Genomic DNA, 70,343 nt, shown 5'->3' on the forward strand with positions numbered 1-70,343 from the left:
GAATTTTCTTCAGCTTACTGGCAATGAATTCAGAGAGATTAAGAACTTCATGTTGAGAGAGTTGGTTAGCAAGCTGTTTGAGCTGGTTATCAATATCTTTCAAGACGTAAGAACTTTCCTGTCTGAGAATTTTAACTAGTTGGAGCGACGCATTATTGAGAGCGGTAGCCCACTTCGTAGAGCTCAAGGGGGAATGGAACTTAAAAGACGGCGTGATGGACAATGATAAACCTTTGGGAATTATACGTTGAGATATACAATCTGTATAAAAACTAAAATTAGACAGGAATCTAGCTTTCCTAGCCAAAAGTTTACGCGCTTTCAAGAAGGGCACTGAATGACGTTCATTGTTCTGTACAAGTCATTGTGTAGGGCCGGACCTGCGTTGTCTAGACTGCTTACGTGTTGTCATAGGGAAGCGACGGCTAACTCTCCTCTGTGGCCTGGCTGGAGGAGAAGAGCGTACTTGAGCAGACGCACCACGCGAAGTAGAAAAAGTCCTTGGTGAAGAACCCACGTTCACACAGTCAGACACCCCTGGAGATGCATCGGGGTGAAGTGGGGATCGCAGGTGGACTCCGGCACTATGGTTAACACACTCCGCAGGAGAGAAGCTGATTACGTTGTCAGCGGCTGGAGAAGAGGCCGGGGGACTGTTGATGGGTGAAGCTGGAGCTTGTGGAGAAGAGGTCTTGGGCACAGGGGTTGTAGGAACCAACGCACGATGGGAAGCAGAAGGGGCTGGTTGGTCGTTGCACGAGTTAAGTGGAGCAAGGACGTCGGCATAGCGCGCAGTCGTGGCGTCGGTTGTAGAAGTGGATGGTCTCTGATCGACGGGGAAGGGGGGGAAATCTTCCAGACGCAGCTCAAAGGGGGAAGACGTCACAGCTGGGGGTGGGAGGTCTTGCAAGATGTGCGTGAGGATGCAGTTACGGTAGTGGGAAGCCAAACACCTCGCGCCCCGAAGGTTCAAGTGGTGGCCGTCCAGAGCCAGGAAATTCCAAGGTGACTGGTCCATCCGCAAGTGCTGGATGCTTCCCACTCCGGAGTTTAGCAAGGATAAGTACCAGAAATGGTGGTTGAGGAGACTGATGTTGCGGTTCACATTCCGTAGGAACTGGCTCTGGTCACGGGTTGTGTAGAAGGATGGTAATCTAGGTGGAACACTGGAGAATACAACCAGCGTTTGCGGTCGTGAAGATCGGATGTGCGACAATAGGCAATCAATTCTCTCAATGGTCGTAGCGATAGGTTCTGTGGCCACGTCGATAGAGCAAATTTGCGATATAATCGCCGAAAAGTCACCAGGGAGATCATCCACCACTTTCAGGAAATCCAAAATTCTTCCGCCACTCACCGACTTGATGTAGATGTTGGTTGAACTCAAAAACTGTGGCACCAATTTGATAAGAGAGTTGCCGATTATGGCAATGCGTGATGAAATCTCCAGTGTCGCAGGACGAGACATGGTAAGTAACAGATGCGTATACGAAGAGGGGAGTCAAGTCCTGTAGATCACATAAACAAAATACAGAAGCCGACACTGAAGATTTTTGTTTAAGTTTAATTTGTACAAGCTTTCGCGTGGAGGTCCACGCTTCCTCAGGTACAAAGTGTAGTGGTGACACACGGTTGTGCCTCATATGCACCAAATGCTCATAACCTCCAAACGCTCAAAACCTCCAAACGCTCATATGCACCGAAAAAAAGTTGGTGGTTTTGAGCGTTTGGTGGAAATGAGCAGGAGGGGAGAACCTGCTCATAAGCACCAAACGTCCAGAACATCCGAATGCTCATATGCACCGAAAGGCGGGCGACCACAAAGGCCGGGTCTTCCTCTCCCGCATTTGGAACAAGGTCATAGGGTGAGAAAGGTGGAATGAATGGCGATTACCAAGGCCGCTTAATGTGTCAGTTTGAAGCTTATGTAACAGCTTGGTCCTGCTTGTATGTAGCCAGAACGAATAGCGCCTTCTCGTTTATGGATTTCAATTTGAGCTTTATTTTCATAGACATGGAGGCAGCCTAGGACAAAAGACTTGATTCTAGCTCGAAAGGCACTCGGCTCCCAGGGCTGTAGCAACAAAGAGCGTGGTCCCCTCCGAACATATGTCCGGGTTCACTTACAGTGCAGAAGCTGGAATACGATATTTATCTAGGGTTTATATTATGCATACATAGGACTGCAGTGAACATTTGCGCAAAACCCTTCTTTCAAGCCTTGTTCTTCGCAAGTTGGTTAATCAATGCGTCATAGGCCAGAGATATGATAATCATGTTTTCGGTTGACTACGAACTCAGAAAGCCTGACATCTCTTATGGTTAATTGAGCGCAGGATATTCTTGATCGGTCAGTTTCATTGTGCTGAGACTTCTTTCAGCATCAGCGACAGTAGCTGGTGTGGTAAAAAAGTAGAATGCTGACGCAAATGCAAGGATTCAGATATATCTCCTGGAGGCTTTCTTGTATGTGTTACTTTAAAAATTGTTTGGCGTCTCTTTGTTTGGCGTCCTCTCTTTTTCTCAATGACACGAAATGATATTCCATTATAAGTTCGCTGGCATCGATGTCTACCATTTTTACTTCAAAATTTTTGCTGCGATTCTCCAGTTGAAGATCCCATTCACACTGCCCCAAGTTGTTAGCGTTTTACAGAAATCCAAACAATTTTTACCACTCCACGAGTTGGCCGACAAAACAGAAGATATGGCCTGATCAGTGAGAATAAGAAAGAACCGAGATTTGAATTTTCGCTCTGCACAAAAACGACTCTTCTGTTTTTTTTTTTTGTGTGTGTGTGTTTTTTTTCACTTTTAGGAGAAGGTAGCATACATTGCAGAACTGCTTCCTGATCTTGTCGCGTTGTCTGTACTCCGCAAAATAAAGAGAGGAACAGAAAGAACAGACGCAACTTGTACAATACAAGCGGTGCAGCAAATGGAACCGCTTTTATGTTCCTCATTAAATGGCGTGCAGCATTTATTGTTCATTAAGATTAATGTAATTTAAAAAAGCATGTCTTCGAATTTCGAACAAATGAGGAGTGCGAATGAATGCACTTGATTGGCTATGATCCGGTTTATCAGATGTCCACAACGACTCTCCTGTATTTTTGGGCGCACGGAACCGCGCGGGACCATTTCTTCCGCCACGCAACCAGGGACCAATTTTTCCGAGACGAACTTTTCCGGGACTATTTTTTTCCGCAAATCCATCCAACATGCTCTACACATTCTCGCTCCTATAGTTATTCTGTCTTCGGTCTGGAAGATGACTGGCTTGGTTCTTTGGATGATTGGTTTTCAACTCATTTCTGTTCGCCCACCGTTTTAGGCACGGGGCGTCGTTGGCCTCACAGAGGTGGGCAACGTCACGACTGACGACCTGGGGGAATGAGCATCCTGGCCGACTTCTAAAGGAACTGTGCCGACATATGACATGGTTGAAAGACATTTCATCGAAGATCGAAACGGCAGCGGTCGTTTGATCGATTTTTTATTGGTTCACTTAAAGTGTTGAAAAAAAGAAAAACAACAACAACAAAAAACAACGCCGGAGTTCTAAATGCCGTTATCCTAAGCAATATTTAACTGCGTGTAACCCGATTGCTCGTAAACACATTCCTCATGCTAACCCACTTTTTCGTGTCCAAGAAGCGGTCCAAGGGCCCATGTCGTTCACCCTAGCCCGTTGGACAACCTGATAGGCTTTTCCGCTCTGACACATAGTGACTAAACAATGCCATACATGTTAATCCCCCAACCCTTTGTCAAATAACAATTGATTTAAAGTAGTAAACATTTTTGGCAAATAAATAAAAAATAAATTAATGACATTTTTCGATGATTTATTCCTGTTGAATGTGGATAAATTTTATCAATGTATTATTGTTTGTAATCAATTGACCACTGTATAGGAGAAAGAACAGTTTTAGTGTACTTACTTTTCGCCTATGCGCAGGTGCATCTAAATTTAGTTCTTGCAACAGACATGTCACCGAAGAAGTCCTTCGAAACCTAGACAAGATAAGCAGGGCAGCAGATCTTTGTACTTTCTCTATTTTTCGGATCTCAGTTGTCTCGCGACGTAAACACCCAATTATTATTATCTATTTTTTTCGGATAGCGTGTATGTGTAGTGACCCCAGATTGCAGATGCAAACACGAAAAGAGTTTGAACTAAGGTTTTATATGGCTGTTAATTTAATATCTTTCGTTGTGCCATGGCGAAATTTCCTTCTTAGCATCCACAGACTTCGAGTGGCTTTCGCGCACATATGGCTATCCCGTTTCAGACCGTTCCCTTTCAATATGTCACCAGCAATGAGAAGGGTGCTCAGAAGAAGCACAGACTATCGGCTGCTCCCAACCTGGGGCAACTTTCTTCAACATGTGTCCGACTGGTTCGTAAATTACAAACGTCTGCAAGTAACCAGTGGTCTCCCTGCAAAAAAAAAAAGAAAAAAAAGAAAAGAAATAATAATAATAATAAAAATGAAAAAAAAGCAGAGTACACTGATTGCCTGCTCCGTATGTTCGCCCTGCCCCTTTTGGTCCAGGGCAGGTATCGTAAGAACACTGTTGTAAGAACACTACAGGCAAAATCTAGACAGAAAGTGTAGATACAAACTGAAATAGGAACTGATCGAAGGCTGTGAACAGCTAGTTGCAAGGTGTTGCTGGGGTTCTTGTTGTGCAGAGCTGTTAGAAGTGTTGTCGGAAGAGGTCAGCTTGGCTGACACGACCATGATACGGCTGGTTTCAAAGTTGCAAAACGAGAGCCCCCCCTCCTGCATGTGCTAGGTGGTGCTGGCTGGCGTAAGTGTACCATTCAGGGACATGGCGGACTATCTTGGAGAAACCAGCTAAAATATTCAGTTTTTAGACGTTTCATACAACGTTTCGCGTTCATTCTTGTTCTGTTTTATCTGTTATTTTTTCTTCTTTACTGGAAAAAGCAGTTGTTCTTTTGTGTTCCATCTAGCCATGACTCAGACTGTGTTCAATGCGACCTAGATACAGGAAGGCCTTGCTCATTTCCTCCTTCCCCTCCTTCGCTACGTGGGCATATAAAGTGAGAATTCGTCTGCTACTGCGGTTCACCGTTCAGGAACTCGCAAATGATTGCAGCACACTTGGAACCTTGGAACCTTTAGACCTGAATCTCTAGACAAAAAGTGCAACATGCTTTCCGGAACAAGAGTCTTGACAAAGGAATTGGACTGTCTTGCGCCTTATTTTAAGTTTTGCCTTTTTACTGTACTACGCGGGTACGTTCAATCACTGTTCGCTGACGGCGGTAATTGGTGGTGGTTGGCTATTGGCTACTGCCGTCGAAAACACGATCGTGATTGGCTGGCTCTTAGTTGTTGCGTCACTTTGACGAAAAGCAGGCTTGTGTTGGCTGTGGACATGGCTTGGCTGCTAGTTCGTTCCGGTCGGTCGATTGTGTCGTCTGCGGGAAACCCGAAAAGCACGTGGCGTATGGGCTGTACTTTTACTTTGACATGAGAAGGCATTCAGGGATCAAGGAGATTTGTGCTCAAGACTTGGAACTGATCTTGCAGGTATTGCGTCGGTATTTTGGTGAAAGTTTGGATAACAACAATTCTTCGAGTGAATGTGCTGAGGAGCGCAATAAAAAGCACCCTAACAATTCTGTGGGCGAAAAATTGCTCGCTGAGCAACGTTCAACGCAACACCAATCTACCGTTGCTGATAGCGACAACGGTAAAATCAGTCAGCGTCGCAAGAAAAGGAAAGAAAGGTCCCCTGGCAGTCATCACCAAGAAAACAGAAGGGAGAAGTGTAACCTGTTGTCTGCTGACCATTTAGTACAATATGCATTACATTCTGAATTATCCACGGATGACAATGGTGACGGCCGTGTTCCAACTCCCCGTCACAAACAAAGCGAGACGCTGCCAATTGAACATTCGGCGCGAGCTCCAGACCACTCAGAGCTCTTGACGAATGACTATGGGTGCGTTCGTTTATTGAACTCGAGCGACTCGAGAGTTGGAAGAGTCACCTCTTGGTGGGCGAAAATCCAGGAGGGCGGCTCCCGTGACGTTACTACTCTCGTTCTGAAATTAGTGAGCCGAACACTAGAGGCGCCTGAGAGTTCACTCTCGCCGACTCTCCCGCTTGTGCGGGTCGCTCGAGTCGATGACGTAGGTGTCGTCTGCAATTGTGCCGTCTGCAATTTAGAGCGCGCTTTGCAGTCAAGAAACTTTCGGTTCAATCTTCAACTTTCGGTAATGACAAATCAAAAATTATTATGCCCTCACTACCCCACAGCTCGATGCGATCTTATTATGTTGATATCATCGTTGTTGTCGTCGCCAAAGAAAATATTGGCGACAATTTGAAGAGCGGAGAAAAGAACACCGCGAGAAGCCTCGTCTGCTACCATGGCGGCGCCAGCCACCACAAGCTCTAGCAGACGACACGCGCTGTTCGCATATTCAAGAGTCGAGGCGAAAATTCAGGGTGAAACGTCATCGACTCGCCGACGTCATGACTCCGGCTCTCGAGTCGCTCGAGTCCAATAAACGAACGCACCCTATGATGCAGCACCCTTTTCGGGGGACGACAGTTCAGAGGGAGAAATATCTTAAGCATTGCTCAACTCAGAGGGGAAGGTTCGTGTATTTCCGATTCAGCGGTGCAGTATAACATCTCCGCCTTGCAGGATATCACCTCTAGCAGGGATACCTCTACCCATCGTCCACTGTTTTCCTTTTCTTCTTTCTTTCTTTTTTTTTTCACCTCTCCCCAAAATTTATGAGATTGCCCAGTACAGCTCAGCTACCAATACATTGTACTCGTAAACATGTACGCCCTCTTGAAAGCCTGGCACCCTCTCCCGAAGGTCCATTTCTGGGGTAATTGCATACCTCTAGACTTCTAGTGCTATGTGAATAATTTTAAAACCATAGAGAATACTCACGTAACCACGTTACAGATATACGCCATGCGTATGTGGTATATGCATATACAGGGTGTCCCAGAAAACGTGTCATTGAATTATAATAAAAAAACTACACCACCTAGAGTCATGCGGTCAACGGCATTTGTTCTTATTGGGTTTTTGACACCTCATGTGAATGTCGTGTGATGTAAGTTTAATTATGTACATTTTTGCGAGCTTAAGTCGGAAATTTGCCTAGTAAAGGTCACTTTTTTACCCCACCAATGTGAAGAGCGTGTCTAATTTACTCAAATTAATGATAATTGACAGGGATATTCAGGAGCTATCCCATCAGAAAAAATAGCCGAACATCATGCTCTACGGAGGTCGCACAGAATAGCGCACGATGAATTTTTCAGCGCAGTCTTTGTCAGTCCGACGAAAGGAGGTTGGAAACCCAGCCCACCCCGGCATCGCAGAAAGAGATAACGCCGGCATGGCTTATCACGTCAGACTTTCGCTGGGATAATGCTTTCCCTCTCCCAATTTTAGGAACTGTTACTTTTTCTACTATCACTCTGTGGGCTGGCTGCGGAACTTCCTTTCGTCGGACTGCGAGCGATTGCGCTCAAAAAGACATCGCGCGTTATGGTCCGGTGCTCCGAAAAGCATGATATTCGGCTATTTTTTCCGATGGGATAGCTCGTGAATACCACTGACAATTATTATGAATTTGAGTGAATTCGGCACGCTCTTCGTATTGGTGGGGTAAAAAAGTGACCTTCCCTTGGCAAATTTCTGAGTTCAGTTCGCAAATATTTGCATAATTAAACTTGGGGTACATGACATTAACTTTACAAGGTGGCAAAAACCTAATAAGAACAAATGCCGTTGACCGCATGATTCTAGGTGGCGTAGTTTTTTATTATAATTCAATGACACGTTTTCTGGGACACCCTGTAGATCTTTGAAGCAGCATTCTCTTCACTGTGTACGACCTCTTGTGGTGTTTCCGGGCTTACGTGTTCAGCTTCAGGACAATTTAAATATAGTACAGTGTTTGACACGCATCCTGTTACAAAATGGGATTGGCATCCACCTGCAGCCTGCACACTTTTTTTAATAATCTTTCAAAATCTCATTCACACTCAACCTGCAAGAAGGAGGAGGAACGCGGGCGTGAACAGAGAGTACTCCCTACCTGTGCATTCACACAAGCGACATCCTTACGGAATATTCTAGTGGATGAAAAAACGAAAACACAAGACAAAGTTCCGTCCCATGTTATGTGAGCATTCACACGGTGCTGATTATCGGGAGTGGCGTACTGCGCACTTAGCAGACGACGACGTCAGCGTCTTTCCTGTCGCCTGCTACGGAACATCCTGTGGCTGTGTTGTAGGATATTCCCCGCGGTTAGCAGTGTATATGAACACTTAACGTTGAGCACTCTCGCTGAGAAAGTTATGAACTTCTCACCCGAGCGCAACCCGCTACCAGCTCAATAAGTAGGGGGCCGTCACCCGCATTAAAGTGAGGATGCCCGGGACTCTGTGACACATTACATGGTTCCTGAAATTCACCCAAGTGTGTTCTTCATTGCGGCTTGGTTGGTTTTTTTCAGTTTCTTGTAATTGATCCATCTTACCTGTGTACATGCTACTTCAAAGTTTGCAGGTGTGCACACGTGTGTATATTTTCTGATGGGGGCAAAGTTGAATTTGCGCTTCACGAATGCGATTGTGCCGCGGACCGCATGCTTGCCTTCCCCTAATTGCTTCCTTGTGTACGTAGGTGCACTCAAAGATAGCAGCAGCCAAGATGCTGACCTGTCACATGTCCATGATGAGCGACCAGGATCCCCTGTGGACCACAGTTTTATGGTGGGTGAAGCTTCTTGCATTGTATGTTTTACACTAGTTATTAAGGCACTGCATGGGCACGGGCTTACCCAAAAACCCGAGTGCCCTCCCCCAGGCCGGCTATAGCCTTCTTTTTGCGGGCCTGGGGTTCACCATTATGGGCCCCGGCTGCGCCCGTGCCAATACTTTGCCTAGCCTATATCGGCATCGAGCCTGTATTACCCCTCTGTTTATTAGGCACGGTCAGACTTCCTTTCGGCCTTAAACAGAAGAGAGCTTTACATTGTGCAGTACAATGCGTAGCGTTTGTCTGGTCCTGGCAGGAGTATGCAGTACGTGGTGAATTTCCAGATATCCATAAGTCCTCCGTGGAACCTGCACCTGGCACAATTGAGGCATATGAGAGTCAGACAGGTGTAGTATACCACGCTGTTCTTTTGTCAAACCAAAACGAAGAAGAAAACTGCTGCTCTTTTAAAACCGGGTAAATGCATCCACGTTGTGCTTTGTTACTCGCAGGGATGACTCTGAGGAAGCACCATTTCTCTGCGGAGGAGGATGGGATCCTTCAATTTCAAGAACATCGCCAAGGTGGGTTGAACAGATGTCGTTCTCTCAAAGTGCGTGTTCATTTTGTTTGATCGATTTCTCGCATAAGGGTGCCCTTTGTAAAGCGCACTTGTTTGGGTAATCAAAATGTACCCGCACACATAGAAAATCCATCAAACTAGCCAGGAAATTTGTATAATACCCCAGACAGACGGGCACAGTAAATATCATTTCCTGTATATATGTGTAAGTCAGGTCAGTAAGTCCGGTATGGGTCACTCTTTTATAGCGAAACAACCACTACTAGTGCCCTTTTTCTTTTCTTTTTTTTCACCTGATGCTGCTGATTATGCTGTTTTTCAGCTTCTGAGGTAAAGTCTGATTTTTGCACACCAGTTTAAAGAAAAAGAAACAAACCTGAAAAAAAAATGTAGCCTGTTTATGTTAGGTCTTCATGTTTTTGGATTTAATCGTTCTTTTTTATTTATTTATTTTCAGTTGGGCAGTAAACTCTGAACAGAGTAAAGTCTGACATTATTGTGTGAAAGAGCTGTTCTTTGTTGTTGTTCTTTATTGTTGTTTTTTGTTGTTGTTGTTCTTTGTTGTTGTTATTGTCGTCGTCGTCGTCGCCGTCGTTGTTGTCGTCGTCGTTGTCGTTGTTGTCGTCGTTGTCGTCGTCGTTGTCGTTGTGGTCGTCGCCGTCGTCGTCGTTGTTGTTGTCGTCGTCGCCGTCGTTGTCGTCGTCGCCGTCGTTGTTGTCGTCGCCGTCGTTGTCGTCGCCGTCGTTGTCGTCGTCGTTGTTGTGGTTGTCGTTGTCGTTGTTGTCGCTGTCGCTGTTGTCACTGTTCCACTGTTGTCACTGCGGAGGGAATCTCTGGGTTCCTGCTTCTCTCAACAGTGGGAAATTTAGGGCAAATTAGTCCACTGTTGTCACTGCTGAGGGAATCTTTGGGTCCTGCTCCACTCAACAGTGAGAAATTTAGAGCAATTAGTCCACTGTTGTCACTGCGGAGGGAATCTCTGGGTTCCTGCTCCTCTCAACAGTGGGAAATTTAGGGCAAATTAGTCCACTGTTGTCACTGCTGAGGGAATCTTTGGGTCCTGCTCCACTCAACAGTGAGAAATTTAGAGCAATTAGTCCACTGTTGTCACTGCGGAGGGAATCTCTGGGTTCCTGCTTCTCTCAACAGTGGGAAATTTAGGGCAAATTAGTCCACTGTTGTCACTGCTGAGGGAATCTTTGGGTCCTGCTCCACTCAACAGTGAGAAATTTAGAGCAATTAGTCCACTGTTGTCACTGCGGAGGGAATCTCTGGGTTCCTGCTCCTCTCAACAGTGGGAAATTTAGGGCAAATTAGTCCACTGTTGTCACTGCTGAGGGAATCTTTGGGTCCTGCTCCACTCAACAGTGAGAAATTTAGAGCAATTAGTCCACTGTTGTCACTGCGGAGGAATCTCTGGGTTCCTGCTCCTCTCAACAGTGGGAAATTTAGGGCAAATTAGTCCACTGTTGTCACTGCTGAGGGAATCTTTGGGTCCTGCTCCACTCAACAGTGAGAAATTTAGAGCAATTAGTCCACTGTTGTCACTGCGGAGGGAATCTCTGGGTTCCTGCTTCTCTCAACAGTGGGAAATTTAGGGCAAATTAGTCCACTGTTGTCACTGCTGAGGGAATCTTTGGGTCCTGCTCCACTCAACAGTGAGAAATTTAGAGCAATTAGTCCACTGTTGTCACTGCGGAGGGAATCTCTGGGTTCCTGCTCCTCTCAACAGTGGGAAATTTAGAGCAATTAGTCCACTGTTGTCACTGCGGAGGGAATCTCTGGGTTCCTGCTCCTCTCAACAGTGGGAAATTTAGAGCAATTAGTCCACTGTTGTCACTGCGGAGGGAATCTCTGGGTTCCTGCTCCTCTCAACAGTGGGAAATTTAGAGCAATCTAGTCCACTGTTGTCACTGCGGAGGGAATCTCTGGGTTCCTGCTCCTCTCAACAGTGGGAAATTTAGAGCAACTAGTCCACTGTTGTCACTGCGGAGGGAATCTCTGGGTTCCTGCTCCTCTCAACAGTGGGAAATTTAGAGCAACTAGTCCACTGTTGTCACTGCGGAGGGAATCTCTGGGTTCCTGCTCCTCTCAACAGTGGGAAATTTAGAGCAACTAGTCCACTGTTGTCACTGCGGAGGGAATCTCTGGGTTCCTGCTCCTCTCAACAGTGGGAAATTTAGAGCAACTAGTCCACTGTTGTCACTGCGGAGGGAATCTCTGGGTTCCTGCTCCTCTCAACAGTGGGAAATTTAGAGCAATTAGTCCACTGTTGTCACTGCGGAGGGAATCTCTGGGTTCCTGCTCCTCTCAACAGTGGGAAATTTAGAGCAATTGGTCCACTGTTGTCACTGCGGAGGGAATCTCTGGGTTCCTGCTCCTGTCAACAGTGGGAAATTTAGGGCAATTAGGCCACTGTTGTCACTGCGGAGGGAATCTCTGGGTTCCTGCTCCTGTCAACAGTGGGATATTTAGGGCAAGTAGGCCACTGTTGTCACTGCGGAGGGAATCTCTGGGTTCCTGCTCCCCTCAACAGTGGGAAATTTAGAGCAATTAGTCCACTGTTGTCACTGCGGAGGGAATCTCTGGGTTCCTGCTCCTCTCAACAGTGGGAAATTTAGAGCAATTAGTCCACTGTTGTCACTGCGGAGGGAATCTCTGGGTTCCTGCTCCTCTCAACAGTGGGAAATTTAGGGCAATTGGTCCACTGTTGTCACTGCGGAGGGAATCTCTGGGTTCCTGCTCCTCTCAACAGTGGGAAATTTAGGGCAATTAGTCCACTGTTGTCACTGCGGAGGGAATCTCTGGGTACCTGCTCCTCTCAACAGTGGGAAATTTAGGGCAATTAGTCCACTGTTGTCACTGCGGAGGGAATCTCTGGGTTCCTGCTCCTCTCAACAGTGGGAAATTTAGGGCAATTGGTCCACTGTTGTCACTGCGGAGGGAATCTCTGGGTTCCTGCTCCTCTCAACAGTGGGAAATTTAGAGCAATTAGTCCACTGTTGTCACTGCGGAGGGAATCTCTGGGTTCCTGCTCCTCTCAACAGTGGGAAATTTAGGGCAATTAGTCCACTGTTGTCACTGCGGAGGGAATCTCTGGGTTCCTGCTCCTCTCAACAGTGGGAAATTTAGAGCAATTAGTCCACTGTTGTCACTGCGGAGGGAATCTCTGGGTTCCTGCTCCTCTCAACAGTGGGAAATTTAGGGCAATTGGTCCACTGTTGTCACTGCGGAGGGAATCTCTGGGTTCCTGCTCCTGTCAACAGTGGGAAATTTAGGGCAATTAGGCCACTGTTGTCACTGCGGAGGGAATCTCTGGGTTCCTGCTCCTCTCAACAGTGGGAAATTTAGAGCAATTAGTCCACTGTTGTCACTGCGGAGGGAATCTCTGGGTTCCTGCTCCTCTCAACAGTGGGAAATTTAGGGCAATTAGGCCACTGTTGTCACTGCGGAGGGAATCTCTGGGTTCCTGCTCCTGTCAACAGTGGGATATTTAGGGCAATTAGGCCACTGTTGTCACTGCGGAGGGAATCTCTGGGTTCCTGCTCCTCTCAACAGTGGGAAATCTAGGGCAAATTAGTTAGGGAGATGTTAGTGGCAGACTGGCATAGTAAGGACGTAGAGGATTACAGTAAGGACATGGAGACTTACAATGAGGACGTGGGGACTTACGATAAGGACATGACGACTTACAATGAGGACATGGAGACTTACTGCCTTAAGAAAGGTCTTACAGCTACATGCCTCACAGCGGCATGCCTTACTGCCACACGTCTCACAGCTACATGCCTTACTGTATATGCCTTACCACCTGCTTGCCATACCGCTATGCTACTGCGCTCTTGCGACTGCGGAGGGAATCTCTGGGTTCCTGCTCCTCTCAACTGAGGGAAATTTAGGGCAATTAGTCCACTGTTGTCACTGCGGAGGGAATCTCTGAGTTCCTGCTCCTCTCAACAGTGGGAAATTTAGGGCAATTGGTCCACTGTTGTCACTGCGGAGGGAATCTCTGGGTTCCTGCTCCTGTCAACAGTGGGAAATTTAGGGCAATTAGGCCACTGTTGTCACTGCGGAGGGAATCTCTGGGTTCCTGCTCCTCTCAACAGTGGGAAATTTAGGGCAATTGGTCCACTGTTGTCACTGCGGAGGGAATCTCTGGGTTCCTGCTCCTCTCAACAGTGGGAAATCTAGGGCAAATTAGTTAGGGATATTTAATTTTTTTAGGATTTTAATCTTTCTTTTTTATTTATTTATTTTCAGTTGGGCAGTAAACTCTGAACAGAGTAAAGTCTGACATTATTGTGTGAAAGAGCTGTTCTTTGTTGTTGTTTTTTGTTGTTGTTGTTCTTTGTTGTTGTTGTTGTTGTTGTCGTTGTTGTTGTTGTTGTTGTCGTCGTTGTTGTTGTTGTTATCGTCGTTGTTGTTGTTTTGTCGTCGTCGTTGTTGTTGTCGTCGTTGTTATCGTCGTTGTTGTTTTGTCGTCGTCGTCGTCGCCGTCGTGTTTGTCGTCGTTGTCGTTGTCGTCGTCGCCGTCGTTGTTGTTGTCGTTGTTGTCGTCGCCGTTGTTGTCGTCGCCGTCGTTGTCGTCGTCGTTGTCGTCGCCGTCGTCGCCGTCGTTGTTGTTGTCGTCGTTGTCGTTGTTGTCGTCGTTGTCGTTGTGGTCGTCGCCGACGTCGTTGTCGTTGTCGTTGTCGTTGTCGTCGTTGTCGTCGTCGTCGTCGCCGTCGTTGTTGTTGTCGTTGTTGTTGTTGTCGTCGCCGTCGTCGTTGTCGTTGGTGTCGTTGTTGTCGTTGTCGTCGTCGTCGTCGCCGTCGTTGTCGTTGTGGTCGTCGCCGTCGTTGTTGTCGTTGTCGTCGTCGTCGCCGTTGTTGTTGTCGTTGTTGTCGTCGTTGTCGTTGTTGTCGTCGTTGTCGTTGTCGCCGTTGTCGCTGTCGTAGTGGTCGTCGCCGTCGTCGTCGTTGTTGTTGTCGTTGTCGTCGTCGCCGTCGTCGCCGTCGTTGTTGTCGTCGCCGTCGTTGTCGTTGTTGTCGCCGTCGCTGTTGTCACTGTTCCACTGTTGTCACTGCGGAGGGAATCTCTGGGTTCCTGCTTCTCTCAACAGTGGGAAATTTAGGGCAAATTAGTCCACTGTTGTCACTGCTGAGGGAATCTCTGGGTCCTGCTCCTCTCAACAGTGGGAAATTTAGAGCAATTAGTCCACTGTTGTCACTGCGGAGGGAATCTCTGGGTTCCTGCTCCTCTCAACAGTGGGAAATTTAGAGCAATTAGTCCACTGTTGTCACTGCGGAGGGAATCTCTGGGTTCCTGCTCCACTCAACAGTGGGAAATTTAGAGCAATTAGTCCACTGTTGTCACTGCGGAGGGAATCTCTGGGTTCCTGCTCCTCTCAACAGTGGGAAATTTAGAGCAATTAGTCCACTGTTGTCACTGCGGAGGGAATCTCTGGGTTCCTGCTCCTCTCAACAGTGGGAAATTTAGGGCAATTGGTCCACTGTTGTCACTGCGGAGGGAATCTCTGGGTTCCTGCTCCTCTCAACAGTGGGAAATTTAGAGCAATTAGGCCACTGTTGTCACTGCGGAGGGAATCTCTGGGTTCCTGCTCCTGTCAACAGTGGGATATTTAGGGCAATTAGGCCACTGTTGTCACTGCGGAGGGAATCTCTGGGTTCCTGCTCCTCTCAACAGTGGGAAATCTGGGGCAAATTAGTTAGGGAGATGTTAGTGGCAGACTGGCATAGTAAGGACGTAGAGGATTACAGTAAGGACATGGAGACTTACAATGAGGACGTGGGGACTTACGATAAGGACATGACGACTTACAATGAGGACATGGAGACTTACTGCCTTAAGAAAGGTCTTACAGCTACATGCCTCACAGCGGCATGCCTTACTGCCACACGTCTCACAGCTACATGCCTTACTGTATATGCCTTACCAGCTGCTTGCCATACCGCTATGCTACTGCGCTCTTGCGACTGCGGAGGGAATCTCTGGGTTCCTGCTCCTCTCAACTGAGGGAAATTTAGGGCAATTAGTCCACTGTTGTCACTGCGGAGGGAATCTCTGGGTTCCTGCTCCTCTCAACAGTGGAAAATTTAGGGCAATTGGTCCACTGTTGTCACTGCGGAGGGAATCTCTGGGTTCCTGCTCCTGTCAACAGTGGGAACTTTAGGGCAATTAGGCCACTGTTGTCACTGCGGAGGGAATCTCTGGGTTCCTGCTCCTCTCAACAGTGGGGAATTTAGGGCAATTGGTCCACTGTTGTCACTGCGGAGGGAATCTCTGGGTTCCTGCTCCTGTCAACAGTGGGATATTTAGGGCAATTAGGCCACTGTTGTCACTGCGGAGGGAATCTCTGGGTTCCTGCTCCTCTCAACAGTGGGAAATCTAGGGCAAATTAGTTAGGGAGATGTTAGTGGCAGACTGGCATAGTAAGGACGTAGAGGATTACAGTAAGGACATGGAGACTTACAATGAGGACGTGGGGACTTACGATAAGGACATGACGACTTACAATGAGGACATGGAGACTTACTGCCTTAAGAAAGGTCTTACAGCCACATGCCTCACAGCGGCATGCCTTACTGCCACACGTCTCACAGCTACATGCCTTACTGTATATGCCTTACCAGCTGCTTGCCACACCGCTATGCTACTGCGCTCTTGCGACTGCGGAGGGAATCTCTGGGTTCCTGCTCCTCTCAACTGAGGGAAATTTAGGGCAATTAGTCCACTGTTGTCACTGCGGAGGGAATCTCTGGGTTCCTGCTCCTCTCAACAGTGGGAAATTTAGGGCAATTAGGCCACTGTTGTCACTGCAGAGGGAATCTCTGGGTTCCTGCTCCTCTCAACAGTGGGTAATTTAGGGCAATTAGTCCACTGTTGTCACTGCGGAGGGAATCTCTGGGTTCCTGCTCCTGTCAACAGTGGGAAATTTAGGGCAATTAAGCCACTGTTGTCACTGCGGAGGGAATCTTTGGGTTCCTGCTCCTCTCAACAGTGGGAAATCTAGGGCAAATTAGTCCACTGTTGTCAGTGTGGAGGGAATCTCTGGGTTCCTGCTCCTCTCAACAGTGGGAAATTTAGGGCAATTAGTCGACTGTTGTCGTGCGGAGGGAGTCTCTAGGTTGTGTTCCTGTCAAGACTGGCAAATGCAGATGGAATGAGTTAAGACCTTCTGCTCCTCCATCTCCTGCAACAGAAGAACATTGAAGAGGATGTTACATTAACAACGTACAGAAAAGGACAAAGGCAGAAGTTTTCAACAAATCAGGGCAGCTCATGCAAGCAACTTACATCTAATAAAAGTATAGGAACATGGCAGTCGTAAAAAACCAACAGCCTAAGACTGGTGAACGTTAGAAACGCAAAGAGAATAATTATCAAATTGGATATCGAGTCACACAGAGCGAATTTCTGGAACAGAAATGCAGAAAGCTGCAAACGCGATAAGCAGACAACCTTGATGGGCATGGCATGGCATATATAAGCCAGTTCCTGTCGAGAAAGGCAAGTAGGATACCAGGCTGCATGGGCATCGAGGCGGCACCAAGCTCCAAGTGTACAATCCAAGGCTGCAAGCTGCAAGAACAAGCAGAGGTATATTGGATCGCAATCGCTTATAAGCTCCTTTTTGTCTTTGGTGAAACGCTAGTTCTGCAATTCACCGTAACGGAATGCGCTACTCGTCGAAACAACTTGCACCATTGGATAGACGTATTTTTAGACGTATTTTTAATTTTTATTAGCCTCGATCGTGATATGAACATAATACTTCCATAAATTATATGAGTAGGAGAGTGGATACAGGGGAGGCGATCCCTCTAATAGCGAATATCATTGAGGGATAAATTTTGCCTAACGCTGGGTGGCGTTTACTTCGTCAATGGATAGCTCCCGTGGCTCAGTGCGTAGCGTGCTGGCCATGTTAGATCCAGACTGGGAGGTACCTGGGTTCGAATCCCGCTGCGCCGTCTGGGATTTTGCTTAGATGCTTTCAGAGATACGTCGCTACAGTTCTCTTTAGTGGTCAGCCCAGGACGCACATTCTCGTGGGGCGTGAGTCGCGACGTTGCCCACCTCTGCGAGGCCGACAACGGTGACCACCCTTTCACCACCACCACCACCAATGATAGGTTCAAGGTGTGACATGTGCTCGCGCGTAACCCGCGTGCTCTTTTTGTGTTTGTTTTGGCAACGTAGGATTATGACTGATCCATATCGCATCGTTGTGGACATACACTTTAAAGGTCAGCCATCATTAGTGCAGCCACTTCTGTATTGATATACAGCAACCCTCAAACATAAGGTAAGCCCTTAGCTGAACAAGAACTCATAATACGCAAGTGTCAGCTGTACAACAACAAATGTCGACAATTTGGCCTATGTACTCCATGGGAGAATAAGTAAAAAATTGATAACACATTGATAAGGCAGAAATCGCCCTGACTCGTGTGTGAATCAGAGAGTGAGAAGGAAAAGATGTAGGAGAGAAAGGGAATGGCGCTGTTGGTTGTGCATGGGCTCTCCGTCCCACCTGTACCGGCAGAACCTGTTTTGCCTGAGTTCTTGTGTTTAGTAACGCCAATAAAATATCTGGAATACATATTAGTACAGTACTACCGTACCTTACAATACAATATATCCATGCTGTTAGGAGGGCAGACCAGCTCTCCGTCCCAATGTATTCCTATGGAACAGTTTTTATGCTTTTTCTCGGTAACCACCACGCAGATTTTGACGCAGGTGGTTTCATCATAAAGAGGAAGACGAGATGAAGAGAATTATGCTACTAGATTTCTCATAGATGTCGTATATATTTTACGGCAACGTCACGAATGCGAAAATTATACACAATTTTTCTCCTCCCTCTATGAACAGGTTTTTATTAAACTTCTATAGCCATTTCCAAACAAACTTTCCATTTACTTTCTCTGGAAATATTTCAGGAATTGATAGATATCAAATTTATATGTCTACCACTTTCCATTTTGATAAGAAAGTATGAAATGTGGGTACGGATAAATACCGTCTCAAAGCCCCGTGAACCGCGTCATTCTGTGTCGCCCTCTAGCCGTAGCACAGGAAAAACCGCGCGGAACATTTTGACCGTATCCATCCGCCGACCATGCGGCGCGCACGCGCACCGTAGTACTCCCTCTCACCTCTTTACTTTCATGAACAGCTGACTTAGGGCATGGCCTTGTAGACCAGAACAAAAGCTTACTTAGCTGCTCGTAAAGGGAATATCGTCAGCCAGCATTGTCGCGGCCCGTGTAGGAGACCACCGAGACCAATAAACCTCTTCTTTTTTTGGTGCGCTTATAGAGAACTGAGATGTGTTTATTAGCTTCACATGAAACGTCAATTTACTCAGTCAACTGTCTTATAAGGCTAACTTGAATCTCTCGTATTTACGGTTAGTGGAAGGCCGACTTCACAAACAGTAATGTTGAAACAGCCGGCAAGCGGATTACACACAGATAAAGGTTTCTGAGGATAACGGCACTTAGAACTGCCAACTTTATTTTTGTTTCTCTTTCTTTCTTTTATTGATCGATTTATTTTTATTTTTATCTTTATTATTTTTTTCATGAGCCCTCCACGTGAACCGATAAGAAAAATCGATCAAGAGGCCGCTGCACAATTATTTCTGCGCACGCAATGAGTAACAGTATTTTCCGGAACCCAAATTCACGTTCGCGAAGCAAGGAAAACGAACGACAGCGACGGGGGATATATTTATTAAAGGAAAAGAAAAAAAAACGGGAGAAAGGTTAGCCAAACGGGACGCCGGCTTACTATTCTGGAAATACATAAATAAAATTAAGAAATAAGAGATAAATGAAACGGACGCGACGGAACAGCACTTTAGTTAGTTGATTGTTATGTTAGTAAAAGTTCGGCGTTTGCATTTTCATGTTCAGGTTAGTCCTTAGACTTTGGGTCAGGGCTTTGGCAGTTTCCGCGCAGAAATAGCCAGATAACATTTATTTACAGTAGTTTATTTAGTTTCAACGGGGACTTCGATCACGTTATTTTGAGATACGGCCAATTTTTCGATACCGGTTCCCTGGATTTTCCATCTTTCGACAATCCTTGCTAGTTGCACGTTGGATGACCCAAAACCTGTACCCGTCTGTCTTTGCACGGCGAACAAAGGGAGGCCTTCTGAGGAAGATAAGAAGAAGCTCCGGATCACTGGGGATTCTCCGCCGAACTAGCGTCTACGCTGAACGAAAAGTCTGGTGTAATGTGATGTACCCTGTGAAAACCAAGGAGTGTTTAAAAATATAGTACTGAAGTTTCCGGGTAATAATCAGCGCAATTATGAGACGGAAATCGTCATCCGAGACCTCGCCGTGCGTCCGGTTCCTTTCATTTTATCTTGTTCATTTAGACATAAAGATGGAGTTCAAGGAGTTATTCCGAAATCCTAAGCTGTTTGGCGAAGGCGTTTGATCGAAGACGGCTTGGTCGCTCGCAAGCCGTTCGATCGAAAGCCGGATGATCGACACTGTTTGTTCGAAAGACGTTTTTTCGAAGGGAGTTCGAAGCTCGCAGCGTGTCCTTATAGCTCCTCTCTTTCTGTAACTTTTGACTCGAACATTTATGAGCATGAGGCAATCAGTGTCCTCTCGTTTTTGTTTGTTTGTTTCTTGCTTTTTTTTTCAGCGAAAGAGGGGAGACCACTGGTTATTCGCAGACCTTTGTCATTCACGAACAGCACAGCCTTCTGGCTTTTTACTCTCTCCCATCCGAAAGGAAATAAAATTGAATTGAATTGAATAGAACAATGCGGAAGTATCCCGCGTAGCAGTAGGACACATACCGAAGAAAATGTCTTCAAGTTGGGAACAGCCAATAGTCTGTCCTCTTCTGGGCACCTTTTCCATTGCTGGGATCCGAAATGGGATAGTGATACGTGCACGAAAGGCGCTCAACAATTAGTCCACTGTTGCCACTGCGGAGGGAATCTCTAGGTTCCTGCTCCTCTCGACAGTGGGAAATTTAGGGCAATTAGTCCACTGTTGTCACTGTGGAGGGAATCTCTGGGTTCGTGCTCCTCTCAACAGGGAAATTTTGAAAAGTATATACGCATAGGCCGATCAGCTTGGAACACAAAGACTAACGCGCCTGTTTTTAAAAATATGAATCACTGTACATACAGTAAGAAATAATTTCAAGTGCATTTTTTCCTTTCTTCTTTTTTTTTTTTCCTGGTGATGAGGAAGTTAATCTGGCCTCGTCTTCGCACCCTGTTGCACGCCGTGGAACAGCTGTGTCTGAGAATGGGCAATTGTTCGATGGCCTCCTATATAGACCTCACCCGAGAAACGTCATCATGACGTTGGTAGACAGACTGAAACCGAAACAAATCGAAAGGGGAGGGCTGGGTTCTACAAATGGGGACTTGTTCGCTGCCTCCTATTGAGAGAAGAGTAGGATTTAAGGTCGCGTCCCTTTCGGAGACCATCGTAATCCCCTCAAGACCGTGGCTTTCGGGAACGGCCTTGTTCGCCCCTAGCTTCGATCGTAGTTCAATTCTACCGAATTGGTGGCGCTGTAGAACACTATGACGTAATTTGTTTACGAACAGGGAGAGGGACTCTTTGATGAACATGGTGGGCTTTGGCCTTGGGATGTACGGAGAGCGACAGTTCGGTCGGTAAGGAAGTCTTGGAGACAGATGAAGGATCGACCGGATACCCTAAAAGAGCGCAAGGCGGACAGCACACATATGTGAGAGACGGTATCATATGGGTGCTTGATGTCCGGGAAAACCGATGAACACGAGCATGTTGGGGTTGTTGAGACTAGGTCGACGAAATCCAGTTATTTCGTGAGGGTTCACCTTGTTTTTCGAGCCACCAATCGAGGCGACGCAAAACCATTCTCTCCATCAGTTTGCCCATAGAGCGAAAGGAGGATAGGGCATTTGTGGTTGTCCCTGGTTTCAGGATGGGAACAACTAAAGCCTCCTTCCAGGTAGGTGGTAGAGATCCCCGTTGTCAAGAGGTATTGTACACGTGTAGGAGAGCTTGGAGTGACCGCCCGTTAAGGTTTCGCTGTGCGGCATGGGTTATTTTATCGGGTCCCGGGGATGAGCAGACGTTCACACGCTTCAACGCTGCCTTCAGCTCAATTAGAGTCATGGTCCAGGTGGCCAGTCTTGGTTAATTTCAGCCGTCAAACTCTGGGTAAAAGTGCTGTGTACCGGAGTCGTCTAGGCAGTCGCCGGTGTCATTAGTACAGCTTGGGTCAGAAAAGAAAGAAACTGATGTTCTGAGGCTGGAACAACATAGAAGGGACAGATACAGCCTTGTTTGTATCTGTCCCTTCTATGTTGTTCCAGCCTCAGAACATCAGTTTCGTTCTTGTTCAACAGGTGCCGCTTGCGTCGATTTCCGTCGTATGAATGTGTGTGAGTGAGCAAAAAATGTAAGAGTGACAGGAGGGTGAGTGAGAGTGAGTGGCTGGTTTGTCGTCCCTTCAGATGACGCACCCCGAAAGTCGCTGGAGAGGCGTGTTAGCTTAGCTCAATTTGGTAGAGCCCTGGACCGGTAATCCAGAAGATGTGGGTTCGATCCCTACAGCTGGCTAACCTTTTCAGTGACTTTCATCTTTCATTGGGACAGAAAGTTTACGGAACACCGGGGTGTCACACTTCTCCATTCGGGTGACACCCTAGCCGTAAATTAACAGAAGCGGACACACGTACTAGGAAGTGGATACAATAGCCGGCCACCCGTTTCTTATTCGATGTTTTCCTAATAGCTAGCATGGGGCTGCTTCAATGAAGTAATGTCAGTCCCGTGTTCCGTAAACTTTTGTTCCAAGTTGTACCACACAGAAGTTCGTCACTAGCGATTCTTTTGATGGAGCCCCGGAGATCGAATCCAGCTGAAGTTCTCGCGCTACTCTAGCTTTCATCCGGCGGTATGCCACAATGTCAGTAAGTTGCCCTGTCCGACGAGCAGAAAGAATTGCTAATTGCTAGAGAATGGCCGACGAGTCCTGTTAAACCACCGCATCCTGAACGCTGCAACTATTGCTTGCGTTGCGAGAGAGCCTCTGGTGACATATACCGGTGTGCACAGATGTTCGAGGCTTTCACAAAAGAGACTCCAGTTCGTGGAAGAAATCAGTCCAGTATGCTGAGAGTGGCAGTCTATCGTGCGAAATATACAGAGGCAAATCGTCCTTACCTCTGGTGTCGACATCCGCAGCGCACGACAAGTAGCGAATTGTGTTCGTGAGTATAAAGATGGTGCGTTGGAGATTGCAGTTTTTGGCAATGGTATGTACATCACTATAACTGGCACTCTGGGGATATCAATATACTAAACGACGAGTGCAATTGGGGTGGACGGGTAGGTGGAAGGCCTTGAACAGACTCGTGAAACTTAGGGTCACTAAATATCGACACTGAGGTCTAAGGAAGAGCTGGAGCGCCATCTTGTTTCCGTACCACACGGTATCATCCCCAGTTGAGGATCAAAGACGGCTGATGCATAAGACGGATAAAGAAGCATGATTGTTGTGCGATAATGCATGTATTGTCCACAAGAGCGACCCGAAGATGTCAAGCTGAGCTCAAGGCGGTCCCGTCAACTGCTGCTTGTAAACGAAAGGAGCATATTGCACCCTCGCACGGTAGATGGCATCGTGCGCTAACGCGCGCACGCACGCAGCTTTTATAGAGAGAGTTTGGCCATTAGGAGGAGCCTAACTTTGAAGCGCGTCATGCGACGTCACGGCCGAAGCCACCTCCCTCGTCGGTGCTCTATCCAGTCGTCGCAGTCGCAGACGCCATATCGATGCTGACCGTTGTTTACGATGCAAGGAAGGAAACACGTGCGTACTTCTTGCTTCGAAAGGCTTTCGTCCTTGAACTCTTTCTGTTCGGCAACGAAGCCCCCCTTATCACTGGCGCCTGGGTCATAAGCTGGTTATTCCTGTAGGTTACATTCAACACAGCTTATGCCACGAAGATGTCGACCAGCTGATGGACAGCATCAATATGGCGCGGACTAGATGGCTGATGAGCGGATTCCGCTCGGATTCAGGCTTTTTCGGCGGCGCAACGACGACTCTGACGTCAAAATAAGCTCCTCCCATGAGGCGGCAAAAGATCAAAGAATGGTCAAACTCTCCCCTAAATGGCTCTGACGCGTGACGCCAGCGTGACAAACAAGATGGCGCATGCTCGCTCTTGAAACTTAGTGTCGATACTCTGAAGTGCCATAACAAACTTGAAGTGATCAGTGTCTGTGAAATCAATCGAATGAAAATGATTATAAATATAGACAAAGTTATAACGGGAAACAGCGTAAATGAAGCCCATCTATGTGCCATCTGTTCCAGGCAGCAACAATGAACGGTTTCTAGAAAACTCTAACATGATATGCACAAAATTAATCACCTTCCTCACCAACTTCTTTTTGTAATCTTCCAGCGAACACAACCATGTGGTCCATGCGCGTATTTTTGAGCATCACTAAACCTGTTACGCTGGAACAATTTCAACAATGCTCAGTTCGCTCTAATTACCTAGACTACAATTGCAGTGGCGAATCTGCATGCTGCACCATTTGCGCCAAACAGCGGATCAGCTACTAGTGCGTGCTTTTCTGACTTATTGCGCCAAATTTGCTCCAAAAGATGCTGCAGGACGTATGAAAGTGAAAACAAAACTGAAGGTACGATTGTCCTTTCTATTGTGTTACGTTTCTCCGAAGAATCCCTCCGTGGCATGAGCTGCGGCCACGTCCCAACAGCTCCTCATAGAACCAATTGATTACTATTAATAGTTACTATATTACTAGATTACTATATTAGTAGTTAAACTATTAATAGTTTGAGATAATTCACGCATCTATCTGCACGTGTGCAATGGTGGTGGTGGTGCTAGCGAAAGGGCTCACCGTTGTCGGCCTCACAGAGGTGGGCAACGTCACAACTGATGCCCTGGGGGAATGTGCGTCCTGGGCAGACTTCTAAGGGAACTGAGCAATGAAAATACGACGTTATGCATTCCAGTCTTTTAATCGGGAGCATTTACCGTTTGGCTCGCATTTCAGCCATCCATTGACTCAATACTGGTCTTGGTTCTGCCCCTGACCCCCCCCGAGTTAATTGGCATTCCAACTAAAGCAACTTTTAGCTAAAATAAATTGAGTCAAACGTCTTACACATATGTTCACCACGCATACTAATGATCCGGAATGACTAAATTTGCTCTCACACAGTAAATTTAGTGCTTTGTGGATTGTCCTTTGTGGCGCTCCTTTCTCTTAAAGTGTGGCGTGTGAAAGGCGTTGGCATCCACGAATCACACTCCGTGTAGCGTAATTTAAATGGCTCTTACAGTCGGTAATTTAGGTGGGCTTGTGCCACTATTTGAACCGGTCATCGGATTTTCTTTTTTTACGATTCAGTTCCGGTTCAGCTCCAACGTGACGACAACAGTTTTGGTTTGGCTCAGCGCTGGTTTGGCTAAAACTCGTTCAGGTTCAGTTCGACTCTCTGGTGGTACCACAGCCCGATTACTTCAAAGGCATTGAAAAGCTAGTAGCCGGACTTGTTAACAGGCTTCCAAATAACGATGAAAGATGAAAGTCACTGAAAAGGTTAGCCAGCTGCAGGAGTCGAACCCACATCTTCTGGATTGCCGGTCCAGGGCTCTACCAATTGAGCTAAGCTAACACGCCTTCTCAGCGACTTCCAGGGTGCATCATCTGAAGGGACAAACCAGTCACTCTCTCTCACTCATCCTCCTTTCACTCTTACATTTTTGCTCACTCATACACACATTCATACGACGGGATCGACAACAACTGTTGAACATGAAAGAACTGGTGTTCTGAGGCTGGAACAACAACATAGAAGGGACAAATACATACAAAGCTTTGTGTGTATTTGTCCCTTCTATGTTGTTTCAGCCTCAGAACATCAGTTCTTTCATGTTCCAAATAACACTCACATGCTGCATACTGCAGGGTAGCAAACCATTACTCTTGGACACAGTTCGAGGTAACTCGTTACAGTAACTCGTCACTGTAACTCAGTTCCTTTTTTTGGTAACTTGTAACTTAACTCTGTACTTTTGCGCTGTGGTAACTTTCAGAGGAACTCGTTCCTTTTTCAGGTAACTTTGCCAAAGTAACTTCAGTTAAGTTCCAAGTTACTCACGTCCACGTATTTTCTTGCTTTCGCTCCGGTTCCTCCATTGCATTTTTTGCCATGAAACGTGATATTCAATCAATGATAGTATTTTATTCAGGAAGTAAGAACCGCTGCCATTGAAATGAAGCTGAACCATTGTGGACCCACAGGGAGTAAGATGCAAAGCGTTCGAATAGACCTCTACCAGAGAAACGTCATCATGACATTGGTAGACAGACTGAAACCGAAACAAATCTGAAGGAGAGGGCTGGGTTCCACGAACGGGCACTTGTTCTCTGCCTCCCATTGAAAGAAAAGCATGACCAAGGCTCCCGTCACTTTAAGGGACCATATCGTAATCCCCTCAAGACCGTGGCTTTCGGGCGCGACCTTGTTCACCTCTAGCTTCGAGCGTAGTTCAATTCTACCAGATTTGTGGCGCTGTCGAACACTATGACGTCATTTGTTTACAAACAGGGAGAGGTCTATTGTTGGACATAAACGAAAACGATCTAAGCGTGCTGCACTCCTCTGCAGGCAGCTCAGGGTCTAACTCAACTGCTCACGCGCACTGCACCTGCGTAATGCTATTTTGTATCCCAAGTAACTTGGAAGTAACTCGTTCTTTTTTTTAAGTAACTCAGTAACTGCGAGTTACATTTCAGGATTGAAGAACTTCGTTATTAACTTAGTTACATTTTTCACGCGATAACTTAACTTGTAACGAGTTCTTTTTGACGGGTAACTTCTCAATCTATGCTCTTGGAATACATATGAATATCCTATTCCATTGACATACACTGCACTAATCACTCGCGTACAATACAAAATGCAACTACAGTAGGCTCTGCTGACAGAAATGCAACAGGATAGAGAGTCTAGCAGTTTATTGTACGCCATACAACAATTGGCTGGAAACTCCATATGTGTTTACAAAACATGAGTGAGAAAGCACTTCCAAATTGCACATTTTTGAATTAGGTACTGTAAAAGCATCTACCGAAGGTGGGCATTCCGTGCTTTCGTTAAAGGCACTGTCGCAACGCTCCTTTTGCTCCAAGGCCCTGCTTCAGAAGTCTGTACCACCCCCTGGCATACTGTAATATTACAAACATAATCGAAACGGTAGCCCGGAAATTTTATGTTATTCCTCGCACTCACCTGCACACATCTAAGGACCTTCTCCATCGCGAATGACATGCTGCCCAACAGCTCACTGTGTCTAAACGAGAAAAGGGCGAAATATTGACATAAATATTCCTCTTTTTTTGTTTGTTCTTCACCAGAAGTACTCATCCATAACATTCATAACATCATAATACAAACATACATATAACCACACCTTTTTCTTCTTTCTGGCTTCTCTTCCTGCGCTAAATACTGCAAGTACAGCTCTTTCCAACATCAACTTGAACGCGGTGACAGCTGGAGGGGCAGTTGGAGAGCCACACTATCACTGCTAAGTAAAACTAAAGTAAGAGAGTGTTATGGGCGGTCCCACTCGTGCTTACGGGTGGACTCCTCCTCCTCACGATAACCCTCCTCCATGCATTCGGAGTGGAGAGGCCGCTTCTGGATAAACACCCCCAAGCGCGAGTGGGATAACCCATAACACTCTCTTCCTAGAGTCCCAGTCAGCACCGATAGGGTTGCTCTCCAACTGCTCCACCAACTGTCATCCCCAGGAACAGGGCGGGGTGTCTACCCCAGGGCAGTATATTGGGGTCATTATTACTTAACATTTATACAAAGAACATTGTTAAGGCGACACAACTTGGCACGTTTTTTGCATATGCTGACGAAACTACTGTGTTCATTTCTGGCACTGGTATCCATAATGTTGTTGCTGACGCAAACATGGCTCTTTCCGACAGAAGTATGTGGCGTAAGCGAAATCGCCTTGTCGTAACCATTTCCAAAACAAAAGGGCCACTATAAAGACCTGAGAATAAACCTTTGCCTCCATCTTGAATGTCACTTTAAATAATTAGACTATTTAATTTGTGAGATCAATAAAAATACTAGGGGTTTACTTTTCAGACAGCTTGTCGTGAGACGATCACGTTAGCTACGTTAAGAGTGAAATAGCGAAAGCAGTTGGTATCCTCTGCAGGCATCGCCATCTCTTGCCAAAAAGCGTTAAGCTAACTATTTATCATCCTTTAGTAAAGTCGCACCTAACCTACTGCCCCCTTGTGTAGGGAACCCCTTCCAAAAGTAATTTAAACAGCCTGTTCCTGCTGCAAAAACGTGTTGTTAGGCTGATCGCTGACATGCCTTTCTGGGATCACACTGCGCATTTATTTTCAGAACTCAAGGTTATGAACCAGTAGTATGAATACATTCTAAGACGTATATATATATATATGTATTATTAGACGTATATAAAATTTACGATTATATTTGAATACTGTATTGGAGTATTTATTTGCTCAAATACTTTGTAAATACGTGTAAATACCGTACACCAAACGCGCTTGTTTCCAAATTTTGCAGATGCATGTACCGTCTAGAGTCACTAAATAAGCTACGCTTCAGTGTATCGACACTGAGTTCCAAGAGCGATCATGCGCCATCTTGTTTCCGCGCCACACTACCCACGCGCGGGCGCACTTCTGACGCACTTCAGCGAACGATGCCGTCTGTCGTACACGGGTGAAATGTTCTTTTCTCTTGCAAGCAGCTCATCAAGGTTGACGGCCTTGAGCTGACCTTGATATCTTCGGGACGCTCTGGTGGACAATACAAGGATTATCGCACAGGGAGCATTATATTATCCGTCTTTGACCCTCAACTCGGGATGATACCGGTGTGGTGCAAAAACAAGATGGCGCTCCTGCTCTCCGTTGGACTTCAGTGTCGATACTCTGAAGCGAAGCTTATTTAGTACTGTCATGTCTGAGGCATTGCTTAGAGGCTAGATATTAATCACCTGGTGTAAAGGATTAGTACACATCTAGAAGTTTCTTTCTGGAATACATAGATACTGCACGTGTAGAATCAAATGGCATCAACATTACTCATTTCTATCAATACCACACTCAGTACTAAATAAGGGGCTTTGGCTCTGGAACCTCAGAAGGTCTCCAGGGCCTATGTCTAGATGTTACAGGCCCTTCTGGCATATTGTTCCTTTTATTTTATTTGTTTTATTGTTTATTTGTTCAGCATATTGTTCCTATTGACCTCCTGGCATAATGTGCATATTGTTCTTCAGCTCCTGTGGTGAGGCTAATGTCTTTCATGAACCAACATCGTCTGATCAGACAGGAGCTGCATGGACGACAGAATCGTCTAATTAAATAATTCAAATCACCACGATGAAGCAACGCTGTAACATTGTAATGGTCCGCCTGAATGCTCATATAATCAGTTATTTAGTCTATACTGATCTTAGTTATCTGCTCGTTCAATGTATTTATGAAAGTATTTTGGGCATTTAAATACTGTATTTATATCTACTACACCTACAAATTATTTATGCCAAGTATTTAAGTACATATTTAAGCAAAGTATTTTGTATTTTCATTCAAATACATAAAAATTATATTTACGCCCATCCCTGCAGCAGATCAGTACTGTACGTACTTATTGTGAGGGTCTCTGTGCCAGACAGTCAATAACAGCCGTCTTTGCGTGTCCTCCGGCATAAGCTCACTGAGGAAGGGGACAAATGGTTAGTGATCCTCGTACCAAGGGGTTCCTCCGAGAGGGCCTTAATAAAACCGCAACGTACAATGAAAATTTCTGGTCATAATCTGGGTTTCGACTGTTCTTCACCACGGCTGTCCTCCACATTGTTCGCCTTGTGGAGTTCGGTTGAAGAGAGACCTTGAGAGACAAAAATATTCTGTCACAGCAAACGTTTACACATCCTAGGCAAGCGATTATGTACACTACCTTTACGTAGGAATTTGCGGGGCGCCCCAGTGAGGTCACAAGGTTTGTAGCACGCATTACTGCAACAATGTGAATCACTTCGTCATAGCAATCAACTTGCACAATCATCATGTCAGCTAAAAAACATCAAGCTTTCCTTACTGTGTACGGTGACGTGGCCGGTGTTGGTGTACGCCGCTAACTTTAACTTAGCTGCAAAAATATCGTAACAACAAATTTTTAGTGACACTTTGATATTAAAAACTTTATTAGGAACTTCTCCCGTTCATGGGCATCATAAAAATACAAATAAACAAACAAATTAATTAATTAATAAAAAGGCATGGAAGTGTAAACATTTGTCCTCGTGAAATGAAAGGTCCCATTACCATTCCAAAGGTCACAAAAGGAAGAAATTCATCAGTTGCATTGTTCGCATTTATGAGCACAAGAAATCGTAACGTGTGCTTTCCCAAGAAGTGTGACAATGTACGTATTTAATCATTTCCGTTCAGCTACGAAGTCACAATAAAAAATCAGAGGGGGTTTGGAGGGGTTCAATCCCCTGCCCCCAAAACCGTACCTTTGGTAGTGAATTTGGGAGAGGGAAACGAGGGTGAAATCTTCCTCCCCCATGTAAAATTCCCATAGAGCCCTTCCGAAATATTTTATCTGGCTACATTACTGATCGAGATGGTAGCAAACATTTTCTTCTCTCAGCACCACCCTGCAAATATGCGGGAAATTGCACTGCGCTTGAGCATTGGGAAATTATGTAGCCCGATTGGTTGTCACCGTTCCTGCGTCTTGAGGATCCGATTGGCCGCTGTCAGCAAAAGTACTTTCGATAGGGTTTTCCTCAACAGCCATTTCAATAAGGTTTTTGTGACAAACAGTAGCTCTAAGTAAAATAACATTGGTAACATAGTGACTGTAGAAACTCAAGCTTTCATCCGAGAACAAGCTGTCTATCCATTTTAGTGCCACTTTAACTAGTGACTCAAAGAAAAAATGGCTAGGAAGGTCTCGCGAATTTTTACGTTATGCATAGTGACTCAAGTTCCTTTTGTGTTGCTGTCAAGGATTTTTTTCACTTTCTTGTCCCTTTTACAGCTTAGATAATTTCATTTCATTTTTCACTACCTTAAGCACCCCTGGTGTTACATAAGGGGGGAAGACAGTACAAAAAAGAAAGCAGTAGTCGCAAAAGAGAGCAATAGCAACAATAACAGCTGCAACCCTGAAACTCACGAGAATATGTTACCTTTTCCACAGAAATAACCTCTCGGTCTATACTTCCTCGCGCTTCTCAGCGGAGACCTGGGATATTTCGGAGACAGCTTCGCCTGCTGCACGGACGCCATGCCCTTACGTATGAGCTCCTCCAAAATCTTCTCATCATCGGTGCTAGTATCGCTCGGGGTCACAGGTTCGCCGTTTACAACGTCGAGGTTCGATTCTGATTTCTCATCCTGCTCCGTGGTCGGTACCGACATGTCGGTGGTCGGAGTCTCCTCCCATCCGTCGGGAGACTTTCTGCTAGGCAGGCTGCTCGTACTCGTGGTGGAAGTGCAGTTCCCGGAGGCCACTTCGATTGTACGATCTCCGGAACAATGCGCGCTTGAAGTTGCAGGGTTCAACATATTGGACATGTCTTGGTAGCCGCATAAAATCCTATCTCGAGGTCCACTGCGCTTGTTACGCCCGCTCGAATTCGCTAGACTGCCGCGCTGCTCTTCCGAACTGGCAGAAGGCGTCAATTTGGCGTCTAGTGCGTCTTTTGCTTCCGCATCAGCAAAATTTGTTTTCATGGACTCCACGATGCTTTTCAGGCTTTTAACCACCAGGTGGACTTCATTGGCAGGACATACACTATCTGGGTCACACGTAATTCTCTTTGTCGTCGATGTGACTCCATTGTTATGTGTCGATGTCGTTTCCGTATCGGCGTCTCTTTCGCACTCCGAAATTTTGTCCGTTTTTATTAGCCTTATAAAAGCCGTGGATACCTTCGTAGACTCGAAGGAAGGACTGCTTTCTACCAAATTTACAGGCGTAGATGGAGACAGGTCTTGACAAGCATTGTTTGATGCAATGTTGTGTACACCTTGCAGATGTTCATCCTTTATGCTTGCTTTGCTTTTTAGTTCAAGGAATGTGCTATAAAGCTCATCGGATAACTTTTCAACATCCTCAGCCGACGGCAGGTCATCGACAGAGCATGAACGCTGTGACGCGCCGAGGCCGCTTTCCGACAGATTCTGTCCTGTTTCGCGCCTCCCAGACGTGCATGTCGACAACAATATATATTTCTTGGGTGAACCGACCTTTCGTTGACCGACAGTCTGAAGGTCCTCCACGGACCTCGACTTCTTTCGACTGCTAAAGATGTTCAACGAAAGAATCTTTTCGAGGCTGGCCTTCACTGCCAGTTCCACAATCTTGTCGATATCTTCCCGACTTTTGAGTGCGCCGAATGTTTCGTCAACCCTCCCATCCAGCAATCTTTCGTCGCTTTCTTCTCGCTCGACGAACCCATTTCCTCTAGCTGGCTCGACATCTGCACGCACGTCTTTCGCTCTACAGTTGCAGCACTCGCAGTGCCGTTGAACGGGCTTGCTTTCGTGCGTGGGAATGTCGGGCGGGGACGGCGCACGCGGTTTTCTCGAGTACCGACGACTCAGGTTCCTACAGGAAGCACGTTTCTTCTGCCATCCTTGTCCGAGGCAGCCAGCGAACTTCTGCAAGCATCGCTCGCAGCTGCAGTTCAGCACCGTGTTCTCGTCGTCGGCTGCTACCCCGGATTCCGAACGGCAGTACTGATGTCTCGGTGCTTGGGTTCGACATGCAAGGCCGTAACTTGGGTTGTTCTGCAGTCCAGCAAATGGCATCCTCACTGCTGGCCGCACATTGGACCTTCCCGAGTTTGACTGGGTTGGTCTTACGACTTCGTTTTTTAAGATGCCTCGGGAACACACACGGACGTCTTCTTCTGGACCCCGTGCGACCTTCCTCGAGTGTGCTTCGGCGTGTCGGGTTGTCTTCTGTAGAGGTTGATGCAAAGCGGGCACGTTCGTCCCGGTAAGGTGAGCCTTCGCATGTGCCATCCGCAGTAAATATGTTCTCGGTGGAACAGCTGGAATTTTGCCTTCCTCTAGAACTTGTTGCAAAGGTGGAATATTTCTCACGTTACTACGTGCATTTACTACAGCTTCTTCCAACCTGTTTTGGCCTTGCCGTGCTGAAGTCCCGTTCGTGACCAGCGTGCTAGGAACCATCTTCCTATCCCTCGAGGAGTCCCTGATGCCCGAAATGTTATCGAGCGGTGACAGAGGCACCGAGCGACACCTCTCCCCAGCTCTAAGTACGCCCGTCTGAGTGGACGTTCTTGGGAGGCCAATCTGGTTGGCTGCCTTTTGAAATGCGGCCTCCTGTTCCGAACGCACGTTTAGATTTGTGTGACAACCGCAAGAGCTTCTTCGACTCTTAGCCAGCATTGCTGCTTTCATCACCATCTTAGAGCTCTGGGTGCTGCCGAGGCTGTCACCGGAGGCGCTGCGAGTTTCGCAAGTGTCTGCTCGCAGCCTGTCGTTCTCCTTGTCGTGCGTGACACGCACGTGCGGCAACAAGTTCCTCTGCTGAGCTTTCATGTGCGGAGAAATTGGAATCTTGCTTGGACTGCACTGTCCGTTTATTTTTGCGCACGGCTTCTTTGACTTTCGTCCAACGATTTTAGCTTCTCTAGCGACAGTTTCTGCATCCGCAGCCCAGACTTTTCGTATGGACATGAGAGATGCTCTTGTGGGATTGCTTTTCATATCTCGAGACGCATCATCATTGCGTTCAGGTTTTTGCCCAAGACTACGTCGAAACGTTCGTGCAAAGCGATTATTTTGCGTTGTTGCAACGTCGGCGAAGTCGTTTGGGCTGTCTCTTGATGTACGAAATGATCGCAACCAAGAAGTCAGCCCTTTGCTGCTTGTGTTTTGGCTGTCCATACTAAAACGAGAAAAGAAAAAGACGATGGAAAATTTTAGGCAAGCTCTAAAGGCCGTCTTCGTAAAGGTTATATACTATGAACAGACATGACTACAATTCTTCACAGTATGCTTGCCTTCTTACTCATTTGCTGGTGCTGGTAAACAAACCCCATCTGTCAGTGCACCTGCCGACACTTATCTCACCTGTCCCCAATGTTTATGCTTTCCGCATCCGTGCGCGGAAACAGGTGCAGGACTTCATGCTTTCATGCGATCCGCGTAGTGTCTTCTCAAACAGACTACGGGAGAACGTCCAGCAAAGATGACAGTAGCTTCACAGTCAATCCCATTTTCAGAATGGAAAGCATCGAAGAGATAAAAGCGGAAAAACTTCCTAGAGGCAGCTCAAACGCTGCTCAAAACATTCAAACCTTTCAAACCATCTAGCGAAGCGCGCAATTGGTCAGATTGGTCAGGTGACCGTGCCGTAGCAAGGTGACCGTGGCGTGGCCAGGTTGTAAGCAAACAAAATCAAGCGTTATCATGTTTTGCTTTTGGCAATCGGAAAACACAATGCGTAAGAGAAGGTTTGACAAAATACAAACATATCACAACGCTTATGACGCTTATGAAGGCTCAAGAGATGTGGCAGCATCGCCAAAAATCAAAAATAAAACTTAGTTTCACTTGGCTTGGCATGGCTTGAATTTTGGCGAGTCTACTATAGCCTATAGCAGAGTCGATAGCCCTTTGGAGTTGTCTTCCCAAATGATTCAACGTTTTCACGCACGTGCTCTGCATGGCGTGTGTTGTGTTTTAAAACCTATCACCGGAAGGACCGAGCGATCCCATGTAGAATGGTGAAATGCAGTTTGCGACAACCGCAAAATGTACGGTCGCATTGTGTATATGCCTTCGTGTAGCTACGCTGTAGCCTGTCACGCAGCATCAAACGTTATCGTGAGTGATTTTGTGTTTCCTTTACAAGACTCTGTCCGTTGAATACCTCCAGCAATAAGCAACCGAAGACCAGAGGGACACGGATCTTCAAAAAGCACGAAAGAAGTGCTTGGAACGTCTCGAATATGCCATGGAGGTACCATCAGATGTAGAGCACAACTTCACCGAATTCGACGGAGCGTATTTTCAGACATTCAACCTATTTAAACCCAGATTGAAAAAGCGTGAAAAAGAGAACCACGGAGCAGGGAACTGTGGTGACGCTGAGCGCCCAGCAAAAAAGGGTACAAAGCACAAGAAACAACACCCAGGGACTCAAGGTGACATCGGCGTAGAATATTCGAAAAGAAAGAACCCCAAAGAATACCACGAAGCACAAGACGATGAAAACGTCTCAGAAACAGAGATCTCTGGGAAGAAGAAAAAAGGCCAGAAGAAAGATTACACAGGTATCCCTGTATTGGGGGAGCAAGACGCCAGCGTGGAGCACCGCAAAGAAGCGACAGATAAGTTTAAAAGTTCCGAAGGGAACATTCACACACCAGTGCTCGAACACGAAGCATGTCAGGCCGAACATTCTAAGCCTCATAAGAGAAAGAAGCACGACGTAAACAGTGTGAATGAACCATCTGTGTGTGAACGTGGGGTAAGCGCACCGTGCTCGCAAGACGATATCGCGTTTCTTTTTTCTAGAGAAGGGACGCAACACTCCGAGTCGCTTTTAATGCCGAAGCACAGGAAAAGGAAAAAGCATTGTCACAGTGGAAAGGGTGATGTGCAGCAAATCCCTCTCTTTGCTTTGGGTGATGAGGTTTCAGAGACGAAAATCGGGAACGATACTTGTGTCCCTGAAAGCACGCTGGGCTTCTCCGTCCCAAATATCCTCGATGATGTCGACGTTTCTTCGAGCCACGAATGCAGTGCAACCGGGCTGCGAAACGAACCACTGCAAATAAATTTTGAAAGCATGCCAACGCCAAGTCCGGTACAAGAGGGCGCATCCACATCGGAATCTACGCTTTACCATCGTAGCAGCGAAAAGCTGGAAAGCATTCTTGGTGACCGAAGCATGTCGCAGTTACATTCCAGTTGTAGCCATGCTTCTGGCAGTGAAAAAAGTGACGCGTCTGTCATCCACGGAACCAAGCATAAAAGGAAGAGGCGCGGACGTGGCGAGACATTCGACGGTGGTTCTGCAGATTTGGAAGACGTTCTTTCCTTCCGAGGCTGTACATACGACGCAGAACAAAACGACAGCAGTATTAGCGTCAGTGGAAATAACGCGGTTTACGGTTCGTCCCAGGGTTTTATCGTGTCCTCTGGGGGCTTCGATGTGGACGTATCGCCTTTTAAGCACCCGGACGATCCTAAGCCAGGAGAGGTGATATTGCGCACCCATAACAAGCTGCAGCATCTCGATTTGTCCTGCAAGGAAGTTTCTGTCGGGACGTTTTCGTCGGAACATTCCTCGCCTTCGTCCGGTTGGAGTAGACACGTCGGCGGAAAAACGTGCGCTCGCAGAGACAATTCGCTAAGCCTGGATTTGAGTGAAAAGTTTGACGTTACCAGCAAGCAAAGTAGCGTAGCTGCGTACCCGCGAGAGTCTTCTGGCGCAGCGGAACGTGTCGGGGAACAGCAAAGAGAGGAAAAGGAACCCGGAAAGGTGCCGCTCGGCTATCGGAGTCCCTCAATCCAAGGCACGCGTTCGGGCGAATCGGAGGACGTCGACTTGTTTGCGGATATTTTGTCACCGCCAATTCTTTCTCCTCGTAAGCCAAAGAAAAAGAAGTACAGAGTGTGTGATGGCGTTGGGCCTGCAGTAGAGCTTAACCCACACGGAGATGGTTTGGCTGGGAAGCAATGTTCATATGCAGAGGACAATGAAGGAGATCTTGACGCAGAAAAGCGGGATGGCAACTGGCCCACGACTGAGTCTAGCCTGCGAAAAGATTCCTTGACTCATCATCATCCCAAGAAGAAAAGTAAAAAACACAAAAAACGGTTGAGCTTGGACAAGGAATGTCCTATCTTACAAGAGGATAAAGGAGAACGATGTTTGTATGCTGAGGACAACGATGGAGGTCTTGAAGCAGAAAAGTGTGATGGCAACTGGCCCACGATAGAGTTTAGCCTACAAAAAGACCCCTTGACTCGTCAGTGTCCAAAGAAAAAAAGTAAAAAGCACAAAAAAAGGTCTAGCTCTAACGAGGAATGTCCTATTTTACAAGAGGATAAAGGAGAACAATGTTTGTATGCTGAGCACAACGAAGGAGGTCTTGAGGCAGAAAAGTGTGATGGCAACTGGCCCACAGCTGAGTTTAGCCTGCAAAAAGATTCCTTGACTAGTCAGCGTCCCAAGAAGAAAACTAAAAAGCACAAAAAACAGTCTAGCTTGAATGAGGAATGCCCTATTTTACAAGAAGATAAAGGAAAACAATGTTCTTATTCAGAGGACAACAAAGGAGGTCCTTGAGACAGAAAAGTGTGATGGCGACTGGCCCACAATTGAGTTTAGCTCGCAAAAGCATTCCTTGACTCATCAGCGTCCCAAGAAGAAAAGTAAAAAGCACAAAAAGAAGTCTAGCTTTAATGAGGAATGTCCTGTTTTACAAGAGGATAAAGGAGAACAATGTTTGTATGCTGAGCACAACGAAGGAGGTCTTGAGGCAGAAAAGTGTGATGGCAACTGGCCCACAGCTGAGTTTTAGCCTGCAAAAAGATTCCTTGACTAGTCAGCGTCCCAAGAAGAAAACTAAAAAGCGCAAAAAACAGTCTAGCTTGAATGAGGAATGCCCTATTTTACAAGAAGATAAAGGAAAACAATGTTCTTATTCAGAGGACAACAAAGGAGGTCTTGAGACAGAAAAGTGTGATGGCGACTGGCCCACATTGAGTTTAGCTCGCAAAAGCATTCCTTGACTCATCAGCGTCCCAAGAAGAAAAGTAAAAAGCACAAAAAGAAGTCTAGCTTTAATGAGGAATGTCCTGTTTTACAAGAGGATAAAGAAAAGCAATGTTCGTATGCAGAGGTCAACGAAAGAGGTCGTGATGCAGAAAAGTGTGATGGCAACTTGCCCACGACTGAGTTTAGCCTCCAGAAAGATTCCTTGGCTCATCAGCATCCCAAGAAAAAAAGCAAGAAGCACAAAAAACGGTCTAGCATGAATAAGGAACGTTCTATACTACAAGAGGATAAAGGAAAACAATGTTCATATGCAGAGCAAAATAAAGGAGGTCTTGACACAGAAAAGCATTATGGCAACTCGCCCACAGTTGAGTTTATTCTGCAAAAGGATTCCTTGACTCCTCAGCATTTCAAGAAAAAAAGTAAAAAGCACAAAAAACGGTCTACCATGAACAAGGAACATTCTATTTTACAAGAGGAAAAAGGAAAACAATGTTCATATGCAGGAGACAACGAAGGAGGTCTTGACGCAGAAAAGTGTGATGGCAACCAGCCAACAATTGAGTTTAGCCTGCTAAAGGATTCTTCAATTCATCAACATCCTAAGAAAAAAAGTAAAAAGCACAAAAAGCAGTCTAGCTTTACCGAGGGAAGTCCTATAGTACAAGAGGATAAACAAGAACATTGCTCATATGCAGAGGAAAATGAAGGAGGTCTTGACGCAGAAGCACACTCGGGGATTCCCGAAGATAGCGTCAAGACCCAGAACTGGTCATGCAGGTACTGTCTCAGTACTTTGGCAAAAATTTGGACGGTAGCGATGTTCCAAATGAATGTCCCAAGGAACATAAAAGGAAGTCACAAAAGAAGCACCGTAAAGACTCCGCGGAGAAGAAAACTCCCACTCTGCAGCCCTCACTGCAACCCCAGAGCCAGCAACGCACCATTGCCAAGAGTGACAACGGCACAGTCTCTAGTCAGCGTCGCAAGAAAAGCCAAGAAAAGCCTCACGGAAGTCACCAGAAGGATGATAGAGGGGAGAAGTTGTCTGCCGACCATACAGCACAAAATGCGTTGTGTTCCGAGTTGTCGACTCATGACAGCAGTGCTCCGAGTCCCCGTGAGGCGCAAAGCCCGAAAAACTCTGTGGAACCCCGCCAGACTGCCAGTAGAAAGACGGCGCTGCCGACTGAACGATCAGCACAAGCTCCAGAGCCCTTGATGAATGATTCCGATGCAGCACTCTTTTCTGAGGATGACAGTTCGAACGAAGAGGTATCTTGGGCGTTGCTCAACTCAAACAAAGGTTGGTTCTATCTCCTCTTTAGCGATGCATCAAATTATCTAATCATGGTTCCCACTGGTCCTTGAAACCCTTCAATACCCCGGAATTTGACAGTGCCGTTTCAGCATCTGGGAAACCCTGCAACTTCCCCCACTGTCCGTGCAAATCCTTGATTATGCATCTTTTCTTATTTTCGTGGAGCTGCTACTACAAAATCCGTTTTTCGGGAGCGGCAGTTGCAAAACGACGCTGTCGTCACTCTGTAGCGCTCTGATGAGCCTTTGGGGTACTTTAAATAAATAAGATAAAATAAACTCGTTGCAATAGGCACCTGCAGCAGAAACCAGAATTGCCTGAAAGGAACGTCTCCCTGCGTTGTACTCATGAACCCTCCCTCCTACGGTCTTTATCGTTCGGGAGAGTCATCAGTCACATTTGTAAATGGATTGCTATTTTGCGGTCCCCATGCATTCTCTAGTGTGACACCTATATTTTTGTGAAAACTGCGTTCTACGTGCCAGGCAAAATGACGGCTGAGCCTTAAAAGGTCCTTGAAAGACCCTCGAAATTTTGTTCCAGAATTCAGTGGGAACCACGTTCCTTGCTTTTCACTAGTGTTCATGGATATCACCTCAAAGCTCAAGCATTACCTATAAGTCTTGTGGGGTAATGTCCAGGTCGTAGGTTTGATCTCTGTCAAGGCTGTGCGTATAGTGATCTTGAAAACAAAGCGTACACTTGGTTACATACATAGTCCCTAAACATTGTTCAGAATGGCATCACTAGGGTGTGAGAGCTCTAGAGCTCTTTGCCCCACCTGAAAAAAGAGGGCTCGTCATGTTGTTGTGGCACCATCGTCCTGCTAAGCAAGACGGGGCAAGACGACACCAGGGATCGGAACCGGTATTTTTTTCGGTCCGGTTCGGGTTCGGGTTCAGGCATATTGGTTCGGTTCGGGTTTAGCTCCGCTGAACCAAAATTATCAGCTTGAACCCGGTTCAGGTATATCGGTTCGGTTCGTGTTCGGGTTCGACTCAGGGCCCCCACCCCCGCACATACACAGACAAAAAAAAAAAAAATCTGTCAGCGGTCGGGGGCATTTACAGGGATTGGAACAGTTACTTTTTTCGGCCTCGGTTTAACCGGTCCACGGGCAGTAATTTTGCTACATGCAAGCAAGCTTACGCTCACCGTACACGATTGTAAGAGAAAGGCGTGAGATAACCGTTCAGGTGAGCAAAAAAAGGTCGGTCAGTAGTACAATTAATTCACCTCTGAACCGATTCCCGAACCGGTAACCGTATCAACTTTTTTCGGTTCAGTTCCGGTTCGGCTCAGACAAGCAAAAAAATCGTTCGGGTTCGGTTCGGTCGGGTTCGTCAGAAAATTAACGGTTTTTTCCGGTTTACGGTTCGGGTTCAGTTTCGGTTCCGATCCCTGGACGACACTGGAGAGGCTCGTCACCTGGTGGAGGCCACATCCCTAGTGACACCAGTGTTGATACTATGTTGTCATTGTTGCCAGATGGCACACAAAACGGACCAAGTGCTGGAGACACGAGAAAGTATCCTGCTGGAGCAGCACAAATGGAGCACTGTTTCCTGATGATGCCAAGCGAGATTAGTCCAGGTTCCTGCCGCCTGTCCCTAGCAGGCCCACCTTGATACAGAAGGCCTTCTTATTGCCTCCTCTCCCTCCTTCACTACATGGACACATATAGTCGGAATTCGTCTGCTACAACGATTCACTGTTCTGCGAATTCAAGAACACACAAATAATCACAGCTAACTTCGCAAAGTTGTACCTCTAGACTAAAAGTGAAACATGCTTTCCAGGAAACCAGTCTTGAGAAAACGTCTGAGACTGTTTTGCGCTTTATTTTGTTTCCCATTTAGTATGCGGAGTACTCGCAGACGACAGTGGCTGCCCATGCGGCTGACGGTGGCTCGTCTCATGGCTATGACCGCTGAAAGCACATTCGCGATTGGCTACGGCAGTTTGAGAGAGAGAGAGAGATTATGCGTTTAATGGCACAAAGGCACAGCAATTTGAAAGCACGATCCTCATTGGCTGACTCTTAGTTGTTACGTCATGGCGACGAGTAAGGAGGCTTTCGGTATCTAGGTGGTGTTGGCGCCCAAGGCCATGTGGTGCCAGCACCAGACTATCAGGTTCAGGTTCGCCCTGTCCCTTTTGGTGCAGGGCAGGTATCGTAAGAACGCTGTTGTAAGAACACTACAGACAAAATCTAGACAAAGTCTAGATACAAACTGAAATAGGAACTGATCGGAGGCTGTGAAACAGCTAGTTACAAGGTGTCGCTGGGGTTCTTGTTGTGCAGAGCTGTTGGAAGTGTTGTCGGAAGAAGTCAGCTTGGCAGACACCACCATGATACGGCGGGTTTCAAAGTTGCAAACCGTAGGCCGCCCCCCTACCCTCCGGCATTACGTGTTCAGCTTCAGGACAGTTTAAATATAGTACTCTGTCTTAACTGAGACACATCTTACCTATTCTAAGGAAAGTTGCGCGTTATGACTATGGTCCTGTCGGGATTGGAAATGTTTGACACGCGTTCCGTTACTAGATGCATCCACCTGCAGCCTGCCCACTTTTTTAAAATAATTTTTAAAATCTCACTCACGCTCAACGTGCAAGAAGGAGGAGGAACACAGGCGTGAACTGTGAGTGCTCCCTAACAGCATATTCACACGAGCGACGTCTTCATGGAAGATTATAGTGGAAGAAAAAGTGAAAACACTGCACACACAGACAAAGTTCCGTCCCATGTTATGTGAGCATTCACACGGTGCTGAATATCAGGAGCGACGTATTGCGCACTTAGCAGACGACGCCATCAGCGTCTTTCCTGCCGTCTGCTGTAGAATATCCTGTGGCTGTGTTGTAGGATATTCCTCGTGGTTAGTAGTGTATATGAACAGTTGACGTCGAGCACTCTTGCTGAGGAAGTAATGACGTTTTTCGCATCCTTCCGCTTCTGCGGGTGAATGTCGCTCGTGTTACTTCTTCTGTGACACAACAAAATATTTTCCATTACTGGTTGTGGAAAAACTTCTTACCCGAGCGCAACCCGCTACCAGCTCAATAAGTCGGGGCCGTCACCTGCATTAATGTGAAGATGACCGGGACTCTGTGACGCATTACGAGGTTCATGAAATTCACCCGAGTGTGTGCTTCATTGCGGCTTCATTGCTTGTTTCCGTTTCTTGTAATAGATCTGTCTTACCTGTGTACGTGCTACTTCAAAGTTTGCAGGTGTGCACACGTGTATACGTGTGTATATTTCCTGATGGGGCAAGGACGAATTCACACTTCACGAATGTGATTGTGCCGCGGACCGCACGCTTGCCTTCCCCTAATTGCTTCCTTGTGTACGTAGGTTCACTCAAAGATAGCAGCAGCCATGATGCTGACCTATCACATGTCCCACGATGAGCGACCAGGATCCCCTGTGGACCACAGTTTTATGGTGGGTGAAGCTTCTTGCATTGTATATGCTGTAGATTAGTAATTAGGCACTGCATAGAGCACGAGCCCCTCCCCCAGGCCGGCTAAAGCCTTCTTTTTGCGGGCCTGGGATGGGCTTGGGGTTCACCATTATGGGCCCCGGCTGGGCCAGTGCCCGTACTTTGCCTGGCCTATGTCGGAGTCGAGCCTGTATTACCCCTCCGTTTATTAGGCACGGTCAAACTTTCCAGTCTGATGCGCTGGGGCCATGCAGGGAAGCCATGCCCAAAGCCCGGGAAGGTAGTTGCCTCGGGCTGGGGTTTGGCCAAGAAACTTAGAATCTTTCAGGCTTTGGGCCAGGTCTGGGCTAGGTATGCAACCGTCGATCCGGGCACGGTGCAAAAGATAATTATTGCTGATTTTGGTAGATTAAATTCCATGCAGACTCCACTCAACAGCATTACCTTTGTAGCTTTTCGAGATGCAGGGCTGCTTGTTAAACAGCTCTTTTTTTTTTTTTTTTGCACTGCACGTTCAAAGGCATAAGAATAGAAGGGGACAGAAAGGAGAGGCAATCGACGAGGGAAGTATTGCAGATAGATTACATGAGTAAGCATAATTATGAACAGGAGGACATAAGCTGAGAGCAGTACTTACAGGGAAGCCAACATAGAATAATAGTCAGCGTCTTATCCAGACATATTATTATGCAAACAGCTTGACTGTATCACAGTTTTTTTTTTTTTGGGGGGGGGGGGGGGGAGGGGGGATGTGCTAGGAAGAAATTCATTGTGTTTTCTATTCAACCACCTATCAAACTATAACTAGACCCTGAAGTTTTCGGGTTCTATACTTTTCCAAATTCGGGGGGTAGAAATCGGGTCAATAAATTGATGTCGAAAATTCATGCAAATTCGGGCAGAAAAATTAACATCAGACTAAGTTCGGGGAGAAATCGGCCATTATTGTAGAATAAACGTTCACTGTACCGTTTATCCAGAGCGCCAGAAGTAAGGGGCCAGCCGCATATTTTGTGACAAACTAGTGTCGGTGCCTTGAGGTGCCTAGCCTAGGTGCAGTTTTGCAGGTAGAAATCTGGTTTAACCCTAGATAGGTGAACCTCAATTCGGGGTGCAAATTCGGGTGCAAAACCCTAAAACATCAGGGGTCTAACTATAACCCCTCGCCCCCGGCCACCAACCTTCATGGATTCCGTTCACCCCCATCCTGTCTTTCTTTGGTTCTCAATGCTTTGCAATGTGTACTCTGGAACTTACGACATGTGCCTTAAACAGAAGAGAGCTATACATTGTGCAGTACAATGCGTAACGTTTGTCTGCTCCTTGCAGGAGTATGCAGTGCGTGGTGAATTTCCGGATATCCATAAGTCCTCCGTGGAACCTGCACCTGGCACAATTGAGGCATATGAGGAACAGACAGGTGTAGTATACCACGCTGTTCTTTTGTCAAACCAAAAAGAAGAAGAAAACTGCTGCTCTTTTAAAACCGGGTGAATGCATCCACGTTGCGCTTTGTTATCCGCAGGGATGACCCTGAGGAAGCACCATTTCTCTGCGGAGGAGGATGCGATCCTTAAAAGAAATTTCAAGAACATCGCCAAGGTTAGTTGAACAGATGTCGTTCTATCAAAGTGCGTGTTCATTTTGTTTGATAGATTTATCGCGTAAGGGTGCCCTTTGTAAAGCACACTTTTTTGGGTAATCAAAGTGTACCCGCACACGTAGAGAGGCAGAAAATTTGTCAAACTAGCGAGGAAATTTGTTTAATACCCCAGACAGACGGGCACAGTAAATATCACTTCCTGTATATGTGTAAGTCAGGTCAGTCCGGTATAAGCCACTCTTTTATAGCGAAACAACCACTATAAGTGCCCTCTTTCTTTTTTTCACCTGATACAGTCAAACTCCTTTATAGCGAACACCTTTTTAACGAAAATACCACTACAGCAAATCTTTTTTGCGGTCCCGCTGGAGCCTATAGGTCCAATAATGGACATCCTTTTTAACGAAAATACCTTTACTGCAAATTTTTTTTGCTGTCCCCTGAGCTTCGTTGTAAAGGAGTTTGACTGTATTACCCCATATTATGCTGTTTTTCAGCTTCTGAGGTAAAATCTGATTTTTGCCAACCAGTTTAAAGAAACAAGAAACAAACCTGAAAAAAAAAAAAACACTGTAGCCTGTTTATGTTAGGTCTTCATGTTTTTGGATTTAATGTTTCTTTTTTATTTATTTTTTTCAGTTGGGCAGTAAAAAGTAAACTCTGAACAGAGTAAAGTCTGACATTCTTGTGTGAAACAGCTGTTTTTTTTTTTTTTTTTTTTTGTTGTTCAAAAGAAAAACAAAAATGTGCAGAACACAATGAGATGATGAAAGGCAATGTATGTGTTTTTTTTTGTTTTTTTTCTTGTTGTGCTTTGAAACGTTTGATTTCGATTCTCTGGGTTTTGCCGGCAGTGGCAGCGATGCTCATTGAGTGGAATTTTACAACATTAGGCCTTATTGGTAGGCATGTTCCCTATGAGATCATTGCACCACCTCATTTGCATCTTACTTTCTTGCTCCGTTGCTGAAAGCTCTGTGTGTGTTTATGTTTCCACTTCTGTGTATCCCTCAGTTGTGTAGTGACTTGTACACGATATATATAAGGGGGAAAAAAATGATGTAGTGCTGCCATCGTTTACATATTCTTTCTGATTGGCAGTTCTTTAACCTTCAACATCCACATCTCATCTTGGGTCATAAAGGGACCCAGAGCTCTACGGAAGTACAGAACGCAAAGAAATTCGCACAGCAGCAAAAGGTTCTACAACTTCTAGGTAAGGCTATTACGGTCAATCCTCACCTAACGAACAGCATCTCATGGGGGGGAAAAAAACTCTCTTGTGCTTCTGTCTAATGTTATGGGCCACCGATTTTCGTACAGCAGACGCATTTTGGGGAGACCATCACAGAATACTCTAGCATTGCTTTTTTACCTCAATCCACATAATGGAATAAATTATATCAGACAGAGGCAGGCAAAACAACGTGTGGTTACGATATAATATCTCATAATATAATAATATCTCAAGCAGCACAATCTCTTCACCCGATATTGGCTGGATGTCGGCAGCACTGGTGCAATGCTCGACCAATACTAGACAGGTGTTCCCCAATATCCACTTAACGTTGGCCAATGTATTGTGCTGCTGGGGTACAAGGAAGGGAGGCCACTCATGCACTGCTTCTGCAGGAAAGGACCTGCCACGACGCTCCCTGCGGATGATATACAGACGTGCGAGAGCTCTGTTTCACCCGCTGAGGATGGACACACGTATAACGTAGGATATCATTTATGTAGTCCATTTATGTTTGTGCAGTTGATGTTCATAGTATGTTGTATGTCATGTATGTCCTATTTTCATGCTCGGTCACACCTTGCCACACCTTAATAGTGTGAATTTTGATTAGTGTTGTTGCCTTTTCCCAGAGCTTGATGAGCACTAGAGCTGCAAAACTGCCTGCAGTTTCGAACTGCAAAAAAAAAAAAAAAAAAACTTTTCATTCTCATGTTTTCTCCTTTTTGTCCAAAAATTTTGAACACTAAAATTTTCTCCCTTGTATGACATAGATTTCACAGTGAGCATTACAGAACAAATCATTGTGTAATATAATTTATAAACATAGATTTTATTTGCCTAGCACACAGAAACGAAATATGGCACGTTTACGTCCCTGTAACCATTAGTGCAACATTAACAACAGTGTTAACACTGTACATTGGGCATGTTGGTACAGATCCGTTCTTAGAGAAGTGTGACTGACAAGTGGACTTAAACAATAGCTTACTGACAAATGACAGCCAGTTTTTATACAGATAGGAACAAAATATTTTAGTCACTCAGGCCTATAAATGCCATGCTGACACCCAGCTTTCCTTTTGCTGAATCAGGGGTGACTCCTACACTTATTTCAATTCTTTTGCCTGAGCGTAATCTTATCTGAGTTCCCCTTGCAGTGCAGGGTCAGAGGGAACTCTGATAAGATTACGCTCAGGCAAAGCAACTGAAAGAGAGGTGCAGAAGTCATTCATGATGCAGCAAAAGGTGTGTCAGCATGGCAATTATGTCGTATAATTTTCCCAAAATCTGTTTTTATTTCTTATTTTTGGGGGGTGTAAAATTTTGGCAATTTTTGAGACAGAAGAAACAAGGTGAAACAAGACTCTGGGGAAAACAAGTCTTTTTTCTTTTTTTTTTGTAAGTTCTTTGGTTCTTTTTATTACAGTCAAACTCCTTTACAACGAAACTCAGGGGACAGCAAAAAAAATTCTCAGTAAAGGTATTTTCGTTAAAAAGGATGTCCATTATTGAACCTATAGGGCTCCATCCTTTCAATAAATATATATTCCCCCCCCCCTATAGGGCTCCAGCGGGACTGTAAAAAAATTTGCTGTAGTGGTATTTTCGTTAAAAAGGTGTTCGCTATAAAGGAGTTTGACTGTACTCTATTTTTCGAGGCCTCGCACATCGACCTTTTACCTTCAGGAGCCCCTGATACTTTTAAAGTGTGCTGTGTCCTAGTGCTTCGAAGGAAGGAACTCATCCGCTGTTCCTCTTTCCAGTTTCAACAAGGAAGAATCTGACCAAGTGATGGCACTGTACGCGCGACTAGGGCCGAAGTGGCACGAAATCGAAAAAGTGATGGAGAAGCCGGCAGACTCTATCCGTGTACACTTCCTTCAGCTCGAGGAAAAGAAATATGGTATGACGAAAGGCACTAATCTGCACTCGAAAAAAAGACATACAGTAAACTTTAAGGTTGAAAACAGCTTGGTATAAATTCGTGCATACCTCAAGCAGCTCGGATGTTCCATGCACATTTCACGTTACCCCTTGTCAATGACATCTGCTGAAGTCAAGCTTGTGCAACTCAAAATGTCCACTATTTCAAACAAAACGATCTTCCTGAACCACATTTTTCATACTCGAAAACAGCTGAATAGCTGTATGGATGACATGGAATGTGCAGTAATAACCTCATTAATATGACCAGGGCCCCGGGATTTTGGCCATAGAGCAAATTGTCGTAATAACGAACAACATGGATGATGCTCCAGGGAAACCCTTCATAAAGCAGGTCTGTCAGGCCCTGTCTAATTTATTGAAGACACGGATATTTCAGGCACAGTTTACCAATTCAATTTATTTCATCTTACCGATACAATTTATTGAGTTTGAGTTTGATTGTAGCGCCGTGTCCGCCCGGCCCTCCCAACACTTGACCAGGCCGTGCGAGCGTACATGAGATTATGCTCAATTTATTATTTACAACTTTACAATATATTTACAATTTATTGACAAAAGAAATCCGTTAAAAGTGTCTCCTTAGAGAATCTGTCACAACGTAGATTTTCAGCTGACTCAACTGCACGGGCGATGGCGAACACAGGCTGCGAGTAGTACTTCATCCCTAGGCCGCTGGACTTGTGGGCGAGGAGGATGACCTGACAGAAGCGGGGGTCACAGCTCCGGCATTCGCTGTTTTTCCCAGGGGCCACTGGATTTTTGGTCAGGAGGATGGCTCAGTCTGTGGTGGACAGTGGTGATAACGGGGAAAATACGCGTGTTCTTCCCCCCCCCGACACCTTGGTCACGGTTGGGCCTATGGGGTTGTCATAATAACGAGGGGCCCTCATGCGTGGCCCCCATTTTGGGAAGAAACGGTACCTGGGAAAAGTGGTCATAAAGTGAGGATGTCATATTAACGGGTGTCATATTAACGCGTGTCATATTAACGCGTGTCATATTGACGCACGTCGACTGTATGTCATGGTATAGCACACTTTGCGTAGTGACGCTTGTACCTCCCGCAGATGTAGAGAAAGGACGATGGGAAATTGAAGAGGAAATACGTCTGCAGAAAGCGATGCGGAAGTTCGGCCACACTGAGCACAATGGCCGTCTGCCCAGTGGTGTCACCTGGGAGAAAATCGCCAAGGAGGTTGGAACACGAGGGCCGATACAGTGCTATAAGCGTTGGTGGGTATGCATGTATATACGTATGTGGACACGAACAAGGGGGTCCCCCCCCCCCCCCCCAAGAGTGCGGCGCGTTTCTCTTTTTACGTCACCATTGTTAGTAAAACTTGAGTTTCTTACTTAATCCTGTCTCGCGCAAGACTTGCCAGACCTTAGTTTGAGCACGTTTGGTCCATGTTGGTTTTGTTTCATGCTGGTTGACTGTCTGCTAGCGATAAAATTATATCGCCGTTTTTGCAGTTGCTTTAGCGATGTCCTAAAAATGTATATTAATCCATGTATGTCATCAAAGTATTGTCATATTTCTCAGAAACATCGATAGTATATGTCGATAAGTTCTGCAAATAAGCATAAAACAAGCCGATCGGCTGATAAGGTCATCCGTGTGCCATAGGTGACTTCAGAAAGCCGTTGGCATTTTGAAAAATTGTTGTTGAGTGACAGTTCTACTTTCCTCAGGGTATATGCCTTCCGCCGTACAGAGAGAACTAAAGGACATATCAAACTCTGGAACATATATGACACCATGCATCTCATAAATGAGTATGTAAAAATCTTTTCCTTCCTTCTTCTTCTTTTCTGTATACCTATCTGTGTGGATGTGTTGTCCCAGGGTGTCCACCCGTTTGGAAACCCACATATCGTTGGGGAATTTTGACTCGGCTGGAAAAGTCCGCCGCGGGGGAAGTTGCAAAAAACCAGCGTCGTGCTCCTATTTGTCAACACGAACCTATACCAACTACGGTCGCCGACCGAATTTTCGGACCCCGATTTTTTCGGACATGCTCGATCATATGGACTAGTTTGCGGAACCGCCGTCCGTCCCATTGAGTTGATGTATAAGAAAGTCCAAAATTTTGGAGACCATGCAGCCCCGTCTCTCGATATTTCGGACTCTGTTTGCCCAACCAGCAAATTTCTCTCTTTGGGGTGACGGAAAGTATTGTATCATCCGAAATTCGTGTCAAAAGAAATCAACCAACTAAAATATTGAGGCAAGAAAAAAAAAGGCAATGATTCAAAATGCCCAGCACGTGCTGTGCGCCCGTGTCCGTCCGCATCGACTGTTCCCCGGATTGTGCAAAATCCTATCGTGCTAAAAATATACGGGACTCTTTCTTGCTTCGGCACTGAGCAGTGAACGTCGTTACAGCTCGTGCATCGGTGAAAAGTCCGTGCTGTGTGTGCACTCGCGTGCCACGCCACGGAGCACTCCCGGCGAAAAGCATAGTGCGCGTTGCGAAGCCGACCGGCGTAGCTGTCCGAAGGACTTGAAGTGTCGTTTGTGATTTGTGAGGAAAAGAAATCGCAATGTACGCCATCTTTCTTCTCAAGAAGGCTGGCAATGCAGAGCACACTCTCGTAGCGTTGTTGTTTCCGTAGTGTAGTGCATTTCTGCTCCTCTATTGCTGAGTGGTCTGTCTGTCTGTCTGTCTGTCTGCCTGCGGGTGTGGAGGGGGATAGTATGTCTTTGGCAGACTTCACTCTCATAGGGCTCCGGCTCTCTGCAAACAATTTGTCCAACCGTCGCCGGGGATCGTTTGAGGAGGTCACTCCGAGGCCCTTTCGCACAGTCAGGCATCTTGAAAAAAGGAGAGGCAAAACGTGCATTGCAGTTCCTTTTTTGCTCATGACGATGCAGCGGATTAATTCTGTTCTTTTTTTTTTCTGTGTGTGTGTGTATTGTGGTAATGACATCTTTTAATTCCACGAGGAATAATTTTGTTACTTTGGTACCCCATTAGGAGGCATGGATAGAGCCTCAAGTTTTGGAGTTTAACCCGATTCTGACTCAGATCTGCACCCTGAATTGAAGGTCGCGTCTTTAGGGTGAAACCTGATTTTTACCTGGCAAATTGCCCTTGCTGAGATGTCTGTAGGAATGCGCACAAACTTGTTTGGCAGCAAATGCAGGTACATCAACGTTTGTACCAAATCGGTACAGTTAGTTTGAGTAACTGAGTAACCCGATTTCTTCCGGGATTTAGCGTACTGGAAGTTTTTCAGCCCGAATTCGCACGAATTTAGAGCATGCGTTTATTTACTCAATTTTTATCCCCTGAATTTAGAAGAAAAAAAAATATTTCCTCAAAACTTCGGGCTCTAACGGCGAAAGCTTTGTACTATCAAAAATACCATCAGCTTCATCTTTCCAAACTGCTTTTCAGAATGTACCACATAGAAAATATGCCATGCAACGACTACGATTGGAAGCTGATTAATCGGCGTTTTCCTGCGTAAGTCTCTCTCACCCTTCTGTATGGCGGTAGTGCGGAGCAGCATCACAATATGGGCATGTCTTTCTCGAATTCAGTGCAAAGAAGGCTACCACCCTGTGCGACAGGTGGAAGAGGCTCATCAGCACTAAAGTTCCAAATTCCAAGGAGATGAGCATGAAAGGCAAGATTTCTCACCACTTCTGTTTGTTTTTAGACAGAGGCCTAGGTCTTTAACTTGTCCCGTAACACGCATTAATGCATCGTTTGGCCCGTGATTCTCCAGAAGCTCCCATGCAAAGACCAATAGCAGCATTTATTTCAAATTGCAGCCTACCAAAACGACCTTCATGTGCTAACGCACTATGTTTTGTGAGCGCCAACTTCGAAAATAATGATAATGATGAGTTCAAGATTCGGGCACAAAGCTTCCCTGTGTAGACTTGAGATCTTTACTGAAGCTAGGGGAGGTGTGAAAACAGGAACCGTCATCTATACAGAAAGCTCAACATGCCTGCTATTTGGTGGAGTTTAATTGTGTATTTTATTTTTGTTATTGTAATTTGTCATTTAAATTTATTTATTTAGGCATATACAAGTTTTCTCATTGTATGCGTGCTCTCCCATGATGTTACGCCGGAGAGAGGGTTCGGGGGGGACATGAGGTTAACTGAGAGGATGATGTCAAAAATGTGGGGAACGTCAACAATGGACCTGGAAGACACTGGAATCGTGTTGCCAAGTCTAGCGTCTTGCATACTGCATGACACGCTGGCCTTTCCTGCTTGTGAAATTGAAAGGCATGGTGATGTTGGTCGAACCTCGATATAACGAAACTCATGGGGACCGCAATTTCTTTCGTTGTATCGAACATTTCGCTGTATCGAATTGAAGGTCACGAATCGTGATCTTCACGAGGGCGCGCGCTGTAAATAAACGTCGATAACTCCCGCTACGATACGGAAAAGTTTTTCTTGAAATATTATAACAACTACAAATACAGCGCCAAACAGCACTTGTGGCATTTTATTCTTGCGTGAAATAGCCGGTTATTCGCGTCTGCGTCATGCCTAGAAGATGCGCTGTCACGCATTGTTCGTACGCCGCCAAAGCCTCCGCAGCGTTCTCCGTATCATGTCGCGATCCCGCACACCTTCCAAGCACGTCTGTGGCAGTGCGTCTTCCGTAAGGCTTTTCGTTGCTACGACATGTTTGTCCCCATCAAGAAGATCTGGCTGATTTCGTCACGTAGGCCACCACGCGAACTAAGCGTTTCCCACACACGCACGTTGGCGCCTTGCGTCTCGTGCTCGTTTCGTCCTGTACTTGGCTGCAACCGGACAGTTCAAAAGCAGCACGAAAAGGAGAAACCTCAGAAGGAAAATCCCAAACCTTCCAATGACTCAGACTTCCTTTTCTAGGCACCAGATTCCTCCCGACCCTAATTGCGCGTGTCATCCATCGTCGCGGGAACAGGACGCAGCTTGCGCCCTTTGTTTTCGTGACCCTGAAATCGGCTTTGGGGTCATAAACCTTATCTCGTTCTTTCGCTGTATCGAGGCTGCGGCTAAAAAGTATTTCGTTGTAGCGGGAGATAAAATACATTGATCTCTATGGCCCTCTGCTGGGGAATCCAAATGATTTCGCTCTATCGCGAATTTCGTTATATCGCATTTCGTTGTAACGAGGTTTGACTGTATATTAGGGTAACAAGTACTGAAAACTTGAACTGAAAAACTCCAACTGATTCAACTTATTTAGATTGTTGTCTGCAGAGCGTTGAACCGTAACCAAAAATCAGGATTAACCGTTATTTTTAGCTGAACCTGAATTGGAACTGAACCGTAATTACTAGCGCCATCTTGGAGCCGAACCGGAACCGCACCGATCGAAAAACTTCGCGTACCGGCTCGGTACGGGTTGGTGTGTGGTAGGGGGGTGACGTGGGGATTCGAGCGGCCTGCCTGCCCAGATTGCCGGCATGTTGCTCGGCAACAGGATGGAAGGGGACCCTGTTGCTCGAAAAACAGAAACGTATACATAAAAATGTAACTAAGAGCTCTTGTATAGTTTCTGGTGGCTACCTATAACTTTGTAGCATATGAGAGCCTCGAACCGGTTCCAAACCAGTTTACAGCCCCTGAACCGGAACCAAAGCTTTATGGCCAAGTCCGAACCCGAAACGTACCGAAAAAGCGTTTCGGTTCGACGCTCTGCTTGTCTGTATGGTCAAGCTCTACAGCCAAAGTTGACAGCTTCCGCATCGTGTATCCGCGCAGCAATATATGAGATACAGATAGGGTTGCCACCTTTCGTAGTGAAAAATACCGGCCGAGGGAGAGGAGGTGGAATAGAGGGAAAGGAGGAAAGGCTCGTGGAAATGGGGTGATGGGTGGACGAGAGAGAGAGAGAGAGCTCGTGCTCGCTCAAGATATTACGAGGAAACTTACGTTCCTGTGTGTGGCTGTTTCATTGATGCTAGAAATAACAATGAATAATAATAAGAAGAATTAATAACTAAGAAAACGACTGGTGACTGCGGAGCTGGGTCTGTGCTCCAGATTCAGTCTTGGGTAGTAACTAAGTTGCTTTTAACTTGTAACTGTAACTAGTTACAGTAACTACTTACATTTCCAGAAAAGTAGCTTTTAACTGTAACTAGTTACTATTTCTGTGAATGTAACTGCAAAATGTAACTAGTTACTCGTACGTCTTTACGTATTTACGTCTTTACGTATTTACGTACGTATTTTGCCCTGTGGGAGAGCCACATATTGACTTATACAGCTTCTGGTTCAGTGCAATAATACTTTTATCGCACTTAAGTAAATGTAAACAAATGTATGTTTTAACGATTGTACTATCACCCTCTCATGGTCATTTTTATAAAAAGTAACTGTAATGTAACTAAGTTACTTTCTCACAGTCGCTGTAACTCTAACTAGTTACTTGACCAAGAAAGTAACTACAACTGTAACTTAGTTACTTAGCCAAGAAAGTAACTATAACTGCAACTCAGTTACTTTCTAGAAGTGACTTACCCAAGACCGCTCCAGATTTATTCAAGCTGTAGCGGAATGTTGAAGGGAAAATCCCGTAAGAGCCCTTGTGAAAGGCCCTGAGCCACAAATACCGGCAAAAGGCTGCCGGTATCGCCTTTTTACCGGCAACCGGCAGTGCGCCCAAATAACCGGCCGTGCCGGTATAATACCGGCCCGGTGGCAACCCTAGATACAGAAGCCACGACGACAGGCAGAGCTCACGAAAAGTGCACCTTGGAGCAATCATAAGCCTTTTACTATCTCGAATACGACAAATTGATACAGCAATGCTCATTTTATTTCAGAGGGTGCAGCTTACCTGTACAGGTATTACCTGCCAGCACTGCTGTCTAGACGCAACATATCAATAGAACGTGCTGTCGAGCTGTCCATGTGTCCTCGGCTCAAGGGATGATATCGGGCTTGCTGGTCATGCCCTACGGATGGACATCCCTCACCGCATTGCCAGAATGAAGATCGTCCAATGGCAACACGGCTCTGCAACCCCGAGCAGCTTCAGAGAGGCTTGCCGAAAGTCACCACGGGAAGCAACTCTGCATGTTGCCAATCTTCCTGTGTCCCAGAGCTCAGATCGTCACTTCTGATTTGAATGAGGCTGCAGGAATGCAGTGCAAGTGTTGTTCAGATGGTTTTCTAATAGCTGTCAAGAGCAAATTGATTGCAGCCGAATGAGTGTGTTCATGTAGGTAATTCGAGAGCTCGGCATTTTCGCAGTTTATTTGCTTGGTCTGTTGCCATACAATGAGCACCACATGGACTTTTCTCTGTCTTCGAGACGGTCTGATTGCATGCAAGCACGACCTGACTTAAAATCACAGTATTTAATTTGCATCTGCACTCATGTTCAGTTTATGTCACTCTGTACAGTAAATCATATTTTATGGACTGTGATTCACTAGCATGCATTTATCTCCCCTGTGAGATGCTTGTAATTTGTATATATAAATGCATGAATGGAGTTACTTTTTCCAACTCTCTTGATGTGCTGATTATTTATTAGGACTTTGTTGATGGGATCGCAGATTGAGATACATTCCTCTCACAAATTGTACAGATGTCCATAAAGGGTGGCTGGTTAGGATCCTGCTGATCCACTTGCCATGGTTCCTTGACACCCATGGAACATCTTGGAATTTGAAAATATCGTTTTCAAGATCTGGAAAGCCCTGGAATTTTCTGCAGTCCTTGAAAATCCTTTATTTTGCATCCTTTTCTTATTCTCATGGAGCTGTTGGAACAAATTCCACTTTTTTAGAGTCACAATTATAATTCAGAAACCAGAGGAAACCACCGTGTTGTATTCATCAACCTTCCTTTCTGGCCAGTGATGTCATCAGCCACGTTTGTGAATGGATCACTATTGCTCAGTCCCCATGTATTTTCTGGTGTGATACCTGTAGCTTACAAATATGTTTGTTAAATGTTGAGGCCCTGGTCATAAACTGTGTTTTACGTCCCAGATAAAACAATGGCTTAGCCTTAAAAATTCCTTCAAAGACATTCAAATTCTTGTTCTATGATACAGTGGGAACCATGACTTGCAATCTTGTTCAGCCTCAATACCTAGGAATACAAGGAAATGGAACCTGAGAAAAGTGACTCCAAGCCTGGTGAACGGATGTGCAGCGGAGTACGTTGTGCTATTACCTTACGATCAACACACTGATAAATACTATGGGAATGTGCGGCATGACAAAATTTGCAATTGCCGCGCCAGGGCAGAAAGAACTTTTACATAATCTTCCAAGGCATAGCTAACCAGTTGATGTGAAATGCCTGAGTCTGGGCAGCAAACTAGAGAGATGATACTCAGAGTCAGTCTTCATGTCAGAGTCACTCCATAGAGTCTGCGAGCGAGTGGGCCTGATTGTATGCCGCACTTTCAAACCAGCTCAACTGCAAAGCGATAATGAGTAGGTGTGAAAGGGCATCTCAGTGCGAGCTGCTTATTATCAGGATTGTAAAAAATGATTATCGCAAAAACATTTAAAGTGATGTTTGAACTTAAACCGTATTTATTGTATTTAAACAAGTATTTGTGACAGTTTACTTTTCTTTTTTTCCTATCAAAGCGTGATAAGGTACATGGAAATGTGCTCAACGCAGAGCTGAAGAGATGCATAAAAGACACTGTTAGGCCAATATCAGTCACTCTTGATAAACTAATGAGCTGCTCCAATTGCACAAGGAACATGTAAACGTGCACTATGACAAAATGTTGGGGCACTTGGTGGATCTCATTTTTCAACCAGTATCACGCAACCCAGATGACAAAAGTAAGGCTTTTGGTGCTGCAGATTAGGATTGGGCAATATCTCTCCCCCTATATAGTATTCTGAATCGTGTGGAATTCTCAATCAACTAGTGGAAGTCTCCTGGATTGCAGTCAGGTTAGACAGTTTACGTGTCACAATTGACGACTTCAGAAAATCCCAGAGTGCTCAGCGCTGCTTTGAACTGTGGCAACTTGTGTTATTGGAAAGAATCACGTCTTCAGACTGTCTTGACTTCTCCTCTGTCGATCCACTGTCTACATGTCAAGGTCAGCAAAGACGAAACGTCGAGGGCCATTCTCCCTTCCCCAATGACAGTAAGCTCCCACGATGCAAAGCGTGCGCAAGGAGCACTGGTTTCCCGAAATCGTCTATTCAGCCCCAGACAGCTGTCTGCATCTTCTGCAAGAACTATGAAGGGCCATATTTGTCGCTTGGATTGCTGCAGTGAAAGTTGCAAAATGGAATAGCAATGGAGAAGGCAGTAAAACACATCTTACCAATGCAGTCTTGCAACAGAAAAGAAGTTTATTGAAATCATTGAAAGCGAGTACACTTACATAATTGACTTATATTTTCCCCCTTTGTCGTATGTATCTGTACTTGATGTTCGTAAGATTCATTTATTATAATGGACACTGTCAGAATGGTCAGCTGCATTTGTGCAACACCCTAGTTTCCCTCTCCCTCCTATTGCCTCTGCAGCAAACTTTTTGGTCTTTCTCCAGAATAAGTGAGCAACACTTCAAGGCGCAGGTGCTTTTGTGTACGAATACCCCCTCACTCCTTCCTGCCTTATGAGTGGACAGACACCTTGCCATGTTTTTATTAGTACCATTTAACTTTAATCTTTCCCACCTGCACAGAGACAAGCTGTCCTAGCATATGTCTCCTTGTAAAATAGAAACCAGCGGCATGGCCGAACAGGTTATCCTGCATCCTGCTGGTCCTGCAGCAGTCATCCTGCTCGTTGGTCGTAGCCAAGTGCGTGCAGAAGACTGCGAGGTGATAGGTTCGAATTCTACCATCGGCTGTCCTGGTAAATGTCGGTACAGTTTCCTCTGAAGTCTGCCCATGAAGTCTGCCCAAGACGCATATTAACCCCCCTTGTCCCCCACTCTTTCCTGCTGTCCTCTCTCTGTCTGTTCACATCTGTACGCCACTCGGAGCCACCAGGTGGTTCACGGCGCTAACACGGCATCACAAAAAATTCATGGAGCTAATTGCGAATGAGTCGTTCACCCTTGCATCTCTGCTGTTTTACCTGAGCGCTCTCTTCCGATCAGAGCTTCAGTTATGCTGGACCACAGCCTCATAGTATATGTATAGGGGTGTTCAGCTAGAGCTCGGCACGGCGACACTGGCGCCGGCGTTCTTCCCTGGTGGCGGGCGGAGGAAAAGTTTTCCAGTACATTCTACAAGTGTAGCTGACGACATTGGTGATTTTACATGTCGTCGCTTGAATTTGGTCTTGTGTTCGACCTACCTCAGTGAATGTGCTCTATGCCTGATGAAATAACTGCAGGATAACTGAAATAAATGCTGAGAATAACTTATCCTTGCCACCACAGGTGGCACTGATGGCAGTGAACGAGGGCGAGCCCATAGAAGGCCACAGCTGGACATAAATAATCAAGAGATCAATGTACATCATACCACCTAGGATAAATACAACAGACCTCTACCCGAGAAACGTCATCATGACGTTGGTAGACAGACTGAAACCGAAACAAATCGGAAGGGGAGGGCTAGGTTCGACGAATGGGTGCTTTTCGCTGCCTCCTATTGAAAGAAAAGCAGGACAGAAGGTCGCATCCCTTTTGGGGACTATCGTAATCCCCTCAAGACTGTGGCATTTGGGGGTGACATTGTCCACCCTAGCTTGCAGCATAGTTCGACTCTACCAAATTGGTGGCACTGTCGAACAGTATGACATCATTTGTGTACAAGCAGGGAGAGGTCCATTAATTAATATGACAGAGATTACAGCAATGGGACGAGATGACACAAGGCTCGCAGCGTATGGGAGTGAGCAAAAACAACAACAACAAAAATTAATATGTCGCTGTTGAAATCAGTGTCGTTTTAATTAAAGATGGGAAAACCAATGGTAGCAAAGAAACACTGCCCCAACACCACAGCAAGTACGGCTTGGGACAAAAGTTTACGGAACACTGCACTGGCGTATTCCTTCATTGGAGCAGCCCCCTTACTAGCTATCGGGAAGAGGTCTAGTAAGAAACGTGTGACTGGCTATTTCATTCGTCTGTGGGTGTCCGCTGTAGTTTGCTGTTAGGGTGTCAGTCGCTCTAGTGGGGAAATGCGACACTCCAGTCTTCCGCAAACTTTTGTCCCAAGCTGTACGAGTCGAAGCAGGGAATCTGCCAACGAATGTGCAGGCCATAGGAGAAGTTCACACCTCTTCGAAACAAGACTTGGGTGTGAAGTATTACCGACGTTGATCCCACATGCACGCTGTTTGGCAAAACTCTGGGCACCCTACGCCCAGAGCCGTAGCAACAGGGGGGGCGAGAGGGGCAGCCGCCCGGGCGTCCTCGCCACAGAGGACGTCGAACAGCAGGCCCTGGCAGGTTGGTTGGATAGGATGAAACGGGAACAGAGAAAATTTGAATTTGCGATCTCGGCAGTGCGAATAAGAGCTTCATTTCTTTGCATACAGGGCCTCTGATGGCAGTGGGTGAGGGGGCGCTTCAAATTTACTCTGCCCTGGGCGCAAACTTGCCTCGTTACGGCTCTGCCTACGCCACATCCTAGTCAAAAATGATTCCCTACGGCCCTACGAACACCAGGGAATGAACAAAACAATAGGAAGCTCGAAAGAAACAAAACTTCACCACCAGGTTAGCCCTTTGATGTCCAAACTTTTATTTTTCAATTTAAGGATGTACTGCGTAGACTTCAAGAAGCCCCAGAGGCAACGTCTGGCATCTAAAAAAAAAAATTACCTTTAGTCTGTCCCGTACAAGCAAACGTATTGCTCACACGTTGCACACATATGGCTGAAGCAAAGAACTGTACTTCTGATATTCTTTTTTTTTTTTCTTTCACGTGAAACAGGTGGAAACAGTTGCGATTTGGAAGGAGACAGAGGTGCATCTTGCACTTTCCGCAATAGAGAAACGTGTAGCCGGACTTGCAATACTCGCACCTGTTCTTCTTCTCGCCGTAAAGGGGCCAGTGATGTGCTCCATCGTACCTAACATCCTCTATGGGTCATGGCGTCCTCGCGCGGTAAATAGTTTGGTCGGGAGGTGTCTCGCTTTCAGAACGACTCTTCCGTGGCTTTGTCCCAACCAGCGCAAGGGCTTGCGCAACCTCACGTCGAAAAGCCAAGAGGGACATTTTTTTTCCTAACAGAGAGCTGCACGCTGTGCCACTTGTATAACAGCCGTCCATTCACGATGGAGACGTCAAGAATCCAGCAGAATATCCAAATGTACCATTTTTTCTATTTATGATCCGTGCGGTAAAGCTCAATCGGCATGTCTGCAAGGTCTCCTCCCCCCATGAAGGTATTGTACGCCTTCACGGCAAAAGGGCGCGACACTTCCACTGTCTGTTCCTCCTTGCTGCTCCATCGCTTGCAAAGGTCACTTGGTTGGACCCCCGCATAGATCGACACCAAACAACCAGAGCTGTTGATCGGAGCCATTTTATGACAACAATGCCTGTGCCATGCGATGGTCAACAGTACATCTCTGCATCCGAAGCGAGGAAACGCTTTTCAGTTCGGTCACTCCTCACGGTGCCTACACAATGAATGCCTTTGGTGTTGAGCTCCTTGCAGAGGCGCAGGCTCATCAACCAGTTGTCAAAGTAAAACTTATGGTTCACGTGCTCAGGTAAATGCCTCACCTAAAAGGTCGATGACTACATCCCGGAGATTCCATACCCGTGGTCCTCTGCAGTGCCCTTGCCTCGATAAATGACGAAATCGCACATTATGCCTGATGAGCCAGCTCTTGTGAACACCTCGTAGCCCCATTTATGTGGCTTCGATTTTATGTACCGTTTGATTTGTGATCGCCCTTTGAAGGAGATGATCCGCTCGTCCACACTCTGTCGTTCTTCAGGACCAACACTCTTCATGTTGCTTTTCAGTTTGTCAACAAGTGGGCGAGCCTTGAACAGACGGTCGTGGCCGTCCGAGTTACGAGGTTTTGCTTGAAGACTATCGTTCATGTGTAGACACTGATGAATTGTTTCGAAGCGATTTCTGGGCAACGTGGCAGCTCTGCAAATACATTCGAAAGTGCGGCATTCGTACTATGCCGGATACAACCAGGATCGACAGATATTTTCTCGTTTGTTCTGATGTCACGTTGGCGCAAGTGCCGTTCTTCTGGGTGGAATAGAGATTCGTCTGATAACACATAATTTCTATCATCTGTTCGTCGAAGAGGGTTCTGAAATATTCGTACGGGCTAAGAACTTCACCACGCGGATCTGGTAGCTGCCCTTTCCATGCCGTGTCCTGGATAGAGAAATCATTTTTCTTCCATGTCCTTGCAGCCTTTTTCGGCGGTACTTTACGGCGCTCGCTGTGGTGAATGCTGTCGGCAGGGACGCAAGATGAAGATTCTCCAATATCATTCTCTGTCCGCTCTTCGTCGACTTCTAATTGACCACGTGGATCCCTTACAATTTCAAGAGGACAGAGCTCTGCAAACGTTCTATCCTCCCTTGGATCATAATCCGGATCGCTGTCCAAGTCAACTTCCGATATTTCACCGTCCGGCAGAAAAAGCATCTCAAGGATCTCGTCCGAGCGCCTTTTTGGACGACGTAATGCTCATGATGTGAAGCAGTATATCAGTGGCCTGGCAACTATTCACGCATAAATATGTGTCGAAGTAACGGCAGGAAACTTACAGAAAACAAACAGTGGTGTGCAGTCTATTGAAGTCACATACCCAAAATACCCATTAGACGCCCGACGTTGCTCATCGGCAACATATATTTTCCCCGCGGACTACATAATATCTCCGAAGTGTCAGTCAAATTTTGCACTGTCACACAATTGCCTAGGTCAGTATCTCTTGTTTCTATTTCACTCGATCACAGGGATATCAAATACCGGCCACGAAACATAACGATTTGCATACTTTTGGTGAATCACTTTCAAGAAAGGCGCGAAAACCGCAGAGTCACGTGGCTTAAATGGTTTTAATTAATGCCCAGAGCCGTGCGGGCGAGTGCTGCCATCTCTCCTTCGTTTCATGCATGGTTTCATGCGGTTCAAATCGTTGCTCCTGAGCAACATGGGATGAACATGGGGCATTTAGTATTAGTACCCACTTGGGCGGAGAAAAAAAAATATTTTGGAGCGTTGCTCCACAGCAACGCTGGGCATCAAAGGGTTAGAGTGTGAAACTGAAATCGAAAACAAAGTGAGCAGCGCAGCGAAGGCAGCGCCGTCGATTTAAACTGGAACAATTTAGAAATTCAATGAAATGATGAAGATTTTGGAAAATATATTTCTTAAAGAGCTATACTGCCAGTTTGTTTCTATCGCACTTGTGACTCCATTTGGAAGTTTGCCCCGGATTAAAATGGTTTGGGCGTCTGGGTCGCTTGGTGACGGTGACGCGACGCGGACAGGACGGATCAGGATTCTATTTTTCGATTCGGTATGTGGCCTCTCACTTCCACGCAATATTGCTACCGTTGCCCTGTGGTCTCGACACGGATCTACACCGAAAACAAAAAATTAGTGCAATGCTTCCGACTAACTTGCTTGGACCACAATATCAAGAGCGGGGACGCTAGTAGGCACACTTCGGTCATCACCATTCTGCAAGTCGACTTCGCTGCGGTGTCTGCCTCACTACCTGTCCCGCTTACAGTTTTGGGAACTGCAAGAAACAAGCTTAAACTAACCTCACATGGTCAAGTTGACCTAAACTATATCACCATACCTATAAACGAACTGATCCTTATCTATAGCTTCATCTAACCCTACACTGTACAGGAAGCGTGATATGTAAAGCGGACCTGCAGAATGTTGACGCCAACCAAATGAACATATCTGGAACATATAACTGCCATCGTAGTATTAATTACGCTACGCACTCCGCCGCTTTCCAGAGTAACTCTGTGCTTATGAAACTCTGTACAAACCCCCCAAATTGCCTTGCAGCTGCAGCAGCATACATGCATATGACAATGGGACTAGATATTTCCCACCAGAAGTACAGGTGCAGCCGAAAGTCTTTTCACAAGCGCTCCAAAACACCAACTTGACTGCTCTAAACCTGCTGCAGAGTCAAAGTTTTTCAATTCCATTTATTGCCTGGTTGCCCACAAGAAGTCCGGACCACACCAGGGCTTTCCCAAGGAGACATTCCGTTTGGAAGAGCTTAGAGAGCCTGCCATCTGGTGCTCCATCTGCTCCCCCCCCCCCCCCCCACACACACACACACCACTTATTCTTCAGCTATTCTGCGATGCCACTGTCAGACCCAGCTTTGTCCTGAATGCCACGTGCAGTAGAGCCCTGCATGGGACTGACCAGCCCGGGCTTTCCGCTTTTTATGTGGCCCGGTCTAGCCTGGTGACTCAGCCAGGCCAAGTAGTTCCAGCCATGGCTTACACACTTCTAGAGCTTATCAAACAAATTTATAAGAAGAGAACTATGAGAGCTGCGGCTTAACACGGCAACAGCACGAGAGCAAATCAAATCAAGAACGCGGACGGGCAAGCGCGTTATCGTTACACTAACAATTTTTTATGGAGGTATGATTGTAAAATATGTGAGGAGTCAGGAGCATTGTAAAGTGGCTTTGAGAATGTCCTAGAGGGTCGAATCATACGCATAATGCAGTGTCCGTTGCCTGTTTTCGCAAATATATGCACAGCAATGATGCAAGCACATGATGATACAAACTAATAGTTTTTCGCGACTCGGCCGAGCCACACTCTAGGAAACATATTTGTCGGCCCCGCCAGCGGTGCTGGCGTCTTTTGTCGGCGCAGCTAGGAACAAACACACAGCCAATAACATGCCTGGCCCGGATTCGAAAATTTCAACATTTGTACACCTCTACTGGGGAAGCAGTCAAGCACAAATATCATATTTCTCCTTTCAGAAGAGGCAATGGCAACAGGTGATTCCATCAAGGTCTGCCGCATCTTCTGTCTCACTGGGAACCAATGTAGATGCAGAGGCACTAAACATGGATGACACTCCCTAGCTCCCCAGACAGTGAGTTTGGCACTTTAACCAGCACACCACTGTCTTCTTTTTCTTTTTTTTTTTTTTTTTTTTATGAACCCATTTGACTCTATTTCTTTTTTTTTTAGTTTATTGTGCATTAGCAACGAGTCAGAAGACGCAAGTATGTTCGAGTCGTCAAGTTCCAACCCTTCTGATTCACGACTCGGAGATATGCAGCCATCCGCAGTGGAGTTCAGCGGTCAGCTCGCGAGAGTAAAATCGGAACCTTGCGATGATGAATGCCTGCCAGAACAGGGCAGGATTCAGGAACAGCACTGCAGTGACTCTGCATCAGAAGGCGACACTTACGGTAAAATGTTTTGTAGAGGGTGACACGGTAGTGTAACAATAACGAATTCAATAAAACTGCACCGGAGCCGCCCCCAGAAACCGCAGGGTGCGCAGAAACGCAGGGTGCGGGTCCACACTTGTCGCGCCCAGAGCGAGAGCACCATCAAAGATAAACCTGCACCCTGCACAACAGCAGTGTTCCTAGAAAGTGGCACCTGGTGTTTAGTGGGGAATTTTAGAAGTTCCGCTTTTTTTTTTTTTTTTTTTACTGCGATAGCTGCAAGCGGGAACTTATTTTCGAGGATGGCGTATCTCTCGACTTCCGACACGGAACGCCATTGGTTGGTGCAGCAGCAAATAGGAGGGCACGTGTAGAAACGTCAGGGGCCACGCCGTGTTGTTGACAAAAGTTGTGTCCGTGCCAAAAAATGACAGTGTATCACACGCTATGTGGCGGCAATGAAGAGCAAGTACGGCGCCTGCAGATAGAGAGTTGAGGCAACACCACCTAGATAAAGAAAGTCTGCTTACTAGTTGACGTGACATAACAACTAAGAGTCAGCCAATCAGGATCGTGTTTTCAACGTCTGTAGCCGATCACAGACTCGCTTTCAGCAGTCGTAGCCATAGAGACGAACTGCCGTCGTCTTCGAGTAGTGGTTGAACGTCCCCGCGTACTAGATGGGGAAAACTTTAAAATAAAGCGTAAAACTGTCCCATATCTTTCTCAAGACTGATTTTCTGGAAAGCACGTCACACTTCTTTTGTCTAAAGATTCAGGTCTGCAGATTCCATGTTAGCTGGAATCATATGCGGGCCCTTGAATTCACAGAATGGCGATTCGCAGTATCTTGGTGGCGTTGGTTGATATCTCTGCATGCCGCTGTTGGATGTGAGCACTACAGCACAGGCAGGGAAGAAGCAACTAAGTGCGCATTGGCTGCAGGAGAACAACATGACCCGACTGCGAGGAAACGCAAAGCAGCTGCAATGAGACAAAGACGAGAAGATCCAAAAGTTAGGGAACATAAGGCTGAGGCCAGCAAGCGCAGAAAAACAAGTGCCTGAAACGAATGCACGTTCATCGTAGTTTGCCACTGGCCGATGCAGATCTTGCAGACAAGTTTTTGAAGAATGTGTTTGGTCATGTTTGTGATGTTGTGTGAGAATGTGTTTTGCACCCATGTGGCACCCGCACACGTAACACCACCAACTGTTGGTTGGCTAGCTAGTTCAGAGCAGGATGTGTGGAAGACTTTAAGAAAAACAAAACTTGTCTACATATGCATGTGCAATACAACCGTGTCCCTCTCATGCACAATACAGCTATCTCTGTTACTTTTTTGCACGTGAGCTGCGAAAAGGCCTTAATTTTCGGTTATGACATTTTGATCGGCGTGTAGTGTGCTCAGTGTTTTGCGTAGAAATATGTGGCGACAGCGCAAGTATGAATGCAGCCGATATTGTGGTAGATGGAGGAAAACATCGGCTAACGATGACACAAGCGTAATTAAGCTACCTAATGAGCGCCCTTTTTTGCAACAATGATCACTGCAAAGTTAATCCCTCCACTTATCCTCATGAATTATCTTATCGCCAAGAGTTTGTCATCATTGCTGTCCGATGAGCTGGAAAGAAACTCGAGCCACTCCAAGCAGCGCGTAATTACATGTGGATGCCATAATGTACGTGTGCTATGGTGCTGTAACCTGTCACAGTGCTCCTTGGGATTGCAGTCTGTCGGCAGCCCAATTTTTAGTTACAAATACTGCAGACGGCTTAGCCGTCCAAGCAGGAGAGGCTTTTTAACAAGTAAAGCAAAGTCTAGTGCTCCGCTGAAATGCACAATATTTGGAGATAAAACAGATTCAGAAGGCAAGGAATTCTACTCCTGTATGGTACGGGGGAAAAAAGGTATACTTAAATGCATCAGTACATGGCCTGAATGATTTAATACAGTTAGCATGATTTAACCTCGCAGAGGTGGGTGATGGGGCAAAAGGTATAGGTTTTTATCAATGTACAAATCTCCATGGTACGGTGAAAACAGTGATTCATTGAATACAGTGAGTGATAAGCGTTGAACTTTTTCAACTTTTGACGTCAAATTTGTGTCCAATTTTCTCAGTGCGCCTCAGGGCAATTTGGGAGCACACTGAGTGGGTGCTCTTCGTTAATCGATGGCGGCACACACGTGCGGTCTACCGGAGATGCTATAAGTTAACTTTTTGGTAACTTGCAACTTATTCGTTGCTTTTCAGTAGCAATAACTTCTTGGGGAACTCATTCCAGGTAACTTTGTAACTTGAGGAAATTTCTGTGTTCATTTTTATTTCTCAGCTCTGGTCCACAAATAACATTAGCTGCGTCCCGTTTTTGCCTCCTACAACGATACCACAGTCATGTGCATAGCGGTTGCACATGCACAGCGTTTCCTCATCACACAGTAAACATTACGAATTCTGTCTTGCCCATGTATTTGGAGGCTTGTGTGACATACATCGTAGTGGCCAGTGACGTGTGTCTAATGACATATGTGCACCGCAGAGCTAGCAGTGATGGGCAGTGTACCCAAAATTCATTGAAGGGGTCCTAAAGTGCAAAAATTTGTCTTCGCGCTACAAAAGATCCCGTCACCATGACAGTAACACAACAAAAATTGGCTTGTTATGCCGTTTGTAAATTAAACATATAGAAAGGTTTCTCTTTCGTTCCTCTGAATCAGCAAAAATCATCAGGGACACATCACCTCCAGTGCAACCAATTGTCGAAGGAAATATGTTGCAGGAATGTCCCCTTTCCGCATTTCTTTGTCCAATGAACACTCTACAAGTGTAGCTCAACTTGGCTATGACTAGGATTCCGACTTTTCCGATTTATTCGATAAACTCCTATAAACTCCCTCCAATGTTTTTTGCAAAATATCCGATTTATCCGATAAACTCAGATTTTTCCAACGCCCACGTGACGGCCTTAGAGTTTTTCTTGTTTCATTCTTCCTTTGTCCTCCTCCTTCCACACCTACTTTTCGACTTCAGTCTAATCCACAACCCCAAAAAAAGGGTCACACAGCCTCCACAGGTCACAGCCTCCTTCAGGGTCGCTGGACGCATGAATGGCCAAAGAGGAGGATACTACACACTCTTGTCCCATCTGTTCTATGCATCTTCAAGCCTCGTGGCTCTACTTGACCTCAGGCACCGGTGGCCATGGTGGCAGTTGAGAACACGTAGGCAAACAAGCCGAGGTGGGCTTCATCTAGGGCAGGGGTCAGGAACCTCTGCAGTTCCAAGGGCCATATCTTTCACCCCCCTCGTCGACTTTTTTCCAGGGCCCGCAGATGAGATTCGAACCCATTCTAAAATAAGTCTAAATTAGCCTGCCGAAATTATTAATCGCTGTTGAATGGCAAGCTGACCATTTTACAACTGCAACTAATAGTGTAAGCGTGCTTGTTGCGCTCACAAAGTTACGGTTTAGAGAATACGACAAACACCTTTTGTTAATTTTAAGCGCGGGAAAGGCAACACAGAGAGCGCACTTTTGCTTTAGGAATTCGCCCAGCTAAACACCAGGATTTTTGTCGTGCGCTTGGTCTGTGCCAGGGGTTTCCGACCCCTGATCTAGGTGTAGACACAACATACGGAGCTTCCAGGAGTCTGCGAGACAAGGTGAACAAGTAATTCACGAAAACGCCAATGAGTACCAGTGCCTTTCTCGTGTACGAATGTGTGAGTGAGTAAGAAAATGTGTGCGTGAGCGTAAAGGAGCATCTGTCCCAATTACTGGATCCTCTCCGGATTCATGAGAACGCCATGTGCGAACGTGGTGTAAAGGAAGCGTCCCTGACCTGTACTCAGGAAGGGCCAGGTTCAACCCCTGGCACTTGTTGGGCTTTTTGTATTTTACCCGTTTACTTTGTCTCTTGCAGTTACATTCAAACGTGGCTATAGATTCAACAACGGGACAGCGATGACCTTCACTTCCTTTGAAGCCTTCCGATGTGACTCCTCCCTTTTTGTTTTACTTCAGGGATGAAGTCTGGGCTGGGCGACATTAAGGAAGAACGTCAGGACACACCTCCTGATGAACAGGTCCTCCTAGTAGCGACGACGGAGCCTTACAACGCCACAATTTTGGCTGGGCAGGACCACGAGGGACACGGCCACGGCTCAGACTCACAAGCAGATACATCAACGGGTAAGATTCGATCAGTTTCGCCAACGAAAATGGCATGCGCAAAGAGAAAGATAATGAGAGATAAGATAAAGAAAGATAAAGATAAGAGCATAAATGCTTCTTAGCTTTCGTTTGGGCATCGGCCAGGGCCGCCTGCGTAGCGTAGACCTACCATATTTACTCGCATATTAGACGTGGTCGCGTATTGGACACACACCCCAACCTCAGCTCCGAAATATTGGTATATTTTTGTTCCTCGCACATTAAACACACCCTGACATTAGGACTACGCCCGCATTGTCTCGTGTGGCCCCTGCCAGCGTATCACGCTCGGATGGCTGCTTGCACAATCGTACACCGTAACATACTTCCAGTGGAGCACCGGCAGGACGACCTCCGAAGCGTAGGCTCTGAAGGAAAATACGTACTTACTGTGTTATCTGATAATCCCTTTCTAAGAAATTAATATTTTGGCAACTGTAAGCATGCTTCTCTATTAGTGGATGACTTCCACTCGGACATCTGGAGTCATTTGCGGTAAATGCGGTGCTTTAATGCCGACATCTTTACTACATACGGCTGTCTTCACAGTAAACAGCTCCTATGACATCCGTTACAAATTCCCATCTTTTCCATTTCATTTGCTCCTACAAAGAGAAGTCTTCACAACCAAGATTGTCTTTTACAACATTACTACAGGTTCAAACTGAGCCAGTGTGTCATGCATCTGTGCAGTGCATGGGCAGACATCCAGAAGCGGCACCAGCGAGCGAACGGTGTAGCTCTCAGCTACATGTCTGCGTGAGCTAATAAATGCTACGTCAACATCTCTAAGCAGTTCTAAACCATAAGCTCCGCCAAACAGATCCGGCTACAACCTCACAGTCCGGCACTGGCTCCACAAGACCTTCAGTCGATCAGTGAAAAGTAGTGCCTTTAACGTATACGTAATCCCAGATAGGCTAACTGCTGCGGCCAGCTAAAATATCAGACACTCTCGTAAACATTACCTCTTCAAATTCCATATCTGCAGCGTCTGAGACTTACGAAGGCATTAGTTTTGGGAAGGCAACGAAAGCACAAAAATACTAAACTTTCGTCACCTTTTGTCGCCCTTCACCTCGGATATTACGTCCAACGTGGGCCATGCAGACGTGGTTATCATTCGTGTCATCTTACTAACCACTGAAAATAAGAAGATGTGTATCTTACTTATCTAACAAAGGATTCTCACAGGAGCTAACAAGTGTGCAGCTGGGAGGGCAAATATGCTGATTGTTTTTTCTTTTTTTTCTTTTCCTTTCTGTTCTTCTTTTTTTTTTTTTCTCTCTCTATTTTTTCAGGGACACCTTGTGCGGTTAGTGACACACACAAGTTGCATATAATGAACCCTGGATCTCATAATCGAGGTCAGATGAACACATTTTACAACAACACGGTGAATCAGCAGAGAATGACAATATCATCTCGGGGTCCAAGTTTAACCGAGATAAGTGACTAGTTTATCCACGGGCAGCAAGCTGTGCGATAACAAAAAAAAGAAAGGAAAGAAAAGATCCCAGGGTCCTTTTCAGGAATGCTTCACATGGTGAATGATACAACCGGATAGCATTTCTGTATTCGTCATGTTGTCCACCTTAGGATATGAAGTGCGATCGGCAAGTTGAAGACCTGCGCCCGGGACTTTAGCAGCACAGCCAACCAGTTTTGCGTGACACCAGCCAACGCAAAATCAGCAAACGTTCAGGTGCCAGATGTATCTGAGCAAAATAGTCAACGACTGTAGAGTTTCAAACTAATCAAAAATTAATGTACTCCCCCGATGGTGCTGCATCTTTGTGTAAAAGTGTGCACTAATTATGTGAGCAATTGTGGCAGTTCTGTTAATCTGCTCTCATATTAATTTACGGATGTGGTCTCCGTTCCACAGAGTTGAGCAAGCGCACCCACCTGCTGTCTCACAAGCAGACACTCACAAGCGAAGAGCAGTACAAGTGCGACGTCTGCCCCGCTCAGTTCAGTCACAGCAAGAACCTGCGGCGCCACAAGAAGATACACGTGAGCGACAAGCCGCACAAGTGCGATCTCTGTCCCGCAGAGTTTGTCCACAGCACGAACCTGCGGGTTCATAAGCGAATACACACGGGCGAGAAGCCTTACAGGTGCGACCTCTGTACTGCGGCGTTCGGCCAAACCACGAGCCTGCGGCGTCACAAGAGGACGCACACGACCGAGAAGCAATGCAAGTGCGACATCTGTCTTGCGGAGTTCAACTGCAGCGCCGACCTGCGGCGTCACAAGCAGACGCACACGGGCGAGAAGCCGTACAAGTGTGACGTCTGCCCCGCGGCGTTCAGCCAGGGCAAGAACCTGCGGCGTCACAAGAAGATACACACGGGCGAGAAGCCGTACAAGTGCGACCTCTGTCCCGCGGCATTCGGCCAGGTCACGAACCTGAGGGATCATAAACGGACACACACGGGCGAGAAGCCGTACAAGTGCGATATCTGTGCTGCGTTGTTCAGCCACAGAACGAACCTGCGGTGCCACAAGCTGAGACACACCGGCGAGAAGCCGTACAAGTGCGACCTCTGTCCCGCAGAGTTCAGCTGCAGCACTGACCTGCGGCGTCACAACAAGATCCACACAGGTGAGAAGCCGTACAAGTGCGATCTCTGTCCTGCGAGGTTTGGCCAGAGGACAAACCTGCGGTACCACAAGCAGATACACACGGGCGAGAAGCCATACAAGTGCGACCTTTGTCCTGCGGCGTTCAGCCACAACACAAACCTGCGTCGTCACAAGCAGACACATACGGATGAGAAGCCGTACAAGTGCGACCTCTGTCCCGCAGAGTTCCGACAGAACGTGAGCCTGCGACATCATAAGCAGGCACACGCAGGCGAGAAGCCATGCAAGTGCGATCTCTGTCCTGCAGCGTTCATCCACAGCACGAATCTGAGGCGTCACAAGCAGACACACACGGATGAGAAGCCGTACAAATGTGACATGTGTCCTGCAGAGTTCCGACAGAAT

General features: G+C 46.2%; 4 protein-coding genes across 7 annotated transcripts in view; 2 read left to right on the forward strand and 2 right to left on the reverse strand.

Moving 5' to 3' along the window:
- Window positions 1-6,125: 6,125 nt before the first annotated feature.
- Window positions 6,126-17,291, reverse strand: LOC135369403 (uncharacterized protein DDB_G0290685-like). Its single transcript, XM_064602996.1, has 3 exons — window positions 17,244-17,291; window positions 13,860-14,418; window positions 6,126-6,199 (listed from the first exon to the last, which is right to left on the reverse strand). Exons 1-3 carry the CDS (start codon window positions 17,289-17,291, stop codon window positions 6,126-6,128), a joined length of 681 nt encoding a protein of 226 aa, XP_064459066.1.
- Window positions 17,292-26,402: 9,111 nt separating this feature from the next.
- Window positions 26,403-33,863, reverse strand: LOC135368150 (uncharacterized). Of its 3 annotated transcripts, none has more exons than XM_064601266.1 (8): window positions 33,596-33,863; window positions 30,676-33,410; window positions 29,574-29,624; window positions 29,433-29,491; window positions 29,269-29,363; window positions 29,121-29,189; window positions 26,694-26,754; window positions 26,403-26,629 (listed from the first exon to the last, which is right to left on the reverse strand). In XM_064601266.1, the coding sequence occupies exons 2-8, from the start codon at window positions 33,407-33,409 to the stop codon at window positions 26,558-26,560; spliced, it is 3,141 nt and encodes a 1,046-aa protein (XP_064457336.1). In that variant the 5' UTR covers window position 33,410; window positions 33,596-33,863; the 3' UTR covers window positions 26,403-26,557. The 3 variants fall into 3 exon arrangements, with proteins under 3 accessions (XP_064457336.1, XP_064457337.1, XP_064457335.1); XM_064601267.1 differs by having other exon boundaries at window positions 33,534-33,863; XM_064601265.1 differs by having other exon boundaries at window positions 33,526-33,863.
- Window positions 33,315-54,303, forward strand: LOC135368151 (cyclin-D-binding Myb-like transcription factor 1). 2 transcript variants are annotated; one of them, XM_064601268.1, is made up of 12 exons: window positions 36,826-38,562; window positions 41,939-42,028; window positions 43,356-43,446; window positions 43,552-43,628; window positions 44,731-44,845; window positions 45,262-45,349; window positions 46,633-46,772; window positions 47,884-48,049; window positions 48,509-48,592; window positions 50,218-50,286; window positions 50,364-50,449; window positions 53,612-54,303. In XM_064601268.1, the coding sequence occupies exons 1-12, from the start codon at window positions 38,482-38,484 to the stop codon at window positions 53,719-53,721; spliced, it is 1,197 nt and encodes a 398-aa protein (XP_064457338.1). In that variant the 5' UTR covers window positions 36,826-38,481; the 3' UTR covers window positions 53,722-54,303. The 2 variants fall into 2 exon arrangements, 1 of the variants encoding a protein (XP_064457338.1); XR_010414701.1 differs by lacking the exons at window positions 43,356-43,446; window positions 43,552-43,628; window positions 44,731-44,845; ... (5 more) ...; window positions 50,364-50,449; window positions 53,612-54,303 and having other exon boundaries at window positions 33,315-38,562; window positions 41,939-42,027.
- A 6,882-nt stretch (window positions 54,304-61,185) lies between these two features.
- LOC135368152 (zinc finger protein 664-like) overlaps window positions 61,186-70,343 on the forward strand; it is a 14,715-nt gene continuing 5,557 nt past the window's right edge. The window contains exons 1-5 of the mRNA XM_064601269.1: window positions 61,186-61,251; window positions 62,710-62,825; window positions 62,924-63,147; window positions 67,161-67,328; window positions 69,238-70,343. The exon at window positions 69,238-70,343 is cut by the window's right edge and continues 5,557 nt beyond it. Of these exons, the coding sequence (XP_064457339.1) occupies window positions 62,961-63,147; window positions 67,161-67,328; window positions 69,238-70,343 (1,461 nt within the window). The 5' untranslated portion in view covers window positions 61,186-61,251; window positions 62,710-62,825; window positions 62,924-62,960. The remainder of the gene's footprint in view (window positions 61,252-62,709; window positions 62,826-62,923; window positions 63,148-67,160; window positions 67,329-69,237) is intronic.

The sequence above is a fragment of the Ornithodoros turicata genome, chromosome 9 (assembly GCF_037126465.1).
Source record: "Ornithodoros turicata isolate Travis chromosome 9, ASM3712646v1, whole genome shotgun sequence".
NCBI classification, from domain to species: Eukaryota; Metazoa; Arthropoda; class Arachnida; order Ixodida; family Argasidae; genus Ornithodoros; species Ornithodoros turicata.

Excerpts from the sequence above, each read along its gene's own strand:
- LOC135369403 (XM_064602996.1), bottom strand. The coding sequence starts at position 17,291 with ATGGCCAGCACGCTACGCACTGAGCCACGGGAGCTATCCATTGACGAA. Across the intron at positions 14,419-17,243 it reads GGGAGCTATCCATTGACGAA|TGGAACAGTGACAACAGCGA; the intron begins GTAAACGCCACC and ends CAGTGACAACAG. Across the intron at positions 6,200-13,859 it reads CAACGACGACAAACACGACG|ACGGCACAATTGCAGACGAC; the intron begins GCGACGACGACG and ends TCTAAATTGCAG.
- LOC135368151 (XM_064601268.1), top strand. The coding sequence starts at position 38,482 with ATGATTCCGATGCAGCACTCTTTTCTGAGGATGACAGTTCGAACGAAG. Across the intron at positions 43,447-43,551 it reads GGCATATGAGGAACAGACAG|GGATGACCCTGAGGAAGCAC; the intron begins GTGTAGTATACC and ends TGTTATCCGCAG. Across the intron at positions 43,629-44,730 it reads ATTTCAAGAACATCGCCAAG|TTCTTTAACCTTCAACATCC; the intron begins GTTAGTTGAACA and ends TCTGATTGGCAG.
- LOC135368150 (XM_064601266.1), bottom strand. The coding sequence starts at position 33,409 with ATGGACAGCCAAAACACAAGCAGCAAAGGGCTGACTTCTTGGTTGCGA. Across the intron at positions 29,625-30,675 it reads AGGTTATTTCTGTGGAAAAG|CTAAGTTAAAGTTAGCGGCG; the intron begins GTAACATATTCT and ends ATATTTTTGCAG. Across the intron at positions 29,190-29,268 it reads TATGACCAGAAATTTTCATT|TGAGCTTATGCCGGAGGACA; the intron begins GTACGTTGCGGT and ends CCCCTTCCTCAG.